At 40.4% G+C, this 72,089-nt stretch overlaps 2 protein-coding genes across 6 annotated transcripts in view; one reads left to right on the top strand and one right to left on the bottom strand.

The window, feature by feature from the left end:
- The first annotated feature begins 22,433 nt into the window (after positions 1-22,433).
- Positions 22,434-52,245, top strand: Dph5 (diphthamide biosynthesis 5). Of its 5 annotated transcripts, none has more exons than XM_028856302.2 (8): positions 22,434-22,527; positions 22,839-22,996; positions 27,010-27,134; positions 34,816-34,924; positions 44,303-44,423; positions 47,666-47,705; positions 49,305-49,408; positions 51,611-52,245. In XM_028856302.2, exons 2-8 carry the CDS (start codon positions 22,862-22,864, stop codon positions 51,820-51,822), a joined length of 846 nt encoding a protein of 281 aa, XP_028712135.1. In that variant the 5' UTR covers positions 22,434-22,527; positions 22,839-22,861; the 3' UTR covers positions 51,823-52,245. The 5 variants fall into 5 exon arrangements, with proteins under 5 accessions (XP_028712135.1, XP_037062928.1, XP_028712134.1 ...); XM_037207033.1 differs by lacking the exon at positions 22,434-22,527 and adding an exon at positions 22,533-22,595; XM_028856301.2 differs by lacking the exon at positions 22,434-22,527 and adding an exon at positions 22,534-22,643.
- A 15,339-nt stretch (positions 52,246-67,584) lies between these two features.
- Positions 67,585-72,089, bottom strand: part of Slc30a7 (solute carrier family 30 member 7) — a 92,423-nt gene continuing 87,918 nt past the window's right edge. The window contains exon 11 of the mRNA XM_037207036.1: positions 67,585-68,351. Coding sequence (XP_037062931.1) covers positions 68,304-68,351 — 48 coding nt within the window. The 3' untranslated portion in view covers positions 67,585-68,303. The remainder of the gene's footprint in view (positions 68,352-72,089) is intronic.

Consider the following 72,089-nt stretch of genomic DNA (forward strand, 5'->3'; position numbering starts at 1 on the left):
AGGACTTTACAGAACACCAGGAACTAGAAGAGGCAAGAAAGGGCTCTTTCCAGGCCTTCGGAGAGAGCAAGCTCTGCTGATGACTTGAGTTCAGGCTTCTGTCCTTGAGAATCATGGAAAGATCCTCTTGCTTAAAGGCCTACTGTCTGTGGTCATTTGTAACTATGAAATTAGCACACTCTCCTAACCATATGATCCAGTCCCTTCATAGGCTTCCTTTTGCTTTTTTAATGAAGGCTTAACCTTACCTTTTATCAGATTCCTGCATTGGATTTTAAGTGTGCATTAACTTCACAACCTCGATTAACTAATAAAGACACACAGGCTAGGAAAACACATTAACAAAGAAGATCCAACTAACTGCTGTCTCCAAGAAACACCCCTCTCTGGCCAAGACGCTCAAAGACTGAGAGTCAATTAGCAGAAAACAATCTATCTAGTAAACAGATAGTCAAAACAAGCTAGTGTAGCTACTCCAGTGTCCCCACGTACTTGAACAGCTCCTGTAATTTGTATTGCTATTGGTTTCTAGTTTTATTGCACTATGATCTGATGTTGATACAAGAGATTATTTCAGTCCATTCTATTTGGTAAGACTTGATTTGTGTCTAGAACACGGTCCATTTCAGAGAAGGCAAAGGTGGAAAGACACAGGAAAGAAGCAACTCCACAAAGTTGTCTTTTGATCTCATATACACACATCATGGCATGGGTGCACTCATACACACATCCCCTGCACACACACACACACACACACACACACACACACACACACACACACACACGCACAAAGTAAATAAACAAACAAACAAATAAATAAATACTTTAAAGAAGAAAGCTAATGACATCAAATGCTAGTGGGATGTGGGGGAAAAGGAACCTTCACACACTGCTGGTGGGAATGTAAACTAATGTGGTTACTATGGAAACCAGTGCAGAGGTTTCTTGAAAAGATAAAAATAGAACTACCATATGACTCAGCTACACCACTCAGGTATGCACCAGGACTCTAAGTCAATGTATCATAGACATATTTACTCATCTGTACTTACTGTTGCACTATTCACAATAGCCCAGGAAATGAAGCCAGCCTAAGTGTCCATCAGCAGATGTGTGGATAAAAAAAATGTTTCTTATGCTCAATGGAATTTTATGCATCCATAAAGAAGAATGAAAATCATTACAGTTATTAAGAAAGTGATGGAACTAAAACTCATTAGCCAAATTCAGAAAAACAAATTCTTCATTTTCTTTCATTTGTGGAACCTAGATTTAAAATTCTATTTGTGTGTGTGCCTATGAATCATAGAATTAGAAAGGAGATTGTGAGAGATCAGGAAGCCAGCTTAAGGCAGGGTGGAGAGAAATTAATGGAATACATATGATATGAATGAGGGGACATGGGTATAGGGGAGGGTAATGAGAGAAGAAAAGCTAGAACCAGGTGCCATTAATGCAACATACAGAAGGAAATGCGGTAAGGAAACCCATTATGTTGCATACTAAATGAACGCTAAAAGTAATTTAAAGAAATAATAAAAAAAAGAGAAGGATGAATACAACAGCGTGGAGAATTCTACTTCAGTACAGAAATGTCACTAGTGGAGGTAGGAAATGAAGAGAGGGAGGAGTTAGTGCAGAGAAGAAAACGTTCCATTAGGTTCCATTAAGGGTAAGATGGATTTGAGACATGGCAGTTTGCATCCAGTATGTCCTCCAGTCTCATATATCGAAGGCTTCTCCAAGTAAAGTAATGTTCAGGGGTGGCTGGCTCATGAGGGCAAAACAGACTGCTAGAAAGCAGGGCCCAGCTGGAGAAAGCAGTTAGCGGCAGTGTGCTTTTCAAGGCTGCATTTTGTACTAGGTTCCTTGAAGTTTTCTTTCCAGCTCCTGGAAGCAGCTTGCCTTTTCTGTGTTCTTCCACCACGATGTTCAGCTTTGTCTTAACTTCATGGCAGTCTGGGCAAGGGACGACTGTAGATGTAACCAACCGTCTTATTAAATAAGAAACACAGAACCAATGTAAAAGAGAAAGCCGAGAGGTCAGAGCTCAGAGCTAAAATCTTACCCTTCCTCCTGCGAGCTCCTAGCTTTTTGCTGTGTGTAAGTCGTTTCATAGTCTTTTGTTCTGCCTTCTCATTGGTTGTAAACCCAAACACGTGACTGCCTCATCACTGTCTGTATGTACAGCCCCCCAGGTCTTAAAGACATATGTCTCCAATGCTGGCTGTATCCCTGAACACACAGAGATCTATTGGGTTAAAGGCATGCGCCACCACCGCCACACTCTTGCTATGGCTCTAATAGCTCTGACCACCGGGCAACTTTATTTATTAACATACAATCAAAATCGCATTTCCCCTTTTCTATTTTAATAAAAAGAAAAAAAAAGCAAAAGGTTATAACTAACATAAGAAAAACTATATACAAAAGTACAATAACTATATACAATATATACAAGTAATAAATACCTAAACAGGTATTTGACAAATCAGAGAAAATAATTCCATTATCTATCCTATTTTGGTAAATCCAAGATGTATCTAATGCACTTTCTATCCTAATTAATTTTCAACTATAACTAACTAATCTTCAACCATAACTAACTAATCTTCAACTCCCTCAGAGACCCAAGAAGGAAATAATATTAGCTAACAAAAATAAAAACAGGAAGTGCATGCAAGCAACTTCCAAAAAATTTGTGAGTTGACAGAAACAGTCAGCTGCCTGGACAGTCACCTGAGGTTTCTGCAGTGCTGGGGCATCATCTTCAGCCTATAAGCTTAGCGTATCTGACAGACTCATTTGTGAAGTAGGATGTACACAAGGTCAACAGTTCAACCTCACATTGGGTGAGAGCAGTCCATGTACCAGAAACACCTGAATTCCACTAGTGTCATGTCATGATTCAGGATTTTAAATTCTGGATATTGTTGACAGTTTTTTAATTCAGCTGTCCATTCTTCTTGGCTGTGTATATATGGCTTCATCTCAGCATCCCCTTCTTCTCCACATCCTTATTAAGTGCAGTCTACTATCGAGAGGCATGAGCTTTCAGCTGCTGTTCCATTGCACAACAGAAGTCACCAGCCCTCTGCCTGTTAAGCTGCCTTCTAAGAAAAGGGCACTGTACCTTTTCCGGATTGCGAAGGCCACTTCAGAGATGGGGCCATATTGTCCTGGCCTCAGAAGATGCCTTTTGATAAAGCCATAGCCACACTTGTTTTGGCAAGAATCAGTAGTCCTTTGTTTCGTGTTCTGTCTGTCCATTTTGTCCTGTTGATTCGAGGATACTTTGTTGTCCAGTGGCTAACTTTTGCCACAATGAAAGTTGACTCCATATGCAGTTTCTTCAATGCCCATATTTTCTCTGAAGTAGATTGGTACTGCCAGGAGCCGACATGTCTCAAAAAAGAAAAATTTTCTAACTTATTAAAACATTTTAAATGCCATATTCTGTAGATCTCTGAAGGGTTTGAAGATGACCTGTCTAAAACATCTCTGCTCAATTTTTAAAACATATCTAATATGACTACAAGTTCTATTGTAATGTCTAACTACTAACTTTCATTTCTTTATATCCTAATAGTTGGTAATAATAACACTCAAGGATCAGAAAATTGCATTACATTGTTAAATGAATGGTATGAATACAATTAAAAATATACATATAGCATTTTCTAACAATATCAGTTTCAAATTTGTATACAATATAAAACAATCCAATCCAATGTAAAGTATTTAAAACTAGTAATTGTCTTTTTCTTTTCTTTCTTTCTTTCTTTCTTCTTTCTTTCTTTCTTTCTTTCTTTCTCTCTCTCTCTCTTTCTTTCCTTTTTTTTAAAACAAGAACATTAAATCTAATCTCCTTTGCTTAGCCTTTTTCCTAACCCTTGACAACAACTTGTAACCAACCCCCTAAACAATGAAAATTATCCCAGACCCAAAACCCATTAAAAAGACCAAAAAACCACCCGCCCCACACCACCTCTTTGGGAATGTGGGCATCGTATTCTTAAAATTGCTTCCTGCTGGGTATGGGTGAAGTTTTCTTTATCCTGAAAGAAAAATTTTAGGTTAATTGTCAAATTCTAGGAAAGGTAACTATATCCTTCATTATCCAGTCTGTGTATAATGCCAAAGTTCAGGGTTTATCTCAAGTCCTTATTCAAGTAGTCTTTGAGACTGGATCATCTCAGCTAGCCCTCTCAAAATTGCTCTGAGCACCTTGTAGTTCAAAGTTGATTTGTAGATGATGTTTGTCAGCTTAGTGATATTATTATTGTCCACGTGGAATTGATGTTGTTATGGGGCCCCATCTTCTTTCTGGAGACTTCAGTTGATGTTAGGCCTGGCCGTGATTTCCTGCAGAAAACTGATAAGAGACTCGAACACAAAGACATATATATGCAGCTAATTGAAGCCTTTTTTCTAGAATTAGTTAGTATTCTATATGACCATTCATATCTTAACAAAGTTCAAAATGTATATATCTATATATGTTAATCTTGTAAATTTTGATATAAAATTTATACTTTAAGAAAAGTTTAAAGAATCAGAATAGAATCAAAGAGTTGAGATTAGTAATAGAATAGTCCCTTAATTAATTTGGCTTTTGTCCTGTCCCCTAGCAGATGGCTCTTTTATTCTGGCATGATACAGGGAGTTTGCATTTTCCTTTTAACAACATTCTTGAGTTTAAAGAAGGAGAGAGCCATTCTCCAACTCCAAAATCAGCTTTAAATTTTAATTGAACTGGGACTATTAGAAGACCAATAGTGTTAAATCTTTAGAGAAAAGCAGAAACAAACATTTAGGAAGACATAAAATTTTTTAGATAATATATACCCATATGCCATTTCACTCTGTTTCTTGGGATAGATGATTTGTCCCTTTTCTTCAGTTGTCTCATTTGTCCAGTGTTCTTCAGATTCCTTAACCTTCATTCTCCTAAAAGACAAAAACAAAAACCTTTCCCCAAGACTAATTTTGGGGATGTTCCTTTTTGGCAAGTTATTATCTGATTAAATGAAAAGGCATGTGTTACTGATACAAGTTAGTTTAAATTGGATGCTCATGCTGTTTGATGAACTATCACTTCCTCTAAATAAGAGGTTTCTCTTGTTCAAATCGAACCTTTATCAATTTTGATGGTACCCACAGCTTATCTTCTCCTGTAGAAACAAAAGCAAAACCTCGTCCCCAATGTAATACATACCCTGGTTTCCATTCTGAGGTCAGCACATCCTTAAAATATATAGGCTGATTTAATTCTGTAGTTTTTTCTACTATCCAATGCCTCTCTGCAGCTGTTGTTCCTTTCTCATTGGCATTGAGAAAATTCAAAGTTAATAGAGCATTATGCAGTCTATTTCTGGGGGTTTTTTGTTACCCCTTTCTGTTTATTTAGCATATCCTTTAGAGTTCTGTTTGATCTTTCTATAACTGCTTGACCTGTAGGATTATGTGGTATACCTGTAATATGCTTTATATTATAATAAGCAAAAGACTGTTTCATTTTAACAGAGATATATGATGGAGCATTGTCAGTTTTGATTTGTGCAGGTATACCCATGATGGCCATAACTTCTAGCAAATGAGTGATTACAGAATCAGCTTTTTCAGAACTCAAAGCAGTTGCCCATTGAAATCCTGAATAAGTATCGATGGTGTGGTGTACATATTTCAATTTTCCAAATTCTTCAAAGTGAAACACGTCCATCTGCCAGATTTCATTCCTCTGAGTACCCTTTGGGTTACATCCTGCTAGTAATGGCATTTGATTGTAGAAGGAACAAGTAGGACATTTTTTTACTATTTCTTTGGCTTGTTGCCAGGTTATGGAAAAGTCCTTTTTTAAACCTTTACTATTGACATGATGTTTTTTATGAAATTCTGAGGCCTCCAGCACATTTCCTATCAATAATTTATCAATCTCATCATTGCCTTGTGCTAGAGGGCCTGGCAGACCAGTATGGGATCCAATGTGAGTTATGTATAAAGGATGACTCCTTTTCCTGATTGTATCTTGTAATTGAATAAATAGTGAAGTTAATTCTGAAGCATCAGGGATAAATTCTGCAGTCTCAATATGTAATACCACTCTTTCAGCATACTGAGAGTCAGTTACTATGTTGAGAGGTTCTGAAAAATCCATTAATACCAACAGAATAGCATACAATTCTGATTTTTTGCAAGCTCTTTGCCAAGGTTCACTTTCTGACCATAATTTTTCAATGTCCTCCTTAGTTAAAGGTACGACAATTTCTGCTGGGTCTATTCCTGCTAATTGACGAAGTCTCAATTTTCCTTTCCAAATCAAGTCAGAGATTTTTTTTCCCCATAAGTTTTTAATTTTTTATTTGGTTTATTTGGTAAAAATATCCATTCCAATATAATATCTTCCCTCTGCATTAATATTCCAGTAGGAGAATGCCTAGAAGGCAAAATAACCAAAATGCAATCCAGCTTTGGATCAATACGATCCACGTGCCCTTCATGTACTTTCTTTTCTACCAAGGCCAATTCTTTCTCAGCTTCAGGTGATAATTCTCTTGGACTATTTAAGTCCTTGTCACCTTCTAAGGTTTTGAACAAATTAGTCAGTTCATCATTTTTTACCCCAACAATAGTTCGTAGATGAGAAATATCTCCAAATAATCTTTGAAAGTCATTAAGAGTCTGTAGTCTATCTCTCCTAATTTGCACCTTTTGGGATCTAATTTTTTGTAGCTCTATTTTATATCCTAAATAATTAATAGAATCTCCTCTCTGTATCTTTTCAGGAGCAATTTGTAATCCCCAGCAAGGCAAAATTTTCTTTACTTCTTCAAACATTATTTCTAAAGTATCTGCATTTGAGTCAGCTAGTAAAATATCATCCATATAATGATAAATTATAGATTTAGGAATTTTTTACATATCACTTCCAATGGCTGTTGTACAAAATATTGGCACAGAGTTGGGCTATTCAACATTCCCTGTGGGAGGACCCTCCATTGAAATCTTTTAACTGGTTGAGAATTATTATAAGTAGGCACTGTAAAAGCAAATCTTTCTCTGTCTTTTTCTTGTAAGGGTATAGAAAAGAAACAGTCTTTTAAATCAATAACTATGAGAGCCCATCCTTTTGGTAACAGAGTAGGCAAAGGCATCCCAGATTGTAGAGAGCCCATTGGCTGAATTACTTTGTTAATTGCTCTAAGGTCTGTTACCATTCTCCATTTACCAGATTTCTTTTTAATAACAAATACAGGAGAATTCCAAGGGCTGGTTGATTCTTCAATATGCTGAGCATTTAACTGTTCTTCTACCAGCTCTTCTGAAGCCTGGAGTTTCTCTGTTGTTAAAGGCCATTGCTGGACCCATACAGGCTTGTCTGTTAACCATTTTAAAGGTAGAGCTGTTGGTGTCTTTGGAAGATCATCAGTTGTTTTGCCCTGTTCTTGTATAATATGGATGGCTGGTGACCACTCATTAGAACAATATCTTCTAATATTTCTCTCCGTAACATGTGCTAGTTTATGATTTGTTTCTGAGATTGGAGGGATGTTAATCTGAGTATTCCATTGTTGCAACAAGTCTCGACCCCATAGGTTCATAGTTATGTTAGCCACATATGGTTTTAATTTTCCTCTCTGTCCTTCTGGACCTATACATTTGAGCCATCTTGCACTCTTTTTCACCTGAGATAATGTCCCAATTCCTAACAGTTGAACGTTTACCTCCTGAAGAGGCCAAGTTGTATGCCAAAATTCTGGTGCAATTATGGTAACGTCCACACCTGTGTCTACCAGACCAGACAACAAAACACCATTTATTTTTATCGCTAATTTTGGTCTTTGTTCATTAATAGAAGTTTGCCAAAAATTTTTCTTTATGTTTTCTCCTGAATTTTCTATTCTCTCTGTTTCATCATCCTGACCAGCATGATTTATTCCAATAGGCATTTGGTTATTTAATCGCTCTGATCAGGGATTTCCTCTATGGCTACAGGAAAGGTTTGAACTGGATTTGCTATGGGGGCCTGCATGAGGCCCCTCCAGGATTACCCTGTCTGTCTTTTGTTGATCTACATTCGTTGGTCCAGTGTTTTCCCTTGCCACACCTTCTGCATACTCCAGAAGGAAGGGGCATTCTGTTGCCATTGTTCCTTGAAGAAACGTTGTTTCTAGGAATGACCTCTTTACAGTCCCTTTTCAAATGTCCTTGCTTTCCACATCCAAAACATCTAACATTCCTCAAACCTTTTGAAATTGCTTCTCCTACCCACATATCATCATGCTCATGAGCCTCAACATTAACTGTGTTTCTAATCCAATCTTCCAAAGGTGCAGATCTTGCCTTTAATGGCCTGATTATTCTTTTGCATGCTGCATTTGCATTCTCAAAGGCCAAAGATTCAATTATTGCCTTACTAGCTTCTGAATCCGAGACCATTCTCTTTACTGCTGAAGCCAGTCTTTGTAAAAAATCTGTAAAAGATTCTTTTGGGCCTTGCATAACCTTTGTAAATGACTCAGATTTTTTTCCTGGTTCCTCAACTCTGTCCCATGTATTCCAGGCTGCCATTCGACATAAAATTAGGGTTTAGACATCATATAAACATTGTGTTTGTACTGAAGCATATTGGCCTTCTCCAATAAGCTGATCCTGGCAAACTTGTATTCCTTTATCCCTCCATTGTTTTTCTATGTTTTTAGCCTCATCCTTGAACCACGTTAGAAATTGAAGTCTCTGGCTGGTTTCCAGAACAGCTTGTGCAAGGTCCTGCCAATCCTGTGGTACAATTCTATTATATGTTGACCAAGAGTTTAACATTTGCTTTACATATGGGGAATGCATGCCATAAGATACTATTGCCTCCTTAAACCTTTTTAAATCCAACATTTCAATTGTAGCCCAAATATTTTGTGTAGTCATTTGATCAGGCATCTGCTGTACGGTTACAGGATAAATTAAGGGTGACTGTGTGAAAACAGGCTTTCTTTCTGTAACCTTATGATCCAAACTTGAAACAACTTCACTGTTAATTTCTTCTGTCTGAATTTTTACAGGTTTAACAAGTTTTTCTAAAGCTGTTATCCTGGCACTTAAATTGACTATCTTTTTAAATATTAAAATGAGGATAAGCATAGTGATAAACTGCATAATTCCAACAATACTAATCTTCTCATATAGTTGTTCCATTGTCAGACTGCCTAAAATTTCAAACAAAACCCAATTTTCTTCCAATGTACACATAAAACCCATTTTTTTTAATGTGGAAAAAATTTCTCTTTTAAATAGTTTCCTTTAAAATATCTGATATGTTATCACTTACCAAATCTGCATAGAACAAGTAGAAATCTGAGGAAATTTCAAAACAGCCACCTAGTGTCCGAGGTGTAAATCCAGAGAGAGAGAGAGAGAGAGAGAGAGAGAGAGAGAGAGAGAGAGAGAGAGAACACACAAGAAAGTGTAGCTGGCTAAAGCTTAAATCCAGCCAAGTGTTCCCTCTTGAGCTGAGTCAAGGCTTGGCTCTGGCTTCCTTAAGCTCCTACCACGTGTATTGGCTTTACAGGCAGGGGCCCTGTTCGGCAGGGCAGGCCTGAGTTGTTTGTAGCCCTGGCTTTAAGCAAGCAGGCTTTAAGCAAGCAGCTCACAGTTAGTCTGGCCTGAGGCCAAGCAGACCTAGACCTGGGGCTAGGAAGCCGACCGCCCCGCCTGCTGCCCTTGCGGGAAAGCAGACCTGCCGCCAAGCCAAACGGTTTTTAATAGATTCTTGTCACATTGGGTGCCAGATGTAGATATAACCAACCGTCTTATTAAATAAGAAACACAGATCCAATGTAAAAGAGAAAGCCGAGAGGTCAGAGCTCAAAGCTAAAATCTTACCCTTCCTCCTGTGAGCTCCTAGCTTCCTGAAAGAGAGCTATTTCCTGTGTGTAAGTTGTTTCATAGTCTTTTGTTCTGCCTTCTCATTGGTTGTAAACCCAAACACGTGACTGCCTCATCACTGTCTGTATGTACAGCCCCCCAGGTCTTAAAGGCGTATGTCTCCAATGCTGGCTGTATCCCCGAACACACAGAGATCTACCTAGCTCTTCTACCAAGTATTGGGTTTAAGGGCGTGTGCCACCACCACCACATTCTTGCTATGGCTCTAATAGCTCTGACCCCCGGGCAACTTTATTTATTAACATACAATCAAAATCACATCTCAGTACAATTAGAATACCACCACAGACGACAGACTGAAGCTTCTGTCACTGTCAGCCTGCACGCATCAGTCTTTCTCCTTTATATTCATTTCCTCAAGTATTTTGTCACAGTGAGGAGGAAAAGCTAACAAAGGAGGCATCAGGTGGAGACATCTAAAATGCAATTTAGTTCAGGTAAAAAACTGAAATAAGCACCCTGGTTCAAATATATAGATGACTTCTAAAGGCAGCATGATAAATGAAAACAAAGGGATTTGTAATCAGAGCTCCCTAGAGAAAGAGATCCAACAGGATAAATGTGTGTATATGTATAGGGTATGTATATAAAGAATATGTTTTCAAAGAAAAAACATATCGTAAGGAACTGACTCTGGATTGTAGCAGCTGGTGTCCTGAAATACTGTATCCTGTAAGGTGGTGATGTACGGGGCTTGATGGGGGATTAGCCTGACCTGATGAGCAGCCTGGAAACCCAGAAACTGGCAGGAGTTTAACACAGTACTTTTGAGACACAATTTCTTCTTTAGAAAATCTCAGGGTTTTGTCGCACTACCTACCAAATACTCAAGTCAAGTGGGACAAGGAAGCGAGCAGGCATTGCTGTTCTAATGTGTGACAAAAGAGGCTTCAAACCAAAACCAGTCAGAGAGATAAAGAGGGACACTGCCTTCTAGTCAAGGTAACAGCCAAGAAGACATCAGTATCTCAAGCATGCACCAGACTTTGGTACACCCAGTTTCATTTAAAAAAGTTTACTACTGGATTTGAAGACACAGATTAACACCAATTCATTAATAGTAGGTGATTTTAATACTCCCTTTTCTCCAGTAGACAGGTCACTTGGACCAGAGAGAGGAGGGGGGAGGGAGGGAAGAAGGAGGGAGGAGGAGGGAGGGAGGGAGGGAGGGAAGGTAGATCAGAATTAATTTCCATCATACATCAAATTGACAGCACAAATGTCTATAGAATATTCCACCCAAACACAAAACCACACATTCCACTAAGTAACACATGTAAGTTTTTTTTTTTTTTTTAAATAGATCACATATTGGGACAGAAAACAATCTTTGCAAATTCAAACAGATTGAAATAATTCCTTGTATCCCATAAAGTCTCACCAACATGACTGCCTAAACATGAGCTGAACAAGGACACCACCAATAGACATGATGACGCGGATGGGGAGAAGCCCAGGAGGCTTCATCCCTACACCAAGAAGCACAGACAACTGAGGAACGCTGAGAGTGAGAGAGACCGTCTTCTCGAGGGAAGAGCACACTCATTGGCTATCTCAGCCCTGAAAGCGTACATTCAAGTAACAGTATACAGACTGGTCAGGTTACACTTAGAAATATATATATGTACATACCATACATATATGCACGTAACAACAATTAATGAAAAAAGGCCATGAGTTTGAAAGAGAGCTAGAAGTATAGGGAAGGGTTTGGAGAGAGGAAAAGGAAAGGTGAAATGATGTGAATGTATCATAATCTCGCACATTAAGAAAAAAGAACTAAACATTGTAGGAGTGACGACAGAACCTAACCCTCAATGGACAACTAAAGGATCCAAACGCTGGCAAGTAGTTGGGGAGGCAGATAATTAAAAGGGCTCACAGAGGCAAAGGATGCAGAGACCATTCAGCAGATCAATACTATCTAGCGCAATTACAAGGTAGCATAAAAGCCTAAATATATTCATGATTTTTAGCATTTTCTCATCAGTTGTAACCCAGCAAGATCTATTTCTGTGATGCTTAGGTAAAGGGAATTGATTTCTGGGGGTGACGAGTTGAGAGTAAATGTCTGCTTACAATACATTTGTAGGAACAGTAACTGATATGTTCCAAAAGCAGCTTTCTCTTCCTTCAGCTGGGGCTTCCCCTCCCATCACCAAATGATTTGGGTCTTCCCCAAGATTCAACCACTCCCTGAAGGGCTAGCCCAGCAACAGGTGCAGTCACGCCTGCTTAAATGCCAAGCATTATGGAAATTGGTTTCATGTCACAGGTAAAAAACTAGACATTGTGACAGAAATACTTGTAATACCTTTCAGAGAGAGACTCCACAGGCTTTTATTTATTTTTGTTGTTGTTGGGAGAAATGCTAATGTGTTCAATACTAAGGACATTGTCCTAAAAATATCTCTTGTAGTCTAAGCATTTTTCCAGTGCTGGGAAAGAGCCAAAGTATTTGTTACATACCTAGTTTTGTTAAGTGGTCATACTTAAAATTCAGTTGAATAAATTTAATAAAAAGTGATTTTAGGGCAAGTAGTTACCTACAATGACTTCATCATGATAATGAAATAGAAGTTGAATTGGCTTTTAATTAAGACATATTTGTTTGTCTATAATGAAGGTAAGAGAAAACACTACTGGGAGTTAAATTGCCATCAAAAATTATGCATTTTATAATCACTAGAACTTTGTTTGACATAGAAATTTTGTATCTTTTCATTGAAATTATAATTTCACATATATTTCTCTGGAATTTAAAATAGACATAAAAATTATATTGGCCTCTGTATGGTTAAAATTACCCCCAAAAGTATACTTCCAGGAGTCAGGAGAAAGGCCATAGGATCTTAAAAATAAAACTGAAATTTAACAAAATATTTCCTTTTGTTACCATTAGTACTAGAGGTAGATTATCTTCACTTAATTTATAAGCTAATTATTATAGATATAAATTCATAAATATATAATTATATTTGCATAAATATGACTATGCAATAACTACTTCTGAAAACCTCATGTGTGTAACTTCTTTGGTAAAGAGTAATCACTTAAAAAAAGAATTTACTTTTTATTTGTGTGTGTGTGTCAGCTAATAAGTATGTGCACCATTTGCCTGCAGGTGCCTATAGAGCCAGAAGACGGCACTAGATCCCCAGGAGTGGGAGTTACAGACACTTATGAGTCATCAGATGTGGGTGCTGGGAATGGAAGGTGGGTCCTCTGCAGGAGCAGCAAGTGCTCTTTATCACTGAGCCACCTCTCCAGCACCACATGAACAGGACTTTTATTATTGCTTTTTTTTTTTTAATTTAAAAACAAAGACTAGGACTGGCTCTGTATCTCAGTAGGTTAGAAAGCTTATTGGACATGCAGGAAATCCTCGCTTCCATCCTCAGGACTATATAAAATGGCAATGGTGGCACACAACTATAACCCTAGCACTAGAGAAGTGGAGGAAGCAGGGTCAGAAGTTCAAGGTCCAATTTAGCTACATGGCAAATTAGAAAACTAGCCTGAGATATGTGAAACCCCATTTTATAAAGCAAAACAAAACTACTTGGAAGTAAAATTTTTTTCAAGGTAAAACACTATTAAGAAGTACAATCACAGACAAGTGTCTCTAATAAGTAACAACTGAACATTCCAACAAGTAGAAAGCTGGAAGGTAATACAGGAAGAGCTCAAACTGCCTAGGCAAGTTTTTTTTTTTTTTCTGGTCTAGCCAAAGCACACAAGGTCACTGTAGATGGAGGTTGACAGCAGGATCTTGCCATGTTAGTAACATGGCATTAACTTTGAAGTCATGCAAAGTGTAAGGGTTATGAGTCATAGAGGCTTGTGCCGGTTTCTAGAAGCCACTGAAACCAGGCAATATGTAACAGGGCCAGATCCCCTGCAGGAGGGCACTGAGAGGCCACTGGGCAAAGCTGTAAAGATAGATTCTGAGTTGTAGTGGAGACTTCAGGATGCTAGTGATTGTAGATGTAACTAACTGTCTTATTAAATAAGAAACACAGAAACAATGTAAAAGAGAAAGCCGAGAGGTCAGAGCTCAGAGCTAAAATCTCACCCTTCTGCCTGCGGTGTCCCAGCTTCCCGAAAGAGAGCTACTTCCTGTCTGTACGCCTTTTTTATAGTATTATTGTTCTGCCTTCTCATTGGTTGTAAACCCAAACACGTGACTGCCTCATCACTGTCTGAATGTACAGCCCCCTAGGTCTTAAAGGCATATGTCTCCAATGCTGGCTGTATCCTGAACACACAGAGATCTATGGATTAAAGGCGTGTGCCACCACCACCACCACCACCACCACCACCACCACCACCACCACACTCTGTCTATGGCTCTAATAGCTCTGACCCCCGGGCAACTTTATTTATTAACATACAATCAAAATCACATTTCAGTACAATTAGATTACCACCAGAAGTGATGCCAGGACTATAGGGTATCTACTGAGAAAAGCTCAGAGCAGAGCTATTCTGAGAGAAGTTATATTTGCTGCAGGCAGCAGAGGTGGAGGGACAGGGCTAATAAAGCCCTTTAGAGCCCAAATGATGCCACCATGGGGCCCAGGTGCTGCACATGAAGCTTCAGAGATTGGCATTTGCCCTACTGGCTTTGGATTGTTCTTTAGCACAATCTTTCTTTATCATGTTTCTCTTTTTTTCTTTTTTCTTTTGGAATGGGAATGTTTGTTCTGTACAGTTGTGTACTGAAAGACAGAGGCTCACAGTTAAAAGAATGACTTGAGTCTCAGAAGAGATTTTTGACCTTTTGAAAAATGTTAGTACTGTCAAAGCTTCTGAGGGCTTTCAAAATTGGAGTGAATGCATTTTGTGTTATGAGACGGCCATAAGCCCATGGGAGTAGCAATGGTTGCATGTTAAAATAGGAAATAAACATTGAGTGAAGTTTTTTTTTAAAGGAGTCTGAGCCACACAGATATCTGTGAAGGTGTGGAGTAAGCAGAGAAGCATGAGTTGAAGTTAGAGAACAAGGAAGTGGTGTTGAGGGAGAAGATGTGTCTACTATAGAGCTGGGTAGGCCACCTGTAGGAAATGTAGATTGGTTAGGCCCAGGATGAGGCACGAGGTCAAGTTTGTAGAATGAAATCAGTGCATCTAGACATATATTTAAAGGCAATTTTATTTATGATTTTTATTTTGTGTGAATGGGAACTTGGTCTGCACGTACATGTGTACCATGTGTGTTCAGGGCCTCCAGAGGCCACAAGAGAACTCAGATCCTGCCTCAGTTTCTTTTCTATGCCGTGATAAAACATCATGACCAAGGCAACTTATAGAAGGAAGAGTTCATTGGGGGCTTGCTTTTCAGAGGTTTGGGCCACAGCAGCAGGCAGACAGGCATGAGACGTAGAGGGCTTACAGGGAACAGCATGAGGTTTTAGAACATCAAAACCTTTCCCCAGTAACACACCTCCTATAATAAGGCCACACCTCCCAATCCATCCCAAATAATTCCACCAACTGAAGATCAAGCATTAAAATATTTGAGTCTATGGGGGCTGTTGTAGTTTGAATGTAATTGGTTCCCAAAAACTCATCGAGAGTGGCACTATTAGGAGGTGTGGCTTTATTGGAATAGGTGTGGCCTTGTTGGAGGAAGTGTGTCACTTTGGGGATGGACTTAGAGGTCTCCTTTGCTCAAGCTTCACTCAGTGTGACACTCAGTTCACTTCCTGTTGCCTGGGGATCAAGATGTAAGGACTCTCAGCTCATTCTCCAGCACCATGTCTGCCTGCATTCTGCCATGTCCCACCCTGATAATAATGGACTAAACCTCTGAAACTTAAGCCACCCCATTAAATGTTGCCCTTTATAAGAGTTGCCATGATCATGGTGCCTCTTCACAGCAATAGAAACCCTAACTAAGACAGGGGTCATTCTCATTCAAATTATCACATTCCATTCCCTGGTCCCCATAGGCTTGTAGCCATATCATAATGCAAAACATATTTAGTTCAATTTTGAAAGTCCCCATAGTCTTTCATGGTCTCAACACAGTTTAAAAGTTCAAATTCCAAAGTCTCTTTTATGACTCAAGGCAAAATCTTAACTGTAAACCCCTGTAAAATCAAAAAGCAAACTACATATTTCCAACATACAATGACACAGAATATACATTCCATTCCAAAAGGGAGGAATAGGAATGTAGGAATAATGGACCAAAAAGAGACCAAATCCCAGCAGAGCAAACTCCAAATCCTGTAACTCTATGTCTGACGTCAAAGGGCTTAGATGCCTCTTCCCTTCCCTTTTTGCTGACTGCAGCACACTTCTTTATCTTGGGCTGATTCCACTCCCTGTCTGCAGCTCTTCTTGGCCGGTATCCATAGCCCACAGTTCTGGCATCTCCAACATCTTGGTGTCTCCAGTGAAATCCAGGCTTCACTTCCACAGCTTCAGGCAATGGCCTCTCCTACCAAGGATTCCCTTCCCAGGCACTCATGTGGCCTCAGTATCAAACCCCTTTACTCCTGTGTCCTTCTGACCCTAAAGCCAGAACCACATGGCTAATGCTGCCAGCTTGGGAAGGAAACTACCCCTCTCCTTGAATTACATTTGCCTAAATTTTAATTTGTGTTGTTGGTTTTTTTTAGGACCAGAAAACCCCTCAGGTTTTTTCCTTTCACAAATAGCTGGATCAGCTGGGTGGAATCTTGCCCTGGGGGCACCACTTCCATTATTCCTTTTTGAATATGGGCTTTCCTTACCTGTGTCAGCACAAGTCTTGGCTCCAACATTACATTCCCTGGTGTCCTTTTTCTCCTCAAACTGTATCTTTTGTATTTCTTCTTGCCCTGCTTTCTCTTCTTCATTATAGACCTACCTAAGAGTAATCACTAGTAACCAAGCCAAAGTCAATGCTGCCTTAAAATCTCCTCTGGCGATGAAATTAGCTCCAAACTCTCCAATATAGCATCAGATAGACTCTTAGGAGAGGGGCAAAGAGCAACCACAGCCTTTGCCAAAATATCACAAGACTGGTCTATAGTCCAGTTGCTAATATATCTCCCCTCTGAAACCTCTTAGGCTGAGCGTGTCCACAGTCCACATTGCTCCCATCACTATTGTCTTCCAATCTCCTAACAGGATGGTCTATTAAGTCCCACTTAAAGCATTCAACTACTTCCTTAGTCCAAAATCTTCCACACTCTTTCCCAAACCAGCATGGTCAGGACTGTTATGGCAACAGGCTACTCCCTAGTACCAACTTCTGTCTTAGTTACTTTTCTATTGCTGTGAGAAAACACCATGACCACATGGTGGCTTCCAGAGATGTTCCTCTTCCCCCATCCCCATCTACCTGTGTGTGTATTAGCTATTTATTTCTAAGTCATTTGGTAGTTGGTAGTTCCTTCAAACATCTATGCTAAAAAAATGTAATAAGCAGGGATAGATAATTTGGCTTTGTGCTTTAAAACTATGTAGTGTCTGCTTGCATTAAATGCATATAAATTAGCCATGATTTTGTAGGGAATATCCTCTCTTTCACTCAAAATCCATGACTGTGTTATTGTTATATTTTTCTTTTCTTTTAAACATTTGTTTTATGTGTATGAGTGTTTTGCCCATGTTGTACATGTGTGCACCATGTATATACATATACTTTACATAAAAACAAAGGACTTTAGGTGACTCCTTTCTCCTTGTTACTCTCAACCTATTGAGCCAAGATTACTGAAAATAACATTTTCCTTATATTTCACAGAAAATAACTCCAGATTTGCTCTTTTCTTTCTTCTACATGTGTACTTTATATTACCATATAAGGAATACATAAGGTCACTGGGCAAATAAAAAGTGTTCTTTCCCTAAGTAAATCAAAACACAATAAAGGAACAGCAAGTCTTTTTTTTTTTTTTTTTTTTTTTTTTGAGCTTAGTAAATATAGTCTCCTCTAGAGGAGTGTTATCTTTAATTACCACCTATTTGTAGGAAAATAGTGACGATAAATCAATTCAAGGTCTCCAGACTCTCCGAATATTAATGAAGATCTCCTCTAACAAAGGCAATCTGTGGGAGCATGTAGGTTAAAAGGCCAGCGTCAGAGTAAAATAATATTCTCTATTCACAATAAGGTCAGATGGAGTTTAGTCAGTCCCCTGACAGGTTCTTTTCAACAGGGAAACAAGCTCGAATAGGAAAACTGAAGGATGGCTTCTTTTAGATGTACGGTAATTACAATTTGTCCATGATGTAATGAAGCATCTCAGCTATGTTATTGCTTTAAAATAAAAGTAGCCTGTGATGCTGATGACAGAGGAGTGGGAAAGCCACACGGAATAGCTTGCTGTGACAGGGTGCATCTGCAGGCTGCATTCTGTGGCTACCACCAGAAGATGGGGAAGGGTTCCTCTCAGGGAAGACACTAAAGCTGAGTTACTGCCAACGGGTATGAAAATATCTTAATGATATCTCAAGAAGAAAAAAGAAAAACGTTCACCCTCAGGAAGGATTTGCTATTTTCCTGAAAGAAGGAACATGAAGTAGAAAAGTCCTCAGGCTCCATCCTTGTCATTAAGTTAAAAAAGGACCTTCTCCCATCTTTCTTCAGTCCTGGAGTTATCATTCCCTATAACCATTACACTCTTTCTGTTGCACAAGACTTGCAATTTGCTCTAATAATGAAATTTGTCTGCATTCTAACTGCTGTCATTATTGTTAAAATGAAACAGCAACATATGCTAAGACAAAGCAGCTGTCTTAATGGAAAATATTCAAAGCTCAGCTTGGATTAGGGGGAAGAAATGATAGGCCCTTGGAAATGTATCAAAAGGGAAGATCGGCTGATGTCCAGCTAGATGGGGAAATGTATTCTGAAGCAAAGGCAGTGTGACCTCCTAAGAGCTGCAAATCTAGGAAGCTGTGGAGGCTCACTGTAAAACTGTTTCAACTTTCCTAAGTTTATAGGGTTCCCTAATAAGTTGCTGGGTGGTGGGGGTGAGAAGCAATCCTATTTGAAAGCTGTAACAGTGAAGGAGAAACAGGCAACCTCCACAGAATGGCTCTGCAAAAACAGACTAGGCAAGGTTTGCTGCTTCTATCTGTTAAGTTGAAGAGGAGAAAGATTGCCACAGCTTTTCTTCTTTTTGACCCCCAGGAAACTACTCTTTTTGGCAATATCCACTTATTATGAATCAACAAGAAAGCATTCAATAAAATCTAAAAGTCATTAAAAATGACCAGGACATTAAAAAATGACCAGAACTTCGCTGACCTTTCCACCATGTGCATATGAGGTATGTATGATATGTATCATAAGCTTTTCAACACAAATAGCTTCCTGAAGAGGTATGAACAAGACATGCTCATGTCTGAAGTTCTACCAGTGACTTTCTGGCAGTCATTTTGAACGTATCACACACCTGCATTGCATAAAACAGGAAGTGTAACTTTGAAAGAAATTTCTTGACTACTAATAGATCCATAATGACCTATAAATACACATTCACTGTGAACCTACTATGGCGTGCATAATGTTAAGCCTACAGAAGAGGATATGAGCAGGACAAGTCACTGACTTCATGAAATTTATTTTAATGAAGAAGAAATACAGGATATTTATTTACATTTTTTTTCACTGAACATTCATTCAATATATTCTACGGTTTCCCCTCTCCCATCTCCTTCCAGATCCTTCCTGCCAACCCCTACTCCAACTCCATGCATTCTTTCTTTCCTTAGAAAACAAGCAGGCAAATAAAAAAGCATACAAAACAGAATTTTAAAAGTGAAAAAGCACAAGAAACCCACAGACACAAAAAACAAAACCCATAATAACACAAAACTAGAAACTATTATATACAAGTAAAAAAGATAGTAAGATTTTAAAAAAATGCTCAAGCAAAGCAATTTGAGACACATATCTGCAAACACACCATTGAGTTTGTTTTGGGTTGGCCATCTACTGCTTGGGCATGGGGCTTATACAGGCAGGAAATTTTTAAAAAATTTAACTCATTTATAGACAGTGTTGTAATGGAGAAGACCGCTTTACTTAGAGGCTTAGAGATCCCTCTGGGGAGAGTGCCTAAGTGTAGAGGATGACTAGTGGTGATCTAGGCTGGAGACAGAAGACAGGAGTCCATGCTGAGGTGACAGCAAAGTGCACATGGCTTGGACATGGAACTACAGGTGGGCCAGTGTCACTGAAGAAAGCTCATGGTACACAGCATGTAAGGCTACGGAGGCAGGCACTGAACATCCCATAGATAATCTTGGGGATATGTAAAGGAGTCTGGGATTTCTCTTGGCTTTCCAAAGATTTTTTTAGAATGGGGATGCCATTTTTAGATTGTATCTTTACTAGAACACCTTGGTTGGTTCCTGTGAGGATAAATTTGAAGGGGGCAAGATGGCTAGATAACAGAGTAATGGAATGAAGACCTGAACCATCACAGTGATAGTAATTATGGTTTCTGAGAAGGACCAGACATGGCACTGCATGTGGGGGTGACTAATATCTGGCTTGGGTGAAAGTCAACCTTATCCCAACCAAGGTACATAATACAGAGAAAAACACCAAGCAGGTAGAGAAGATGATGCATTCAGCTCTGGATGTACTGGACTAGATAGGTTTCTGGGTTATCTGGGGTTTGATTCCCAGCATTAACATGGTGGCTTTTAACCATCTGTAACGCCAGGTTCAGGGATTCTGACATCCTCTTCTGACCTTCACGGGCACCAGGAACATACATGGTACACAGACATATATGCAGGCAACTAACATGCATACATAAAAATAAGAATTTCTAAGAAATCTAAAAAGAATTTTCCAAAGTATGTCCCCAGTGTTTAATCATGTTTAGAAACATTTTAAAATGCTTATCTGATATTGGCATATCTTATTTGGTGTCATTCAGAATCTTTTGCCCATTTTTTCATGTTGAGCTTTTTTTTATTGCATTTAACAATTCATTGCATTTTAATTCATCTTTGGTTTAGGTTGTATGTGTATGTGGTGTGGGGGAGATGGGGGGTGGGGAGGTGGGCATGGTACAGGCCTTCAGAGGGCAGGAGATAACTGTAGAGCTGCTTTTCTTCCACCCTTAATTGGGTTCCAGGGACCAAACTCAGGCTGTCAGACATGTGGAACAAGTTCCTTTACTGGCCGAGCCATCTTGCTGGCCTTGCTTTTTGCATTTTGAGTGGTGTTTTGTTTTTTTGTTTGTTTGTTTGTTTGATTGTTTCATTTTGCATAAGTCCTTTCTTGGATTTCTGGTGTGCAAACACTTTTCTCTTGGTGTATGACTTTCGTCCTTTGCGGGGCGTTTTTATTTTATTAAAGCATAAGTTTTTTGTTTCCTCTCTCTTTACCATGTCTTTGATGTCATACCTAAGAAATCTTTGCCTAAACAGGTCACAGATTTTCCCCCCTGTGTTTTCTTCTAATTTTAGGTCATTCTATTTACACCCATGATATTTTAAGAGGCATGTGTGCACGCGTGCGTGCGTGCGTGTGTGTGTGTGTGTGTGTGTGTGTGTGTGTGTGTGTGTGTGTTTTAATATGGTGCACAGAATAAATCAATGTACTTGGAACAGAGAGAACCAGCTTAGAAGGGCTTACAGGTCAGAGGTGCAGAAGTGCAGAGGTCAGACAAACCTGGAAAAAGGCCAGGCTTAGGGAAGCAGGGATGGGCAAGAGGGCACACCCCACCGAAGCCATCCAGAGATAGCTGAATAGCCAGCACTGTGTACCAAGACAAGCAATCAAACTGTCTTTCCAACTTGGATGAAATGACCAGTGAACTTAAGAGCGTCTTCAGCCCACACTTTTCCCTTAGTGGAACTGCGCGCAACTAACCAGTCCCTTTATAAGAATCTCAGCAACAGTGGCTGAGAGGTCCAAAGCACTTTCTTTCTTTTTTCCTGTTATGCCCACCACCTCCCCTCCGCCACGGCGTTACTTTCTTTCTTTTTTTTAATTACCCTTTTGTTAGCATACTAAGCAACGGGCTTCGTGCTGACATTTTTCATCCGCATATGTCATCACACTTGTACTTAGTCATCCCTTGAGCACTCTTCAAAGGTCATTCTCGATTGCGATTGCGGATGACTAAAGCAGATCCCTGGGGGGCATTCCGGCATCAGATGCTGGGAACAAACCTCGAGAAGGAGTCACTGCCTTCCCCCGTGGGAACTCACAACCACACTCGGCAACCTGTCGGCTCACCAGGGGGACCGCTGGATGAGCCACAGCAGATCCACGGCAGAGCCGGGGTTCGCATCCGCGCCAGCGCGGGTCACTTAGGGAAGTCGCCCCCGCGAGCCTGCATCCCCGGGGCTTTTGGGGAACTACTGCCTCCGGCCAGAACGCCCACGGGGATGTTTGAGCCCCGGCTCGCCGGGAGCGGAGCGGAGCGGAGCGTGGGCACGCCGGTGCCTTTCCAGGCGCACAGCCGGGCGCCTTCCCGACCTCTGACCCCTGCCCCAGAGTGCACCGGTCCGTCCCAGCCTTTGGCGGGAAGCGGTGGCCAGCTCCGGGGGCGGCCTGCCTCCTCCCTTCCCGCCAGTCGTAAAGTGCTGGAAAGGGCCCCGCGCTTTACGGCGCCGTAGGTGAGACCCGGAAGGTCTGTCCCTGCTGGGCGCGTGTTTTGGGGAGCTGCGGTTGCAGAGTCGCTGCAGTAAGGCTTTGAGGGGCGTTAGCGAAGCACCTGCGGGTCCCTAAGCGGGTAATTGGATCCGGCTTCACGTGAAACAGTCATTCCAGTCGTTTCTAAGAGTGTGCATGCTAGCAGGGTCTCAGACGTCACGTGCGGTGCGGTCCCGTGCCCCAGTAGCAGTGTTGATTTTTATCCTCCTCCCTAGAACTTTAGGCCCCCGGTGTTAGCTGATGGTTTTTTTTTGTTGTTCCCTTCGCCCTGCAGTCTCCCTGTCCCTGGAGTTCGAAATGCTTTACCTGATCGGTTTGGGCCTGGGAGATGCCAAGGACATCACAGTCAAGGGCCTGGAAGTTGTGAGGCGCTGCAGTCGAGTGTATCTGGAAGCCTACACCTCAGTCCTGACTGTAGGGAAGGAAGCCCTGGTACGTGATTCAAGCCCCCAGGCCTCTGGGGAAGAACACTAGCTAGCATCTGATTCTCATACACTAGACTACACGGAGTCTAAGCGTCTGCTTTTTTAGACCCTTTAAAACACACACCCTGGGTTTGAGAGAACAAAAACGCACTCATACACTAACACAGTGACTTGGGAAATGAAACGGTGGTTTGTCCTGCTTTACAAGTCTAATTTTGTGTGGCTTTCTCCAGTAAATAAAAAAAAAAGGAAAGTTATTTTACACTCTTGGGGATAGTTATCAGAATCTGTTATTTCATGAGCTAGCCAAGAAATCCTTTCTGAGTTGAGTGCTAATGAGGTCCTGCCACAGCCTTAATGAGTTGGTTATACAGTCAGCGAGCAATCTGAAAGCTTCCTCCTTTGAAGTATTTCCACTGGGAACGGTGGTGATAGCCTTTCTGTCTGCAACACATCCAAAGAGATCTTACTTATAGTCTCCCAGGAAGGCTGGCATTCCCACATGTATAAGCCCCAGACTAAGTATCCAGAGGATTTATTAGTGCGTTATATACCTTGAGCAGGCTCTCATGAAGGCTCACTATGTAAATAATAAATATGAGCAGAAGGGTCAGTTTCTGGTTGATTGTCAAACTCAAAGTGGAACGTATATTGAGATAAAGGGCTGATGGGTGTGTTGTGGGAGGAAGGGAAGGATTTTTTAGATTGTCACGTCTTCTAAGTAAAAGTGTGAGCCACGGAATTTCTGGTCATTCCTCTCAGATTCACCAGAGAATTCCGAAGGTTGCAGAGTTACTTTAAAATTTTGAAGACTAAATTAAGGCTTGTTCTTGAATTGGCCATGCATTACAATAAAAAACAGTGTTTAATGCCCAGCTTTGACTTGCTGGCCACACTTGCTGGTTTTTACTCTTAACTTCAAGATAACAGAACTGTGTCTCCCTCAGTAATCAAAAGCCATAATGAGTTTAAAACCATCTGAGAGAATAAACAGGTTAATAGAATAAAGTATTGGACAATAGCTTTGGGGGAAGAATGGGATATAGCTTGTTTTTGCCTTGCGACATGTCCTTGGACAATTCCTTTACTTTTCATGTCTTGCTGTATGAATTGAGCTCAGAAGTGGCTGCCTTCTAGGCTTCTTAAAACAGTGCCCAACACAAGGTTCTCAAATATTTTAGTTGTTAGTGGATACATTTCCAAACTTCTCTCTTCATTTGTCAGAGAAATAACCAATTGGGAGGTATGTAGTGTTTTATTAAGGTGTATGTGAAAATGCTTTGTAAATAAATTATAAACGCTAGTAAAGTATTAATTTTCAAGGTTTTTTTTTGTTCCCCGAAACATATTTGTAATTATTTTAGTGATAATCAGGGCTTTGGTCTCACCTTACTTGTAAGTAATGTGTATTTTTTTTTCTTTTTTCTTTTTTTTTTTTTTTTTTTTGGTTTTTTGAGCAAGGGTTTCTCTGTGTAGCTTTGTACCTTTCTTGGAACTCACTCTGTAGCCCAGGCTTGGCCTGGAACTCACAGAGATCCGCCTGCTTCTGCCTCCCAGTGCTGGAACTAAAGGCATGCGCCACTATGCCCAGCTTAATATGTATTTTTTAAGGTCCTAGAATACCTGTTATTTCATAGTAATAAGTGTTAATAATTATAGGACATTTATTTTGCTTCATTTTGTTTATTTTCTTTACAGTGCCAAGAATTGAACCCAGTGTCTCTCACATGTTCCACAAGCTCTCTACCACAGAGCTGCAATACCCAGTGCTCTGTAGTTACTGTTCACGTTTGATAGGCATACAGACATTCCAAAAGCTGTCCAGTGTCACCCAGGTAGTGACACAGGCCGGGTACAAAGTATGAGCACCTCTGGCTTGAGAACTGCTGCTCCAGACTTTCATACTGTCTCTGCAGTTTTAGCAATGGGTAATAACTACGCAGGAATAACTTCAGGAGGCACTAACAGAGAAGTTCCATTGAGCAAAATGGCTTGGCCCAGATCCTACTCTCTTACAAAGTTCTTTCAGTATTCTCTTCTTGTCCTTCTCCAGGCTTAGTTCCTATTCTTCCCTGAGTGCTTGCCCCAGGATACCATCTACCTTAAGTCAGTCATTTGTAAGTTCAGGCCTTGTCTTTCCAGAAAAACTGTAGAGCCTCTTTCTCTTCGATCACATTCTTCTGTCCTTTTTTTTCCCACTTCAGTTTTATGTTTTCTTGTTAAAACAAACTGATTTTTAGAAATTGTTGACTATTACCTATATAATTATATAAAGTCTGGTTACAACTATAGATAATTTTATCACAGTTATCAAATAGGTAATTTCATTTTCTGTAATGAACATATGCTTCCTACTCACTAATAATCAACCAGTCAAGATTTTATAAAAGGCACATACAAGTGTTGCTGAAGAAATTCCAAAGTTTGCCTGTTGTTTTCAAACTGCCAAATGGTATTAGTAGTAATATAGTCTCCAAAGGAAATACAGAGACAGCCAATCTGGGAAAGAGTATTAGTTTGGCATATGCAACTTAAGCTTTCTCTAGGCAATTTCTCTTGATACATTAACTCTTACATACTTATTGGTTGAATGTATCTGTGTATTATATAAAGATGTATAAGCAATGTAGTCTTTGTTACAAGTGGTTCATGGTTCTGTCTGCATTATACTTAAGAAAACTTAATGAAAGGCTTCAGTAGTAATTTATAAAAGCAGTGGAAGGAAGAAACTATAATATGTCTAGAAATAGCTGAAGAGGTTTTATATAAATCAGCACTCTGGAAACCTATAATATAAATCTGACCCTGGAACCTACATGGTAAAAAGAGAGAGCCAGCTCCTCCAGTTGCCCTCTGACCTCCACACATAGAAGATAGGATAACCGTTAGCAGGACACTGGTGGCATGTGGCTTCTTGGTTGTTTTTGGGAAACGTTAGTTCAGTGAAGACCAGTTTTTGCCGTGGTGTCTAGTTACCATATGTGTTCTCTTAGATCTGTGGGTGTAATTGGCCTGTGACTGTAAGTTTTCTGGTTCCTAAATCAAAGTTAAACATGTAAAGATTAATGAATAAGAAAAAGGTACAAAGTAAAAGTGAAAATAAAGAATACATTTTTAAAATCTGTGTAAGCAGAATTATTGAGAGCTAAGTATTAGAGAATACTTACCACATTTGGAATTGTAGCATTTGCTTTTGGATGCTTAATTGTTTGTTCAAGTACTTCTTTGAAATACTGGGTACTACTACTTCTACTCTAGCAGTCCCTGTAACTTTTAATAACTCAGACTTCTCAATATGAAGGAATACATTTTCTTCATCCTCTTCCATTTTTGAATTGCACAGAAACTCAGCTATAAGATTCATGATCTTGTATACTATCATTAGCCAGTATCATGTGACCGCTAGTTCACTGGCTCACTCTTCTGGGTTTCTTCTCTAGAACTGACCTTCAGGAAATTAATTGACAACGTAGCTTGGATGGAAATGTCCTGTGTATTTAAATTCATTTCTTTTCCTGTAATTATGTAGGACTGTTCATTTTTTTTTATGAACAGCTAAATCATAATTTTCTGTCATTTTCTATTGACGTGGTCTTTTATTTTAGTCAGCATACCACAAATGCTCCTATAGAAATCGGGTGAAACATCTGCACTACCATGTATCATTATCGTTAATGTATTCCATATTTTCATGTTTCAGGAATAGAGCTCATGAATACATAGTCTCTGTTCACCCTTTGGTGTTCTGCCTGGTCTATTAGACACACATTTAGAGGCCTCAGATGTTAAGAGGTCTGCTTTCTCTAGGGATATGATGATAGCCCCAAAGACAGAGTTTAATTGCATCATGATATGGAGTTCTGGCTCACTGAGGAGGTATACTGAATGATCTGTGTTTGGATGGTTGCCAAGATTTGCACCTAGTTCTAGACAAAGGTGGTTGTTCTTCTGTGTCTGTGTGTGTTGAACTCACCTGCTCTCTCTCATTTTGATATTTCGATATCCTACTTAAATCTCCAGGAAGAGTTTTATGGAAGAAAATTGATTCTTGCTGACAGGGAAGAAGTGGAACAAGAAGCAGATAATATTTTGAAGGATGCTGATGTCAGCGATGTTGCATTCCTTGTGGTTGGTGATCCATTTGGGTAAGTCAAAATAGACATTGTGAGTTATGTATTTATCAGCAATGATTATTCTGTTTAAAACTTTCCTTGTTAGGTCATGATCAGTTTACCTGAGTTCTACCTGGTTTTGTATTTAATTTTTTGGTTGTTTGAAGATGAATGAAGAAAATGTACTTGATAAAGATGTCATCACTAAGTATTACTACCTTCACAAGTGTCAACACTAACATTTATTTCTTTGATGCTTTTGTGTTTGTGCAAGGTTATACAAGGCATCAGATGCCTTTAACTAGTGTGTCATGATTAAATAAGGCACTATGCTATCAAAAGTCATGTCTGCCATTTGCTGTGATAATTGCAAGCATCTTTGACTTCTTTTGTTCTAGACCTCTCCCCCCTCTTCTTTTTGAATAATCTAATATTTGGCAATAATGCTGTCACTTACTTGCCTTGAGTTTACCATTTGTCAAGCCTCTGATTTCACTGTCTCATCCCCATTGGGAGCACTGCTCCTCCTCATTACCAAGAAGATGGGTTTCTACTTGTCTAGTCAAGCCTCATCAATCTCTAGTGTCAAGCCAAACACAAGAGGTCTTTGTCTACAGCTGGTGACCCAAGATTTATGTCACAGATTTGAGGAACATAAGGACAATTAAATCACTCTGGGTCCACCATCAAGGATATTTCTCAAAACAATGGAGTTACATGTGGATGTGACTGTCATAAAGAAAATAATTTATGTTAGTATGCAGGGCCAGAGAGTCTCTATCATTATTATATTTGATTGCAAATTATATTGGGTAATCACATAGTATAAAATATTTAAATTGTTTTAACCCTTGCCTGACATTGTTTTGTATAAAATTAAGGCTTCTTCAAATTTCATGGTACCTTTTTTCTCTTTTTAGCAATAGGATAGTTAAATGAAATAAGGAAAATAAAAAAAAAAATCTTACCACCAAATGTCTTCTTTTATATAGAGTTTTCTCACTAATACACTGACTCTATCTAAAGCATGTGTCTTCTGTAGGGAACCCCCGACCCAGACCCCCTAACATGGTGGCACACAGTTGTTAGAGTCACCTGATGGGCAGTCTTAGTCACTGACAGTGTCTGCTCTGTACAATCAAATTGCTTCTCAAAGTGAGGCTTCTAGACTTGTACATGTCCGCAGACTTGCTAGTTCAGATGATAAGTAGAGAAATTGAGATCAAGCATTAGGAACTAGTATAGCTACTTAAAAAGGAAAATTGGTTATCTACTAAATGTAGTTTAAAAAATGGGCTTTATACTTTATGTTGTCTTATTTTATATTTTATTTTCAAATAGTTAATTTTTTATCATACTTTAAGAAACTTGTTCCATAAGATTGTAACCAAAAAAAAGTTTTCACCATATTTTGAGGAACACTACAATTGGCTACTTACTTATTTATTGGCCAATTTTTTCATATCCTTTCTTTTTTAAAATTTCACTTTTAATACCATTATTTTAACCAGGTTAATACATTCTATCCCCTTTGCCTGGTCTTCATACAGACTTACACAGACTTTTAACTCATTGCCCATGTTGTGGTCAAGTTGGTGTGTGTAAAACCCTAACAGTTTAGAGACCTCAGCTGAGAACTGTAGAGGCCCCACGGTTAGCCAGCTATTTAAGACTTGCCAACCTGCTCTTCAAGTCTGTGCCCTGCCGGTCTTGTATTGAGACCACACTCATGCCAGCCAACTCAATCCATCCTAGTTTTCCACTCTGACCCCTTAGTTCAAGCTTCCTCCTCCCTTGTGTCTGTCAGAGGCCTCTGCATCTGTCAGCTCACGCCTCTCCATGTCCTTTGTCACGCCAGCCTGAAGTGGTAGCTCCACTTGACAAGGGGAGATGTGATTCAAGTCCCTGAGAGAACAACTGACAACCCCTGACGAAAGAGTCACTATGGTTACTGGTTTCAGGGGGTTCACACTGGGGTGGCTTGGCCCATGCACTGCCATCATGGCAGAGGTAGCATGTGATAGAGGAGCTTGGTCATCCCATGCCAGATAGGAAGCTGAGAGAGAAAGAGGCAGATGCAAGAAGTGGCCAGAGACAAGATGCCCCCAAGGACCTGCCCCTGGCCATCTGCCTTCAGGTAGATCCTACTTCCTGAAGTGTTCAGAACCTCCCAGATAGCCCCAGCTGGGGAACAAGACACAGTAAATGAGCCTTTTCGGGGATACTTTATATTTAGACCCTCACTGTGCTAGCCTTCATATAGTTCCTCACAACTTTTAAAATAACTTGTGTGTCTTTAGTATTCCTGTGGATAAGTACAGTGTTCTTCATGTCTCTAGCTCTCTAATTTCATTCATAATAGTTGGCACACAGTTGCTGCTAATAAAATATTAATTGAAGAATTTTGTGCTAGCTTACCTCAAGTCAGCAAAGAAAGACAAGCATATTTTTTTAAATTTTTTTTTTAGATTTTTTTATTTATTATGTATACAGAAGAGGGCATCAGATCTCATTACAGATGGTTGTGAGCTACCATGTGGGTGCTGGGAATTGAACTCAGGACCTCTGGAAGAGCAGTCGGTGCTCTTAACCTCTGAGCCATCTCTCCAGCCCTCACGGCAAGCATATTTTGAACTGGCAGTTATCTGTTCACCTAAATACCTTTCCTACATCTCTTGGGATAGGCACTCCCACTTACTGAGTTGGCAAGATATGAATTTATGGTTGATGGGAGAGACCAACAGTAATCACAGAAAAAGAAAAAAAAAATGAAATTTTGGGAAGTCTGTAAAGTGGGGAAAGAAGCCGGGCGGTGGTGGCGCACGCCTTTAATCCCAGCACTCGGGAAGCAGAGCCAGGCGGATCGCTGTGAGTTCGAGAGCCTGTCTACAAGTGAGCCCAGAAAGCGCAAAACTACGAGAAAACCTGTCGAAAAAAAAAAAAAAAAAAAAAAAAAAAAAAAAAAATAGAGGGAGACTTATGCAGAGGTATATGGAAGAGCCTTTTTTGGGGAGGTTATACTTAAGCAGGTGACTGAAATGGGGTTAGGAGGCAGGTCATTCCAAGCAGAGCAGACAGAAAGACTGGTTAAGGCACTAAAGGCCATAGTGACTGGAACATGATGAGGAAGAGGGTATGAGAAGGTGTTATGGAGGTAGGCAGGAGCCATCCATCTTTAAGGCTTTGGAGAGACAGGGAATCCTATTTGAGATGCAGTGGCAAACCTTTGGAGGGTTTGTAAGCAAGAAAATCACAATTCTTTCCATTATTAAAAGCCACTTGACTTGCTTGGTGTGAGTGGACTTTAAGGAGACAGATGTTTCTGATGGAAGAAAGAAAAGACTGGTGAAGAACATGCTTAGGAGGAAGATGCCGAATGGATGTGGTAGACGTGGAAAAGAAGGAAGGAGCTGACTGGGTTGTTCTGGCCCTGAAGTCATTGGTATGCGGTGATATTTAAAGCCAGAGGAATGAATAGGATCATTCCAGAGGAGAGACAAAAGAGAAGACAGCCTCGTTACAAAGAAAGCCCTAGGAAGGGTGAACATTTCATGTAGCCAGAGAAGGGAAAACAGGCGGATGACATTACAGAAGCTGGAAAGACTTAAGTATTCGAGTAGAAGAATGTGTGTGTAGGTGCTCGGTGTTCATGAGTGTTGAATTGGATCTGGGTAGGATTCTGAAGAAGAGACTGTAGGGCGGGCAGTGGAGAGGAAGGGGTGAGTGCCAGGTAAAGAAAAGGAGCCGGGCGGTGGTGGTGGTGGTGGTGCACGCCTTTAATCCCAGCACTCGGGAGGCAGAGGCAGGCGGATCTCTGTGAGTTCGAGGCCAGGCTGGTCTCCAAAGCAAGTTCCAGGAAAGGCGCAAAGCTACACAGAGAAACCCTGTCTCTAAAAACCAAAAAAAAAAAAAAAAAAAAAGGAATGTGCAGAGAAAGTAGCTTCCTGTAGTTGGCTTCCCTGCTAAACCTGAGCAACTTTGTGTCTGTTCTTTAGTCTCTGCTTTTCCCTGGCTCCTGCTGTGACCGCTGTCCTAGCACTAAGTCGGACAGTGGCGCATTTCTCACGTGGTGTTGCAGTATTACCCTCTGTACTTGCTCAGCCCTCTGGGTTTTGTTGTTTGTGTTATTTTGGTTTGGATTGAGACAATCTCCTGTAATTTAGGCTAGCACTGAAATCTTAGTGTCCTAAACTAGTCTTGAACTCCTGGTCCTCTGGCCTCTACTTCCCAGGTGATACCCAGTTGCTAATTGTAAATTCTTTGGAACTATTTTACTATTTTTTTTCCCTTTGAAACTCTAATGATAATTAATTTGCACTGTCTTAGTGCCTGATCATCTCCAACCTTGTGTTAGATTCAAGTTCAAGTACTGTAACTGTCTTTGCTACTGCTGGATTCCTGCTGGGATGTAGATGGAAAAGGGATGGTGGGAAATATGTCATTAAATCTAATTAATTAAGTAAGTTTGTTTGTTTCCGAGTTTTTATTTTTGTTTTTAAGATGAGATCTCATTATGCTGCCCAGGCTAGCCTTGAATTCCTGGGCTCAAGTGATCCTCCTGCCTCAGCTTTCTCAGTCACTAACGGAGACTGCAGGCATGTAACTGCACTCAAATGTCTCACTAGTCAGTCCATAAAAAGGAAGAAGTTGAGTGACCTGAGGAATCCAGGGACAACAGGAAGTGCAACAAGATACTAAAATTCTTATTGCAATATGTATGACAAGAAAGTCTCCTGTTTAATTTTAAGCATCTTCCTACTTATTTGAATAAATGTGAAAAGATGACTAGCAAGATGGCTTAGATAAGATGTTTGTTGTGTAAGCCTGGTATCCAGAGTCTGAGTCCCAGGACCCACATAGAGTGGGAGAAGAGAACTGGCCCCACAGATCTGTCTGTCTTCTTACCTCTGTATTTATGCCATGACATGTGCGCGCGTGCACACAGACACAGACACACACACACAGACACACACACACTCTCACGCCCACAAAATATTATGCGCACAAAATTTAATAATAAAAATTTAAAACTATGAAAAGAAGTTAAGATGTGCAGTCTTAAATTCTTTTTTTCCAGTAATTTTTGAACTGTGATAAAATATATGTAACATAAAATTCACCTTAATATACACAGATCACTGAATTTAGGAACATTCACAGTATTGTACCCCCATCATAGCTATTTATCACTGTCCCCCATAGTCTTACATCCTTCAAGGAGATAATTAAAAGCTATAAACTCCCCAGTCCTCTTGTATCCAAGTTATTGAAATGGAAGTAGAAATTAGCAACAGGGAGATTTTACTGATTCTAAATGGTACAGCATCAGTACTTGGCCTAACCATATGGGAGACAAGAGTATCAGGCAATCTCTGGCCCTCCACAGAAGGAGTTATCATTAAAGACTCTTTCTAGTGAGGCTTCTGTTTCATTATTCATTCTGTATTTTAACATGCACTGTTACTATAAACATGTATACTGAATGTGTAATTTTGATTTTCATGCCATGTACCTTTTCCTTAGTGGAACACACATGCAGGTGTATCTGTATTTACCTGTCTTCTTTGTGTCTTAATGTAGACCATTTGATGATTCCCATTCCATGTAATGTTTTAGTCAGCACTTGGCACTGAATAACTGTCCATACATGCCATCAGTATCAATAGTCTATTCTGTTTTCCAATACAAATAAAACTTGTTTCTCCAACATACGCAAAGCTTGTTATACAAATAGGTCCTGACATGCAGTTCCCTTTTCTCTTCTACTTCTCTACATTTTTCACTATCTCTTTGTGATAAATTGTTTCAAGGTTTTAAGGTCAAAGGAAAGATCTGTAGGTGCAGACACTTTGTAGCAAATAAAGCAACTTGCAAATGAATTTTCAACTTACAATGCTTCTAATAGCTCTTGAGTTTGTAATTTTCACCATGTACCTTGAAACAGTAAATTTCCTGACTGCTAGCCAACCCCCATCCCCACCCCCATGTCACGGCAGCACTGTTACAGTTGTCTTTGTGTACTTGGGTAAATCCATCAAGTAAGCCTTTTTACATCTTTTCTTTGAAATTGCCTTTAAAAGAATTCCAAATAACAAGTATGCTGTTAAGGCAAATTTTCTTCACTGTTTCTGGTTAGGTAACTCAGTTCCTACATTTGAAAATAGTAATGTGCGTTATTTGGTCTGATTATTTCAAATGAGTTTGTGATGGTGATACAATCTTAAACGAGTTTTTCTCTTTGTCTATTTAAGTAACTCACTCATAAAGCTTTTTAAATTAAAAAAAAAATAACACCTTCATCAAATAACTAATTTACTTTTCCTTGAACTTAAATATTAAGTAGGAAGATTCTGTTCAAGGTAGTATTAAAAACATTCTTTACATCTAGCATTCTCGTTATTTTTTTAAACACTGTAAGTCAAATTGCTAATAATTTTTCATACTGGTTCTACTTTCTGTGTGTGATTAAAAACAGGCTTCCCTGGTGGGCATGTTTTAATCTGTAGCTGGCTGCCTCATGGGGTGTAAGCCCTTGATCTTCCTGCTTGGTATGCATTGACCAGTTGACAGATTCTGCTTATTTGTAAGTAGTTTCTCAAACATGCTAATTTTGCTTTCCCCAGTAGGGCTTAGCATTTTTATCAAGATGAAAAGAACCTTTAGTAATGCCATTCTAAATTGATGTGAGATTACATGTCATAGTATTCAGTTTATATTTACATATATTCTCTTCTCCCCCAGCCTACCTAGTTATAATCACACTTTTAAGAGTTAGAACATGCATAGGACACACACACACACATACACACACACACACACACACACACCCCACTAAGTATATACAGTAAGTAACCAGACAGAAAATAGCTATAAATAGAAAGACTGCACACAGATGTAAACTCCAAGTGGAATTCTGTCAGGCAGAATTTAATAGATTGAAGGACAGCAGGCTATGTCCTGTATTTCACCTTTAATTTTAAGATACAAAGACAAATCCAAATAGGGCAGAAGTAAGGAATTTGGTTTAGTTGTACCCCAGAACTATAAAGGAGAAACTTCATCATTTCAAGTGTCCCACTTAACATGTGGAAACTAAACAGTGATGTCTAAAAGGGATATTAGGATAATTGTTTCCAGAGCCCGGAGAGAGTGCTGGGGAAGGGGCTAGTGAAGATGGTTCCTGGGTACAGGAGAGGTTGAGACAGGAGTCTGTCTAATGATTTAGTAAAAACCATGATTGGTGACAGTTGAGTATTTTGAAATAAATAGGTAGTAGAGAAGACTCTTGAATATGGGAACACAAGGAAATGATGTCTGAGGTGATAAGTCATTTTGATTATTGTTCATATGTAGATGTGCATATTGAAATGCCAATTGTATTCATTAATAATGGCTAGCTAGATTTTCTTAAAACTCGTCTAAAGAAGCCCTGAGACAAGAATCAAATTGCTGAGTTTGTAATCTCCAAATGTCTTTAGCAGACATCAGGACACAGCAAGTTCCTTTCTTCAATCAGTGTTAGTGTTGTAGTTGGAATGACATCTTGTGAGGGATGCGGGAGATGTATACTGCATCCCTAAAAAGCCCGAATAAAAGACCTCTGCAGGTGTCTCGTAGAATTTGAGGAAGAACAGTTGACTCTTTGACTTGAATTCATGAGCTAGGATAGAAGATTAGTGTCATTCACTTAACTGAACCTGTTTTCTCACTACAGGGCCACAACACACAGTGATCTTATCCTGAGAGCAACAAAGTTGGGAATCCCTTATCAAGTTATTCACAATGCCTCCATAATGAATGCTGTAGGCTGCTGTGGTTTACAGGTAATGTACAAAGGAAGTGTTAGATGGGATGTAGGAAAATGTTCTATTTTTCTGTAAGCTACAAGTTGATTTTATTGTTATTTCATATAGGTGGGATAAAACTTAATTTTTAAGAATGTAGTCTTGAAACATATGCTAAGTTTTTTGTAATGTTTTCCTATAAATTAATTATTATTTTTCCTTTCTTGTAACCCTTCTTTCAAGAGGCCATGTAAATTTAGTTACAGATGATTTTAACTTTATATCGATCTCATATATACATAAAAAAGGAAGGAAGAAGCAAATTACATTAACTATTCCTAAACAGTCTTTATATAATCAGTGCTGTTGAGCCTGAGTTTCCCACACAGTATCCCTTTCTCTTTTACTGAGAGCATGTGATGCTGTGTTTCTTAAATGAATACAGAGCTGTAAGCAGTGTTGAAGGCGTTGAGGCCATGTTCCAAGTGCTGGTGGGTAAAGTTTGTTATTTTTAACTCCAACAGTTGTCGCTCAGAGAGCTGTTTCTAAGATTTTCTCTTAAGCTGTTGGTACCCACTGTCCGAGTGTGATGTATGTTCTGATATTGACACTTGCATACTTCATGGCAGCTGTGATCCCTGCATGGCAGTGGTGCTGGTTTTTTTTTTTTTTTTTCAAGACAGGGTTTCTCTGTGTAGGCTTGGTTGTCCTGGAACTTACTCTGTAGACCAGGCTGGCCTCAAACTCACAGTGCTCCTCCTGCCTCTGCCTCCCCAGTACTGGGATTAGAGGCTTGCACCACTACCGCTTCCTGGCACAGCAGTGCTTTTTAAGATACTGCTTGTGATACCCTGAGTCTCTATATTTTAATAGGAAAAATACATGCACCTTAGAATGCATGAAATAAGACCTTCCCTGATCTCTCTTGCTGAAATCCATCACTTATGGATAGATAATTTTTAAAAGATACATTTGGTGCCATGAGCTTGTTCAGTAAGTAAAAGGGCTTACCTCCAAGCTTCACAGCCTGAGTTTGAACTTTGGGACCCACATGGTGAAAGGAAAGCTGACTTCTGCAAGTTGTCTTCTGACTTCCACATGCATGCTATAGCATGCCTCCTCTCAAATAAATAAATAAACATCTAAAAAATAAGATGTGTTAAAACCAGCTCTTTGTTGTTTAGGAAGAATAGCTTTGTTTCGTTGACTAATGCTGGCCATCCAGTATGAATTTTAATTGTTTATGAAGAATAGACACAATTGTACACATCACTTTGCAGTGCTTGCCCCTCGCTCTGAGTTATTACATTTGTATTGGCTTAGGAGTTTGTATCACTTTTGTCTATGATGTATACTATAAAAGAACTCTTGCCGATTTGTCTTTATAGTTGAAAGCATTTTTGTATTGGAGCAGGGTAAAAGCTCTTCACAGGGCTCTAAACTTAATGCTTCAAAGAACCTGTCAGGTAGAGAAAATGACTCCTAAAAATGTTCCTGTAACAGAGATGGAATAAAAAACAAAACAAAAACCAAAAACTTTCATTTGGGCAGTGATACCTTGAAAGATTTAATGGTTACTAAAAAAAAGACAAAAGAAGAAAATAAAGTGACACGTGGTAAGAAAGATGTGTAAACATTAAACTAATGGAACATATTTTTTTATGTTGGTTTTAATTTTAGGTCTTGTGAAGAAAGTAGCCCTTTCTCTGTCATGTTTTCCCAGAAGTATTGTTCTTGTTTTATTTTCTTAAGCATTAAAAACAAATACCTTGCAAAGGTATCTGTTGTATAGACCAAGAACTCAATTTGCTACCTGTCATTCTGATCTTCTGAATTATTTCAAGAGCTAATTAATTGTGTTCTATCTGTAACAGAAGAGGTCTATTTGAGAAGGAATTTGCTGTGAGAATTGGCAGTTTCCATATATGCTCCTGAGATTGTATTTATGTTTATATTGTTTTAAAAACTATTTAGCTTTTGTGATTGTATATGGACTCTTCCGGGCAACTGTTCCCATTTCCCACCTTCATTTCATTATCTAATCTGTGTGTGAAGTGACAGTGTCTGTCACAACAGAATGTGCCTTGCTCTTCCTTCTCATCCACAATGGCTTCTGTGAAGTTAGACCTCTGTGCCACCCAAATTATTCACATTCCATGGAGAAGAGGGAATGATTTTTTTTTTTTTTACAGTTCTCTGACTTAAAACACATTTAAGAAATGACAGTTGTCTTTTTCATGAGCACTAATTCTAAGACCTCTGAAGATGCTAGATCTGCTGATGCTCAGGTTTCCTCTATAAAATGGTGTAGTACATGTATACAACCTGCACATAGACCCTCATATACTTTAATTCATCTCCAGAGTGCTTAGAATATCGAGTGCAGGGCAGGTGCTAGGAAATAGCTGTGTTGTATTGTTTAGGGATGGACAAGAAAAAGTAGTACATATTAATTACAGAAACAGTCTCCCAAACCCCCAAGTATTTTTGCTCCATGGTTAGTAAAATTCATTGACTGAGAAGCATAGATATGGAGGGTCAACTATGTATACATGGCATACTTTTAAATAAATGCATACATACCATGTGTAATGCAAGGTCTTCAGTTGAATTCCTTTCCTTTTTGAACTTTCTCTCTTTACTATTTGGACTACATTTGTGGAAGATACTGTAACCTGAACAAATGACCATCAGAGACAATGTTCATCAGACCTATGTAGAGGGCTTGTGACTTTCAAACCTTACCAGCAGATTTTCTGAGAATAGTAGATCTGGTATGGGGTCTAAGAATTTACATTTACATAATAATGTAAATAAATGTAAATTTATTTACCGTATTTATTTTAAGTTAAAATATAATTACATCATCTCCCCCTTTCCTCTCTCCAACCCCTCCTGTATACCCCTCTCATTTTTAGTGTGTATGGTGTGTGTGTGTTCATGTGGGTGCCACATGAGCAGGAAGAGAGTGCTGGGTCCCCTGGAACTATAGTTACAGGGCACTTGTGAACTGTCCAGCCTGGATGCTGGGAACTGAACTTAAGTCCTCTGGAAGAGCAGTACACACTCTGAACTATGGAGCCATCTTTCAAGCTCCAAGAGAATTTGCATTTTAATAAGCATTTAACTTTCATTTAACAAGCTGCTGCAGCTATAGGTGTGAGGTCATGCCTTCAGAACTATCAACACAAGCAAGTAAAAATCTAAGAAAATGAATATACTTCATTATCTCCCTTTAGCTTGTCGGAACTGAAAGAGCAGATGTTAGTTACCAGAAATTCACCTGCCAGATGGAGAAAGTTAGCAGGCTCCTCCTCATGTTCTCTTACTTAATTTTAAAGGGAAGTAGGCTTCACTTTTGGAAGGTGTCCTGTCCTCTCAAATGCTTTGTCACGACTTCAGAAACAGGCATCGAGTTGTTGAAAGGAGAAGTGCTGCTTTGAGTGCTGTGGAAGAAAGACCTGGGCAAAATACGCCTGCTGCCATCTCAGCCTTGAAGCACAGCTGCTACCGTTGCTAACCCAGAGGGGCACAGTGTTTTAACTCGGTTGTCACCCCTCTGGAGCTGTCTGGTTCTGGAGTTCTCTAAAGAGCTTGCAAGGACGGTTCAGAATTAGGCACCTAGTAGTGTCCTTGACTTGGTAGTTTACTGATAGACAGCAGATTCTTGGTGATCAGTGTTATTGATGGCAAATAGCTGCAGAACTTCCCAACACATCTACCTGTGTATACAAACACATATCCATAACCCACCGATGAACATTCTGTCTAGGTGGGTCATGTGGAACAGAAGTACCATAAGTCTCATCCTTAGTGAAAATTCCCAGTTGAAACAGAAAGTACATCAGAGGCTTGCAAGTTGGACGTATTTAAGACAAACATGCTGTATTCATTCCGTAAATACTGTGTATCTACTGCATGCTTGCTTGGGAAGTGGCTTTGGATGCCGTCATGACTTGTCTTCAAGGAGCTTGTGGATGGTTGTGTAATTTTCTCATCCTGATGAAATACTTCCACTTTCTCTGGCTGTTGCTCAAATGGCCCTGAGTATTGCCATGTATTCTTTTGTTTATATAGTACATATCTACTCTAGAAAAAAATGTATATTACTTTCAAAAAGTAACAACTGGTTTCCTTTTTTCATTTCACAACCCTCTAATAATAGTCAGCACTGTTGATGGTGTAGTATTCTTGTTGTTAGGCTTCAAAGCATTAAGTGATTTTATTGTGGTCTAGGACCTAATGTAGTAATTCATGAAAATACAGTACAGCAAAGGGACATGGGTAACGAGGACAGCAGAACTCTGCATGGCTGTCACCACAGAACCTAAGATCTGCCAACTCATTAGCATGTTTATTAAACATTTCCCTTTCCTTCCCATCAACTCTGTCTTTAATTCGTATGTACTTTGATTTTGTCTCTAGTTTTTATTTGTTTATTTTGAGTTTCTTTCAATGTCTTAGTTTTTTGTTGTTGTTGTTGTTGTTTTTTAATTTGTGTGTTGGGGGTACGCGTGCCACAGTAAATGCATATAGGTCATGAGACAGCTTGTACCAGAACTGCTTTCCTTCCACCACGTGCGTCTCAGGGGACAAGGTCAAGTTATTGAGCATGGAGGCAGGTGTCTTTTTCCTCTGAGCCATCTCGCTACCCTTGTTTTGATTTTCTGAGACATGGCCTGGTTACATAGCCCAGGCTGGCTTTGAACTCACCATCTTGAGTTTCCCAAGTCTTGAGTCTCCCAAGTGCTGGCATTACATGTGTACCACCACATCTCCTCTCCCCGTTGTTGTAGAGCACTGATTCATCGTCCTTCTCATTCAGTAGTTTCTTTTAAATGTGGTCTCACTGTACCACTTTTTCTACTCAGACAACTCAGTAAACACCTCTCCTATTCAGAATGTTTGTGGTCACATTTTTATTCTTAGTTCTTTAGTTTATTCATCTTCTTGTTTTTATTACAGCATCATAAAAATAATCTCTTCCCAACAGGTATTTCCTGAGGTAAATTGTTTATCTTCTGCCTTCTAAATCAGATACTGTCTTTGAAGTAATATACTCTAAAATATAATTCATTTATAGTTAGTTCATAAATGGATGAATTATATATGAGAATGTAGATTTGTTTTGTTTTGTTTTTTGAGACACGATTTTATTGTGTACCAGCTTGGACTGTCCTGGAACTCACTCTGTAGACCAGGCTGGCCTTGAACTCACAGAGATCTGCCTACCTCTGCCTCCGGAGTACGGGACTAAAGGTGTGTGCCACCACCGTCCAGCTGAGAACATAGATTTTTCTAGTTCTTTTGTAACATGTACTCAACATACATGCCTCATGTGTAGCCATGTTTCTAATCTTAGTTTCATCAAAAATCAGTGTAATACCAATATGATTCAGGGTAAAAGCAACACCAGAGCATCTCCAGGATCAGCACTCTGTACAGATATGAGAACTAGTCACCCTTGACTAGGAGGGGCTGTGGGGAGGATGTCGGCACTCCTGCTCTTGGTTTTCTCCCAGTGTTCCCACATTTAATCTTCATATGGGCCCTAGTAGGTTTCTTAGCAAGTGAAAATTTCTAGTTTGTATACACACACACACATATAACAGACTTCTTGATTTATCAGATTTAAAAAAAAACCAGAAAACATTTTTAATACAAGATAACAAGTGTTAAATCCTAGTTATAGAGTCAAGTTTTACAGAGTACTGTACTGGGCACAAGATGGCTCCAAGGGTAAAAAGTGCTCACTACCAAGCCTGATGACCCAAGTTCAATGCCCAGAATCTACATAGTAGAGAGAGACAACCAGCTTCCACAGGTTGTCTTTTGCATGCATGTCTATATGTGTATATATAAACACTAAGTAAAAGGATAAATGTAAAAATGCTGTGTGGACAGGAAGGAAATGGTGGTGGCAGTGAGGTGAGTTAGGAGACCATGAGTCACTCAGACAGGTGCTGTCAAGGGCTCAAAGCAGTAGAGAATAATGGATAGAAACTCATATTCTCCGAGTTCCGCAGCAGGAGTTGATAGGATAGGTGTTTGGTAAGATGTCGGGAATGTGAGGTACAGGTTAGACATACACTTGCTCTTCCTAGTAACTGTCTCATGCCATGCTGTTATGTAGCTCATCCCTCTTGTTCTTCCCATGCCCACTCCTGCACCTTCATCCTTTCTGTCTGTGAGTTCCAGCTCGCGAGTCTGTCTCTCAGAAGACACTTGCAGGTGCTTTTCTCTGAGTGTGGAAAGGGCTGAACTCTCCGACTAGGTGCGGTCCATATGTCATATTGAACAGGACTGTTTAATGCCTGCTATGTCTCTTTCCTGTTCGTCTTCGCCCTCTGCCTCAGTAGTTAGTACCTCACATGGTGACTGGATGGATGGTTTTCAGTTAAAGGTTTTGTTTTCCTTCTTTTTTCTTTAACAAAACACAATCCAGTACCAAGTTAGATGGGATGCTTTCTCTCTAAATTATCCCAGATAAAAGAACAGATCTGTGTTTCCCTTAGTATTTATGAGAAAACAGCCGATTTTGTAGTTTTCATACTTAGGTTTGAAACAGTAACATTGTCAGATTTGGATGAACAATATTGTCAGGAAGTAAGGTCGTAGCACACAGGCCAGAGTTGTAAGACAGCCCAGTGTTGAGGCCTCTGCACCTCAGTTCTTGTCCCTGAGATTTCCTCCAGTTTCTTTTTATAGTTTACTGGTAATGGTAAGTCCTTTGGTTGTTAAATGCAGTGCCGGTCTGTCCATTCCTTGAGTTGCTGACATCTCAGTGGTGAAACTGCAGAATGTTCCAGCATTCACTGAAGAAGTTTGCACCCTTGCTGCGGGAGTGGCTGCAGTTATAAATCAGGGTCCCCAGGAGGCAGTGCCCATGTGAGGGTTCCTTCAGTCTCCCAGTTGGGCAGTGCATAGTCTTCCACAGAGAGCACTTCTGTTAGGTTAGATGTGACTAGCATCTCAATTCTCTTTTCAAGGCTTGATCATTGTGTTTGAATGAAGAACTTCCTTGCTTCCATGATTTTGTTTCCCTATTTCTTAAAATATCAGCCTCTTAAATATTTATACATAAATGGAAATACACTTTTCCATGAAGGTTTTCATGAAACAACATGTTTCAAGTTTGATGGGAGGTGACAGACCCCATTTAAAATGTATACTTTAACTAGTCCATTGTAAATGTAGCTTACTGAAAGCAGTTTTGCATAGTTGCTACTTCTTGAACTTAGCCAATAAAGAGAGCAGTTGGATCCTGTCAGGACCCAGCAGTTCAGAACATTTCATATAATCCTCATGCACATCATTGCATCATATACTGAGCCCTGATAGTGTAGGAGGCACATCTAGGCACTCAGTATGCCCTTGGTTATTCAGTTCTTAAAACTGTGCTCACTACACTTCCCATGCATGGTGTACCTGTCCAGGTCGGAGGTTACCTGCCTTGTCAATGACCAGGCAGTTAACCAGAACCACTGTCCTGGGTCCAGAGCCTTTGTCAGCTTTTTCATGAGGGCCAGAGGTCCGTTTGCTTGTCACTTTACACCTGTGCCCAGAATAGTGCCTGGCACATAGTAGGCACAGATGTATTCATTATTCGTTGGGTAAATTTGATTGTCATAGGACAGCAACTGTAACAATCCCTTTGCAGAGTTAGGGTTCTCCCATGAAGTTGATCCTGGGGAATGTAGTCTAAGAATCCTATCTTAGAACTCAAAATGTATTTGTCACAGAAATTTTCCTCCCCAGGGCAGGAAGATACATGACTGAATACTTGGAGCAGCACAGCCTTGGTACACTGTCTTGGTGAACACGGCTGCTGCAGAGTAGCATGACTTCTCTCTGAAGATGTTTTGTTCGGATAACTTTCAGATGGGCTTTGAGAATAAAGCTCCTTGAGGTAAATTGGAGTCTGTAGCATATTAGGGACATGAACCGTCCTTTTAGGACTCAGAGATGCTGTGATGACTGTTAAAGGTTTTAAGACCTTGGTGTACAAAGCCTGAGAACTATTAGCTGCTCTAGAGGAGTAGGGATGGATGCCCGAGGGCCCCACCTTTTCTTGCTTCCTTCCTGTCTGTTTCCTGGCACCTCTTGCCACAGCTTCTGAAACTGAAGTGAGAAGGAAGCTTCACTGCAGGAAACAGCATCTCCGGTGCCCAGTTGAGACTTGTCTCTTCCTTTTTCACACAAGAGCACAGGCTTAGGAAAGTAAAATGACTTTCTAACCTGTGACAAGTTACTAGATGTGGCATTTCAGTGTCTATACATTCCTGGTTTCTTACAAGTTGTATCGAACTGTTTAAATTGAAGAATTAAATCATTCTATAACTTTAGTATTGTGCTTTACTGTACTGTTTTTAGAAACGGATCTCTTTTATACAGTGCCTCTGCAAAAGCTATTATAATGTTAGCATGTAACTTCAGCATGTGAACAGTTTTCATGTGTCACTTGATCCCCACAGCTGGGGCAGGATAGATGGTATTGGCACTTTTCATGCACAGCCAGCAGGTTAGAGCCAACCTGCAACACTTGACTGTTCTTTGCATAAGCTCTGGAGTTGGGCTGCAGTGGACTCGTGCAGCTTCTTATTTGTAGTGACAGGGACCCCTGGGTGAGACGGTGATTTGGGCAAGGTCCTTACTGTCGGACTTTGACATGAAGGACAGAGATAATCTTGTTAAATTGGGAGGGTATGGCTTGTGAGTAGTAAATAGCAAGAGTGAGTATGCAGTTTGTGGATTTTGTTGAACTAAGATGACAGATAAGAACATCCCCTCAGCCGGGCGTTGGTGGCGCACGCCTTTAATTCCAGCACTCGGGAGGCAGAGCCAGGCGGATCTCTGTGAGTTCGAGGCCAGCCTGGGCTACCAAGTGAGCTCCAGGAAAGGTGCAAAGCTACACAGAGAAACCCTGTCTCGAAAAACCAAAAAAAAAAAAAAAAAAAAAAGAACATCCCCTCAGACCTCAGTTTGTGTATTTATTTATTTTTCGCTGTGTGACCTTAGGTAAGTCAACTGATCTTTCTAATAAGGCTTGGTAGTCTTATCAGGGAAGCAGAATATTAATCTTTTGACACTTGTTGTGAGTGCTGAAAGCTATTTTTATTTCTGTGCTTTTTTTTTTTTTGAAGATTGTTTTTTTTTTTTTTTTAAGTTTCTAATTACGTATATGGGGGTGGTATGTTCATGTGAGTCAGGTGCCCATGGAGGCCAGAGGGGTCAAATCTTCCTGGAGCTAGAGGTCGGAGTGATTATGTGCTGCATAGACTTGGGTACCTGCAACTGTAGTACTAGCTCTTAACTACTGAGCTTTCTTTCCATCTGGGTCATCAGCTCTACTTCATAGCTCTTGACCTTTGAAATAATAGTGATGGTTGTATCATTAAGTAATGTTTTCTTTTCTAGTTGTACAAGTTTGGAGAAACAGTTTCTATTGTGTTTTGGACGGACACTTGGAGACCAGAAAGCTTCTTTGACAGAGTGAAGAAGAACAGACAAAATGGCATGCACACTTTGTGTTTGCTTGGTAAGCATCAGGAAGCTTCCTTAATCTCGTGCAGTGAATTGTCAGACTTCTCTTGTGTTCATTTTGTGATAGAATTCCAACTGTTCTGTGAATAACTCAGCAGAGAAAAGAAACAAAACAAAACAAGGACACAGGCTAGCCACTGTATACACACAGCTCTTTCCTGTACTCTCAGCTTGAAATACCACATAAATCCTGTGTTCATGCTCAGACTTACTGTTCCCTTTTAGAACCTATAGATCCTTTCCAAGAGTCTGTATTTACAGATTTGTCCATCGTTATTGCAGTTCAGCAGACATGTAGTGAGCATTTATTGTCTTCACCAACCATTCTGCATCTTCTAGGATATTCACTGTCAGAATCACAAAATAATACTTCTGAAAGATACTCCAAAGATCATTTTGTTAAAATCTATTTTGCAGATGATAATGAAATTTGAATAGTTTCCCAGTACCATTCATTTAACTGTTAACACAATAAAATACAAATGGCCCATTGTTTCCAGCTCCCCATTGTACTATCCTGTCCAAATTTTACTTCCTGCTTAACATACAAAGGGCTGGGACTGCTTTGTGCAACAAGATACTAAATAGTACTGAGTTTCAGATGGACTTGGCTTTGCCTTCCAGCAGAGACCGGATTTAACAAGTCCTGTGTCTAAGAGCCTCTTCTAGTCTTACGTGTTATAGAAAGGAACACTAGAATCAAATTGTCACTTTCCCCTTGAGGACCACAACATAGCTGACATCTTAAATTAACCTTAAAATGACACTGAGAGTTGGAACCAGAAGACAAAATCCCAGTGTCTATGCTTATGAGCTAGAAAATATTGAGAGTAACTCTTAGCCTTTGTCTTCATACTATTAAATAAGAATAAGCCATCTACCTCATGGGGTTGTTGAGAGTAGTGCTTCTCAAACTAGTTTTGGTGGTTTTTTAAAAATTATTTTGTATGTATTTGTGTGTGTATGCATGTGCATGGCACAGCACATGTTTGGAAGTCAGAGGAACACTTGGAAAACTTGTGCGAATTAGTTCTCTCTTTGCACCATGAGGTCCTATGGATCAAATTACAGTCATCCGTGTAAGGAATAAGTGGTGTAAGGAGTAAGTGTTTATTTGCTTAGCCTTTTCACCAGCCCCCAGTCAAAAGTTGATCGGTTTGGCTGTTTTTGTGGTGGTGGTGGTGGTTGAATAACAATGGCCTCCATAGACTGATGTATTTGAATGCTTATTCACCGGGGAGTGGAACTTTGGAAAGGATTAGAAGGACTAGGTGTGGCCTTGCTGGTGTGGATGTGTCCTTACTGGAGGAAGTATGTCACAGAGGGTGGGCTTTGAGGTTTCAAAAGACCATGCTAGACCCAGTGTCTCTTCTTCCTGCTGCCTGTGGATCAGGATGTAGAACTCTCAGCTACTTCTCCAGCACTGTGTCTGCTTGCATGCTGCCATACTCCCAACCATGATGATAACGGACTAAGCCTCCGAAACTGTAAGCAAGCCCCAATTAAGTGCTTTTTTTTTTTTAAATAAGAGTTGGTCATGGTGTTTCTTCAAAGCAATAGAATAGTGACTAAGACAGTTATTGTCTTATTTTATTATTTATTTATGTATGGAGTGTAGGGTGTTAGGCTTCCAAATTCTCAAATCATAGATTTCATCATTTAAATTAGTATGTAGTGTTGAATGTCTGCTATGGGCTAGGGATTAGGGAGCAAAAAGCATGGTAGGAAACTGCAAACAACTTATAATTTATTTAGAGGTAAGATTAATATATGTGATATAGTCAGAAGTTAGTAAAAGAACATTAGTTACATAGATAGTTCTAAGAACAAAGCATTAGAGTAGAAAGGAAAGTCTGTATGAAATAATTGGAACTTATGGCTTAAACAAAGTTTCAGGTGGGCTGGAGTAGGTTGTAGGAGACCCACGTCCACATATTCAGTAGACATCTATGCTTTGCATGTTTTACAGTAGACAGGTTGCATTTTACAAGTTCAAGGTGAATGAATTAATGCAGGAGTTACCTTAAGTATTCAAGACTTAAAGTAAATTTGACTTCCATTACTAACTGCATTGGAGGCCATAGTTTCAATAACATTCATTTTTATATGTACCAGACAAGTAGAACTATGAAATGATGATATTTCAAATTTCAGAAATACTTAAAAACTAAGTGCCATAGACATTGAAAAGCAGATATAAAGTTTACCATTGTTATGGTTTCTAGGTAAACTGCTTAGTATTCATCAATAAGAGAAGCTTTTCCTATCCCTCTAGTAAGTTGGAGAAGTCTGTCAGTGACTCTTGAGTTGTACCGTATTATTTCTACAAAAACAAACTCTGGCTGAACCACTCATGAGGCTGTACAACAGGAAGCAGCTGTTGCCCTTGTGTGAGGTTCCTGGAACACACAGAGCCAGTTGGCTTTCACCATTTCCCCAGCAGTTCAGCTCAGCAGCCGTGGAGTGAACTGCACAGGACCACGGCTTTGTCATGGTGCAGTCAGACTTCTCCAGCACAGAGACTGAATCCGCTCCCTGTGGTGCCCAGTGTCTGGCAGAGAGCTCTGAAGCCCCGTTACTACAGTAGTCATTCGTTATTATAGTATGTCTTACCACTGTAAGAAAGCTAACACTTCTCTTCAAAGTATGGTAAGAAGCTTTGATCCCAGCACTCATGAGGTAGAGGTAGGTGGATCTCTGTGAGTTCAAGGCCAGCCTGGTCTACAGAGCGAATTCCAGGACAGCCAGGGCTACACATAGAGAAACCCTGTCTCGAAAAACAAAAAGACAAGCAAGAAAACAAAAATCTTCTTTTAAACTTGGGTTTTATCCTTCAAGGCTTTTATAGTCTGATGCCTGAAAAATAAATGAGTGTACAAATAGGAGTACAAGCAGACATTTTGGATGAGTCTATGCAAATTTCCAGGCAGAATTTAAAAGATTCTGATTAGTTAAGTGCACATGGCAACATCATCTAATGCTTTCCCTCATCATCTTCTCCAACAGGAAACTAGATCCCAGTTTGTTTTCTACCATGGGGGGGGGGGGGGGTTTCGCAGCCACAGGCTCTCGAAGCTCTCTAACCTTCGTAGGAAAGTAGTCACACACAAGTGTGAGCAGAGACACCACAAACCTGGATCAGCATTTAGGGGCTCTGGAAAGATTTCCAAAAATGTGTGTGATCCCGAATGGAAGCTGAAGGATTGGGGTAAAAGAACTGTCCTTTCCTCCCTACAGATATCAAAGTGAAGGAGCAGTCCCTGGAAAATCTCATGAGGTGCGTCCTTTCCGTTCCATGACGGAAGTCCATAAGTGCTTCAGTGAGCCGAGGCTAATGATGGATGAAAATGAGCCTTCGGCCCAGTTACTCAGTGAAAAGATAGAGCCGGGTGGTCGGGTGAAGGTAGCGGTAGAGTTCATAGAGCCAACTCCGAGAGCAGTGATGGGCATTTAAAGCCGCCCTGTAAATGTGGGTGGAATGAATGAATGAATGAATGAATGTGTTGTGAGTTCAGAACCTTGGGCTTACATCTGACGCCTACCTCTGGCTGCTGCTGCTTTGGGGTCACTTCCCCCATGTATCTGTGTTGTGGGGGGGGTTCACTTCTCCCATGTGTGAGAGCAGGGGGTGGGGGGCACTTCTCTATGTGTGAGGACCGGGGCAGGGGTGAGTCACTTCTGTGTGTGAGGCCCCGGGCAGGGGTGGGTCACTTTTACCATGTGTGAGGACCCGGGCAGGGGTGGGTCACTTCTCCATGTGTGTGAGGCCGGGGTCCTCTCAGTGAGGCAGTGTGCAGTACAGCAGTCCTACCACACATGGTGATGAGCACTGGAAATGTGGCTGGTGAAGCTGAAGAACTCAGGCTTCTTTTAACCTTAGACTAATACTTACAAGACCTTTAGGTTGTCTGGGACAACTTTAATATGTAAATCTGTTTTTTAAATATATTTTATTCATTGAGACTTTCATACATATTTACAATATGTTTTAGTAATGTCCTCCCTCCAACTTACCCTTAAAAATCTATTTTTATGACCATATATTTTATATACATGTTAAGTATTTCTGATTAAAACTTAATGTGCTGAAAGTGCTTATCAGATTTCAAAGATTTGGTATAAAAGCAATGTTTAATACTTATTTGTGAATTAGGTATTCAAATATATAATATTATTGGGGGATATTGGGTTAAATATATTCACCTGCTATTAAAACTAATTTTGCCTCTTTAACTTGCTACTGTACTCTGGGGTTTTTGAGATTGCACTGCGCTGTGCTTCTGGACAGCATTGACTTGCAGAACTGTAGATCAGCAAATGATCAGTGCAGACTGCAAGTTTCAGGAGCTTACCTTTTTGTTATGATACTCAGTAAACTCGCCAGGCTTGCCGGCATTCGGAAATAAACATGTTGCTGTCAAAGATTTTCAGATCTTGACAGTTTTCTCAGAAGAAGAAGTAAAAAAGATACAGGAACATATTAATAAAAAAAAAAAAATGGCTAGCCTGCACTAGGCCCCAGCAACGTGAAAATAAAAACAACCGGTTCACCCAGGGTTAGACCGCATTGACACAGTGCGAATTACATCTGCCCGAGGCATCACTTTTAGTAAGCATAACTTTGATCTAGACATGTATCTTTGTCAGAATATTAATCTTGCCATCATTTTAGTGTCATTGAAGATGGCCAAAATAGGACAATAGAAAAATCTTAAGAAACTCAGTCGCTGGACCCATCCTTGGTTTAGACAGAAGTGGGTGTCACAGGAAAACTGGAGAGTGGGGTCTATGGCTCTCGGTGTACCTGGGGAGTGTAGCGTCGAATGCCATAGTGATTTCCGGGTAACAACAGTGATGTCCAGCTTTACACTTACAGGGGAAGGAAGATCTATGAACCTCCTCGATACATGAGTGTGAACCAGGCAGCCCAGCAGCTTCTAGAAATTGTTGAGAATCAGAGAGCACGCGGGGAAGAACCAGGTACTCAGCGGCCTCCTGGGCTGTTTCTCTACAGAAACATACATCACCACATACCTGACACTCGCATACCACACTGAAGCAGGGTCAGGGTTTTGGCCTTATTAGGTATGTCTTGTATTTGTTTTCTAATTTTAAGTCCCACAGAATTCAAGTTATACCAAATGAAAAATAATTGAGTTCTTTGCAGTAAAATTGTCATAATTTTAAGTTTTTAAAAATGAAGACTTTTAACCATATGGTGGTGCACACGCCTTTAGGCAGACATCTGTGAGTTCAAGGCCAGCCTGGTCTACAGAGCTAGTTCCAGGACAGCCAAGGCTCTACAGAGAAACACTGTCTTGAAAAAACAAACAAAAATCAAACCAAAACAAAAAAAGACTTTATAATATATTACATATATATATTACTTAACACATATTATGTTACTTATAATTAAGATTTTATGTTAACATGATAATGTATGAATATTTGATAAAATAGAGAGCTCCCATTTTAGTTCTAATCAATATGATCTATCCTACAAAAGTACATTTATTCTGCTTTTTCCTCTGAACACTGAAATATAGAATAGTTTTCTTTAGGATAAAGACAAGAGTTTATCTTACACTCCTAATAGGTAGACAGAGCATGCGGTATACAATAAAGTGGATCTGGACAGTAAATGTTTACTGACAACTTCTTAAATGTACCTGTCATATTCTGTTATGGGCACTGTCTTTATCTAACCTCTAGTAAAAACATGCGTTAAGGCACTTTTGAGTGATCATTTTATAGTTTCAAGTCTTTTTTATTTTCATTTATTTTTTAATGTGTGTGCACACTTGCCAAAATGTGCACATGGAGGTCAGAGGACAACCTTCAAGAGGCAGTTCCCCTTTCACCACGTGGGTCCCAAGACTCGGGCCATCAAGGCTGGGGCAAGTGGCTCCCCTCCTGAGCCATCCTGCTGGCCCAGTCATAGTTCATCTCTACTAGTGGCACTGAGTTCCTTGCGTGCCCTCTTTGCCTTGTGTAAATCCTTGTCCCATTTCTTTTCAAGTCACTTTTCAGTGAGAAAACTTTCTCAACTAAAGGATAAACCAGTGAGAAGTCAGCTCTTCAGCTGTAGCACCAAAGTGAGTGATTATGAAAAGATAAATGTGAATCTTTATTCTGAATTTAAAAGCCTAAGTATGTAGAAATGATTATTATTTGTTGTGGGCTTTATAGCTTACGAAGTACTCTTGTACTCATTGTATTAGCCCTCACAACTACCACTTAAGAGATAAAACAATTTTTTAAAAAATTGGTTTGTCCTATAACTAATTAGATGGCTGAGCAGAAATTCACATCTGTGAGTTTTTCTTAGTCTCCTAATTTTTACTGTATCTTGGTCAGTATAAATGTACCTCAGAATTTATTTAAAATAGAAGTGTGTTGGGGAAGGAGGATGGTTCACTCTTTAGTTCTTATGGAATGTGGTGGTTTGAAAGAAAATGGCTCCCAAAGGGAGTGGCACTATTAGGAGGTGTGGCTTTGTTGGAGAAAGTGTGTCACTCTGGAGGCCAGCTTTGAGGTCTCTTGTATGCTCAAGATACTGCCCAGTCTCAGACCACTTCCTGTTGCCTGCGTGATAAGAGTCTCAGATACTTCTCAGCACCTGCATGCTGATAATGAACTGAACTTTAAGGGAGCCACCCCAATTAAATGTTTTCCTTTATAAGAATTAGTGTGGTCATGGTGTCTCTTCACAGCAATAAAAACTCTAACTAAGACAAGGAAGATCCAAGTTAGGTTCCTAGCACCCACCTTGAACAGCTCACAACCACATGTAATTCTGGCTTCAGGGGATCCAACACCCTCTTCTGCCTCCATGGGTGCCTACATGCACATCTATACACATACATATGCATACACCAACACACACACAAATAATAAAGATAAATCTTTATACTATGTGTGAATCATAAAGATGTTCACTTAGAACCTGTTTTAAGACAAATGTTCTGTCATTATGTGTAACATATAAGCGTGTAAACCTTTGGAATTCTCAAAAGGTAAAGTCACTGGTCTGTAGTGAGTAACTAGGGGGGTTTCAGATGTTCAGGGCAGTCTTCAGTGTACTTGTACTGATAGTTCTGAATGTTGAACAGGCAGAAGCACTTGCCCAATTGACCTGCGGTATCTCTCTGTCTCTCCCTCCCCTGCCCCTTGTTTAAACAGCAATCACTGAGGAGACACTCTGTGTTGGCTTAGCCAGAGTTGGCGCTGAAGACCAGAAAATTGCAGCGGGCACTTTACAGCAGATGTGTACAGTGGACTTGGGAGGACCATTGCATTCTTTGGTCATCACAGGGGGTACCCTGCACCCACTGGAGATGGAAATGCTAAGTCTTTTCTCTATACCGGAATCCCAAAGTATTAATGGACTCTGAAAATGGACATTTTCTGTTGTCTCACATTAATTTCAGTTCTGTTGGGTGTGTGGTATTTATATGACAAATGGCATGGGTCTGTCATTTATCTAGAAAGTGTAACAGAAGTGACAAGAGGAGGCAACAAGAGTTGATCCAGCAGCGTTGGCTTTCCCGCAGCAGTTCTTCCCCCTTTCATCATCATGACTGTTGCGGCATTGGCTGGCTACTCACCAGGGTGTACACATGGAGCAGATGAAGCCGGAAAGTGTGGCTGGACATCACACACAGTTACAAGATTTTCATAGATGGAACCCATCAATGCAAGGAGGCTGGTTCAAGAATAACTGAGGAAACTGGAATGTGAATCACCTAAACCCGATTTTGAAGGGATAAAGAAGCAGGGAGTAATAAGTAAAGCAAATAAAAGCTTGCTAACTATTCCCTTACTGTCTTATGATCTCCTTATGGAAAGGTGGCTGTTGGGAACTGAGAACATGCCTTAGTTGGTAAAGTGCTCCTGTGCAAACATTAAGAGCTAGAATCCCCAGCACTCATGGGAAAAATCCAGTGTGGGGGGTAGGCTGAACCCTGGCACTAGGTGGAGAACAGAGACAGGCAGATCCCTGGAGCTTTCTGGCTAATCTGCATGCCTTACTCAGTGAGAGACACTGTTTCCAAAAAATAAGTTGATAGCTGAGTATGGGAGTGCGCTCCTTAAATCCCAGCACTTGGGAGGCAGGCAGGCAGATTTCTGAGTTCAAGGCTAACCTGATTTCCATAGCAAGTTCCAGGCCACCTTGTGCTGTATAATATCTCTAAATAAATAAATAAACAAACAAATAAATAAATAAATAAATAAATAGTAGAGCAAGATAGAATAGGAGAATACCCAGTGTTGGTGTTAGTCATCACACATACACACTTACTAATTATAAGAGGCTCATTTGTTTAATAACTTGTGTTGGTTTGGAGTAGAAGTAGCTTTGTTACACACTACTGTGTTAGTTCAAGTCATAAGTATTTCCATAGCCTAATCAACTTGACCTTTTTGCTTAGTATATTCATGAATATTAGTTGAAAATTTTTCTACTTTCTGGCATTATGTGTTAGCTAGAATTATTTTGATGTTTCATTTGGGATGAAATATTTTAATGTGTATAAAATATTCCATTTTCAATCTCTTGTGTACACAAGAAGAAAGAACTAAGTACCTTAAATCAGTTTTATATTGTTTTCTTTGGAGATGTTTAACTAAACATTTAAGAATTATAAAAATAAAGGACTTCTGGGTTTGTTAGTTGACTAGCTCACACCCTCCAGTTGTGACTGTTATAGTGCCTGATTGTTGAACGACACTGGGGTGTCATAGAGCAGGCTAAGAATTCTGCCTGTGTGGCTTTTCCTCTGAGGACATTCCCAGACTTCAGTTCAGCCAAGTTGGTGTTGTACTGGCGTGAGATGGTTAGTGGATGGAACTGTGGCTTCAGAGGGAGCTAGAAACTAAAGTAGCAGCCCTTAAAAATTCGTGATTGATGTGTCCTATATGCTCAGCTCATTCCTTATTGTGTGTATGTGTAGGAAGATCCAAGGATCCAGGTGAAAAGCCAAGCCAGGGACCCAAAGAGACAGACATTGCTCTCTGTTGAGAGAGAAGACAGCTTCAAGTTTGAATCCTGAGAAGTTAGAAGGGCGTGATAGATATGTGGGCTTTCTTATCAGAAGCCCAGAATGGCCATGTACTAGTAAAGACTAGGCTTAGGACTAAACTAAGGACAAAGTTTCATATAATGTGAAGTTAGGCCTTCATGGATAAGGTGACAAGCAAGTAGTTGAATGCTTATTAGAACAAAGTTTAAGATGGTTCAGAATATGGTGAAAATTTACTGTAATATCAACAATGGCTGCAGAACACAATATGAGGCATGACTTTATGATTAGAAAAGAATGTAGGGATGAGATGTTAGTAGAACCTAGACTTCCCAATCAGTAGATATAAAGGACTGGCACTTTAGAACTGTGCATGGATGAAAAACAAAGGTGCTTGTAATGGATGGATATAATGAGCACTGTCATCCAAGAGATGGAAGCAACAAAAACCAAATTGGGCAAAGTCCAGAGGAAGGAAGAGAAATTGTCCAACCTAAGGAAGAAGACTAAGGGGGAAAAATAATCAGTCATGATGTCATGGGGGCAGTATCAAGTAGTGTTTAAAATTTCTATACTTTGTGTGAAGAAGAGAGGACTATGTGTGTATGTGTGCACACACGTGCACACACACGAGTGTGCCAGTGCTTGTTTGGACATGAGAGGACAGTGTGTAGAGGTGGCTTGTAGCAAATCAACTCAGGTTGTTAGGGTGGCAGCAGCATTTTTACCTGCTGAGCTGTCTCACCAGTTCCAGGATAAAGCAGTGTTAAAAAGCATGTAAGTAAATTCTCAAAAAAGAACAGAATTAGGGCAGTTTAAAAAAAAATGGAAATGACAGCCCAAATTTCCTCAAATTTAGTAAAAGGTAATCAATACATTGATCCAATATGCTCAATGAACTAGAAGCAAAATGAGTAGGAAACCCATACCTGTCAGTTGAAACTGAAAAACCTAACAAGAAGCATAGGGGCTCAACAAATGTAATTTGAAATTAAAATTTGGTTTGTTTATTTATTGATTGTTGCTCAATCTGGCAGGCCTGTATGTGATTTAACCTGTTTAAATGAAATTGTAAAATGAAAACTTTTACCAATACAAAGAGATGATTAGTGTTGGGGTCTCCTGTCCTGAAATCCAAGGTTAAGATAGAGATAATAGGAAGGTGTACACATGTGGTGGTTATTTAGTAGTTTTTAGCTATTAGCGGGTTTGGATGTCTTGGGTTTTGGTTTTAATTAGCTTTTGATTTTGCAGTGCTGGGGGCAGGGATTCCTGATCCCATGGCCTTGTATATGCCTGGCAAGCATTTTACCATGTTGTTCCCCCTAACTAGTATTAAATGAATCAAAATTATGATACAGTGAAACACCTTATAGTCTTGATACATAACAGTTTCGTCATCTAGCAGAATTCCTTTCCTCTGTCCATTAACTCTTCTACCTCATCAATAATTCTATGAAGCCAGTGATCTGTTCTTTTTCAATGGTTTTGCCTTTTTGAGAAGTAGGGGGATTCCATAAGCATGGTGTTCTTGACATTCATGTAAACCATTCCAGGTACCGAGATTGTATTCGTTTTTGCAGGTTAGTAGAGTTCGCTTGTATGGAGAGACTGCAGTTCATTTAACTCCTGACCATCTAAGAGACCTTTGAGTTCTACATTGTACTTTTTAGTAATAATGAGAATTGTTAAAGCATTCACATACAGGCTTTTGTGTGGTTGTAACTCACCATTCTCATCAACGAAAAGTCCTTGTGTACTACTGGTCAAAGTGCAAAGACAAGTATGTGTGGAGTGCTCAGCTGTAAATGGGACATCTGTATTCTACCTCCTCTGTGCCACCACTCAGGGAACATAGCGAAAGAGGAAACAAAAATATTCTAAGAGCCAGAGACCAGAAAGCATCAGTCGGACATGACTATTGCACCCATGAATTGGTGGTAGCAGTGGCTGTTTGCACAAGATCAAGCCAGGCAACCTTCCAACATGGATGGGGGAGGGCACATGAGCCCCAACCCTAGCTTAAGAGCTATTGATAGTTATGGGCTACTAGGTGTGTAGTTCTTGGCAGGTTGCCCATGCTCCAGTAGGAGTGACATACTCATGTGTATATGAGCAGCACAAATGGGACTCTGTTGGGGTTGTTTTAAAAAAAAAGTTGGGAAGGGGATGTAGGGAATATCCACAAGGAGTTGAAGGTGGACAGTGGGAGTCAAATGGGATCAAATACATTGTATGCATATATGAAAATCTGAAAAAATAAATCAGTACATTTTAATTGCTTGTGATAGTTGATTTGATTATCAGCCTGACTGCATTAGGAAATGCCTAGGGTATCTTTGAGGCACACTCTTGGGTGTGTCTGAGAGGGTATTTCCAGAAGGTCCAGTGAGGAAGCTCTGCCTTGAATATGGGCAGTACCATCCCATAGACTTGAGTTCACAATTGAATAAAGGCAAAAAGGAGAAAGATAGATACTTAAACTGCTGGGGATGTCTTTCTGTATGCTGTGAATGTGTTGCTCTGATTGATTGATAAATAAAACACTGATTGGCCAGTAGCCAGGCAGGAAGTATAGTGTAGGTGGGATAAACAGGAGAATTCTGGGAGTGGAAGGCTGAGTCCGGAGACGCTGCCAGCCGCCGCCACCATGAGAAGCAAGATGTAAAGATACTGGTAAGCCACGAGCCATGTGGCAAGGTACAGTTTTATAGAAATGGGTTAATTTAAATATAAGAACTAGATAACAAGAAGCCTGTCGTGGCCATACAGTTTATAAGTAATATAAGTCTCTGTGTGTTTACTTGGGTCCAAATGGCTGCAGGACTGGTGGGTGAGAGAAATTTGTCCTGACCACGGGCCAGGTGGGACACAGAAAAACATCAGCTACACTAAACACCAGCCTTTTCCTTTCTCCCCGATCCACCAAGATGTGAACACGCAGCCTCATGCTGCTGCAGACAAGGAGCTGTTTATGCACAGTGCTGCCCACACCATGATGGACTGTATACCTGAGCCAAAATGAACCTCTTTCCCTTACACTGCATATGCCAGTGATGGCAAGAGTGACAACACTGTCCAAGTGACTTCCAAACGGGCACCTCTGGATTGCATGCTCACAGCACTGCAAGGGAGTACTTGATGCTTGTCTCTTGCAAGACAGTTGTGCAGTGACTGGTTCTGTCCCTTCCCCCAAACACTGCTAGCTGAGGACAAGATGGGTGGTTTATTTAAAGGTGGTTAATTTGCTACCTTCTCAGATCACAGATCTCTAGTGAAGTGCAACTTAAACTCAATTTCTGTGTGCCCACTGGCCTTTGTTGAGACAGGCAGCACATTGTCACACCCTCTGGATTTCTTGATTTTTGTGTCAAATTGTAAGAGGTAGTGTGCTTCCTTCAAGTTCTCTTCAAAGTCATTTGTTTTCTAGCTCTTTTGCTTTTTTGCATATGAGCTAGTATAACCTTCTTGGTACTTGCAATGACGCCTGTGAGATTTTTGATTGAAAATCCTTCCTACTGTGTGGATATTTTTGGTTTCACCCTTTGGGATGTAATCAGCTTCTTGAATCTATAGGTTTATGTCACCAAATGTGGGAGGCATACGGCCATGCTTCAAAGATTTTTTTCATACTGAATGCTTTCTCCTCTTTTTTTGATCTCTTGATGAATCTTATCATATGGATGGCAGACATTTCTGGTCCCACAAGTCTCTGAGTTCTGTCCTGTTCCTGCTGTTTCATTCTTGAATGTTTTATGTGTTCTGAGTAAGTAAATTTTCCTAATCTGTCTTCAAGACTATTGACTCTTGCTTCTTCTGTACTGCTATTGAGTTCATTTGGTACACTTTTAAAATTTGGTTACTGTCTTAAATGTTCATTTTAAAAAAGATTTATTGTTTTTATGTGTTTGTGTGTAACTATGTGAGTTTGTGTGCTCCATCTGTATGCAGGAGACCACGGAGAACAAAAAAGAATGTTGGATTCCCTGGAACTAGAGTTACAAAACATTGTGAAGCCATTACATGGGGACCAGTCCAGGGTCCTTTGCAAGAACAATAGCTCTTAGCCAATGAGCCATTTCTCCAGCCCTAATCCCCAATTTCTTACATTAGCCTTTGTTGGAAGATTATTTGTGATTGTGTGATTGTTCATTTTTAATATAATTTTTTATTAAAAATTTTTCTTTCCTTTTACATATCAACCTGTTACCCCTCCCTCCTCTTCTCCCACTTCCCCTACCTACCCCCATCCCATCCGTCCCCTCCTCATAGAGGGTAAGGCCTCCCTTGGGTAGTCAACACAGGCTGTTATACCATGTTGGGGCTACACCTAGCCCCTCCCTCCTGCGTCAAGGCTGAGTAAGGCATTGCACCATAGGGAATAGGGTCTAAAAAGCCAGTTTGTGCACCCAGGGTAAGTCCTGGTCCCATTGCCAGGGGACCCACAAACACATCAAGCCTCCCAACTTTTACCCACATCCAGAGGGCCTAGTTCGGTCCCATGCAGGCTCCCCAGATGATTGTGCATTTTTATAGTGGCTACTTTATTTCATCTTTATTAGGTTACTCCAATGCTGATGTGGTTACAGTGCTTGGTCAACTCACTTGGAATTTAACTTGGACATTCTGAATATCATATATGAGATCCCAAGTCTTCTAAAATTCTACAGTGAAGTCAGCCTTTCTGTTCTCCTAAGCAAGCAACGTGGTAAAGGGCAGGGTGTGACTGCTGGTCTGTCTTGTCCCTACCCTGGTCGAAGAGGGCAGCTTAAAGACACAGGTCAAACCCTGTGTACTTAGTCTATTCACTGTGGAGCTTGGGAAGTCAGAGGGCTTTTTAGTTTGCTAAGTAGGGTCAACATCAAAGCATTAATGATTTGAAAGTGATCCTGGGGTTCAAAAAGTTATTTATATGGTTCTCCTGGGCTTCTGAGCCCCTCGGTCTTCCCCTTACATCACAGTTCCCTGGGCTCCCAATTCATGCTCTGGCCAGGAACCTGGCATTCTGATGACTCTTTATTCTGTACTTTCCTGGGCAGGACTTCATCCTCACCCATGTGGAAGAGACGGAGAAATTTGTATTGCCTTTTAAAGCCATAGCTTTTCCAATCAGAAAATCTGCCCTCTCTTCAAGTTGAAGCTTCTGCTGGCTTCCGTAGCTTCTGGCTGTCCCCACAGTACCGCCTCCAAGTTTCCTCAAGCTAACAGGACTATGGATGTGTTATCTTTACCTTTTGGAGTCTGCCTAAGACAACATGACCTATACACTAATTACTACTGAAGGGGAAGTTGCATGACGTAGAGAATTCCTGTAGTTAAACATGATGATCTAACTCAGTGCCTAGGGTGAGGACAAGGTGAGGCTATCAGGTAGTCCCTATTTTACTTATAATTTTAGATGATCACATTTCCAAAAGTTAAAAGATGGCAAAATTATAATTATAATTAAGTGAAACTATACATGGAAATATGAATCTGTTTATAAAATGTTATACTTTCAAAGAGAATATTTCTTGCCAAATACTGTTTGGATTTTTTTAAGCTTTGTATTGTCTTATTTTTAATCTTTTGAGTTTAGCAACAGCTGGCCTCCAAAACAATAAAGATGAATTTATTCAATACTATTTTCAAAGATTTAAATTTCCCATTAGAAAACACATTTTTTGGGGTTATCTGTATGTATGTATGTATAAAAGTTATATGCACACATGTGGAAGACAGAGGAGGGCATTGTGTATCTCTGGCTTATTCTTTTGTGACAGTTTGACATTCAACTTGAAGCTAGGTTGGTGGTCAGTAAACTCCAGTGATGCTCCTCGGCTCGGGTTACAGACACCGGTGAGGCCGTGTCCAAGTATTTACATGGATGCTGGGATTTGAACTCATGACATCATGCTTGTTCGGCAAACTTCTTACCACTGAGCCATCTCCCCAGATTTTTTTTTTCTTTTTCTCTTTTTCCAACAAATTTTGATTGCCTACTGTGTGGGACAGTGTGCATTCTAATGATACCTCATCAGGCTCCTCTTGGTTTTAGGAATTTAGCAAATATAGTTGAATTGTCTATTTAAATGTTGGTAACACTGTTAAGCATGTGTTTTGTGGTAGACTTAAAAAAATGTTATTTTAATGTGTATAACCGGTTGTTTTCTTGCATGTGCTGATGGGGGCCAGAAGAGGGCACCAGATCCCCTGGGATTAATGTTAGAGATGGCTGTGAACTGCCCGTAGGTGTGGGGAATTGAATATGGATCCTTTGGAAGAGCAGCCAGTGCTCTTAGCCACTGAACCATCTCTCCAGCCCCAGTGGTAGATTTTTCAAAGCTTGGAGGTAGGGTTGGGGGAACTGACAATGTTCCAATGAAGTGCTGTTAAGTTGCTTTTTTCCCCTTGAAATAGAATGCAAACTAGTAAATTGCTGCCATTCTGTTTACATTGTTGATGTGTTTGCCTCTCCATCTCTGTGTGTCCTCAGTCTAGATGCAAAGCTTGCTTAATGCTACACTGTGAGAAACGGGACAAAATAAGGAAGAAAACAAGCATTTAAGAGTTCCCAGAGGGTTTAAGAGAGATGGCTTAGCAGTTAACAGTGCTGTCTGGCTGCTCAACTCTTCTAGAGGTCCCGAGTTCAAATCCCAGCAACCACATTGTGGCTTACAACCATCTATAGTGGGGTCCAATGCCCCCTTCTGGTGTGTAGAAAAAGCACTTGCGTACATAAAATTCATAATGGAACCTTTAGTTGGACCTAGTGTACTTGGGAGGCAGAGGTAGGTGGATCCATGTATGTTTGAGGCCAGCTTGGTCAACATAGTGAGTTCCAGAATAGCCACCTGTCAAAAACAAAACAAAACAAAACAAACAAACAAACCCACCTCCAAACAACCAAAAGTTCATAGGAAGTTGTGTTTCATAAGTGATAGGTACCTTGTCAGCACTATATACCAGGAATGTACACCTCCTCCAAAAATCAAACCACAAATGTAGATTCAGAGTTTGAAACAAACTAGTAATGGCCATTTCTAAGGAAGAAGCAAATCAAGTAGAGAGGGAGCGATGAGAAAGAGCCAGTCCTCTGAGCTAGAGGACTGCTCTGCACCGGAAGCTTGCCTTGGCGGCCGGGCAACACAGGCAGGCTTCTGGGGAGGCAGCGGGCTCTTTCAGAAGCAAGATCGGTACAGCATGGAACTGCATGCAGTAAAGAGCTTGGCTCCCCTGTGTGAGAGCTGCAAAGGCTGTGGCGACTGTCCACAGGCCATCGTGGACTTTGGCTCAGGGGCTAATTCTAGGGAACAGAGCAAAGGCAGAGATTCCTTGACCGGTGCTGCAGACCTAGCAAGTAAGAGTGCCGTGTGCAGCCGGGCCAGGGACGCTGAACAGGAAGTCGGTAGAGCAGCGGACATCAAAGCCCGGCCCAGTGGATCCAATGGATCCCTCTATTCCCCGCCTAGAGGCCAATTCTATGTTGCTGTGAGGGGAGGGGCTGATCCGGACACGGCAAAGCTGGGCATGGACTAGGTAGGAAGATGAGCAGTTCTCACACGTGATTCTGCTCAGTCAAGTCCTGGGATACAATAATGTCCTGGGATGGAAAAGGAGAATTCAAAAGATTATAAAGGAAGAAGGGAAGGACTTTGTGATGGGAGGGCGAGGAAGTAGAGGTGGCCAAAGCCATGTTTCAATTTCTTAGGAGTCTATAATTCTGAATAGAATTGTCACCAAGAAGCAATTTGGATGGAAGAGTTTTATTTCTGTTCCGGCTTGTATGTTGACAGTTGTGCCCTCAACATGACACATGTGCCACCAATGGCCTTTAAACAAGTCAGAGCAAACACAAGTGAAGGCAGAGTACTAGGAGCTTCGGAGACTCGGACATGGCAAGCAGCACAGGTCCAGGCTGTGAGGGTCTGAGAAGACGCAGCGGAGACCGTCCTTGGAGTACAGGCAAGACTCACAGTGAAGAAGCCGCTTGAGAGTGAGGGAGACACCTAGTGCAATGGAAACTCCAGTCTACGAGAGAAACCCTAGCAAAGGCTGCTGTAATGGGGGACACTGAGCCTGAACCGGCCATCTCCTGTAACCAAGCCAGCCCCCAAGTGGAGGGATTGGACTTCCGACCTGGTTTGTCCTTCCTACAGAGTATTCTGGGACCAGAGGCCATCAGAATCCTCATCAAAGACCAGAGAGACTTCATCCAGCAACTGATGGGAGCAGATGCAGAGTCCCACAGCCCAAACATTAGATGGAGCTTGGGGAGGAGGAGGAGGAGGATCAGAGGAACCAGAGGGGTTAGGGACACCACGAGAACACAGCCCACAGAATCCACTGACCGGGACTCACAGAGATCAGGGAGCCTGCAGGGGTACGACCCAGGTCCTCACATTATGACTGAATAGCTTCGTGTTCTTGTGGGTAACAGTGGGAGCGGGGATGGTCTGTCACTCTTGCCTGCTTGAGGGACCCTTTTGATACTACTGGGTTGCCTTGTCCAGCCTCGATGTGATGGTTTGTGCCTGGTCTTACTGTAGCTTCTTTGGGTTGATGTCCCTGGGAGGCCTGCTTTTTTCTGAGGGGAGGTGGGGGGGGCCGGATTTGGGGGACAGGAGAGGTAGGAGAGGAGAGGCTCAGGGGAGGGGAAACTACAGTCATGATGTAATATATGAGAGAAGAAGACAAAAGAATCCCTTTGACAAGATGGCATGGATTTTTCTGGAATTTTTTTTTTCATTTAAAAATTTTATTTATTTAGAGACAAGGACTTAATTTGCAGCCCTGACTACCCTGGAGCTCATTCTATAGATTGGACTGGCCTCAAATTCAGAGATCCACCTGTTTCTGCATCCTTCTGGGTACTGAAATTAAAGGTGTACACTACCATGCCTGGCAAAGATTATTTTAAAAGGGAATTACTGCTGACAAGAAAGCTTTGGAAGGGTCATGGAGACTAGGTCAGCTTCATGTCAATGAGGTCATCCATAGAGAGGAGGTAAGAACAACTCAATGCTGGTGGAAATCTCCAGAGTGCACTAGAAAGGGATTTGAGCTAAAGGAAGAGTATGCAGGACGAGGCTCTGGGTCAACACCTCAGCATCCGGTCTCCGTAGATTCTGGCCCATTCAACTCAGAGACATGACCCAAGAAGACTTTTAAACAGAAATTTAATTGAAAACAAATTTTCAATACAGCTGTTTATGATCATTTTAAAATACATTGCGGTTAAACAAAAATATATATGTGAATGTACGCAAGTAGAAAATGTGAAAGATACATACATTGTGGACCTGTTGTAGTGCACTTGGGCAAGTCCTAATAGTTCACTGCAGCTTTTTCAAACCATCCAGGTTGCTTACCTCTGACATTCCTACCTAGCCTTGCCTTGTATGTAAACATTTTAGAAATGTTTAGAAGCTATCATTTTCACCAAAGGAATCAACCCAAAGTTAGCCAAGTTTAAAACCATCAAGAGCAGGGAAGGGAAGTGTGGGCCTGTTCAGAATACGTAAAGAAGGGAGCTGGCAAATTGTCAGTCACATTATTTCCCAATTAGGGGAGAAAATATACAAAAAATATTTGAAGATAAACAAGACAAAAATGGTAAGTGTATTCTAGGGACATGAAATGGTGTTTTCATTAGAAACCCCTTCAAGAGGTATCTCTGAAAGAGTTTTGGATGACAAAATATCCGGGGGGACAGTCCTTAAAAGATAGGGCACGATGGCAATTCTCCACCAAACCATGGGAGGCGACACAATCCTCATCGTGCCTGTGCAGTCCAGAAGGCCCCAGCGCGGTCTCAGTTCTGCCAAACCCCCAACAACATGGAAAGTAGACAGGAGATTGAGCATCTCAGAGGCTAGCTGGGGAGAAATGGACAGAGTGAACAGAGATCCAGTCTGGACAAAGACCGCAGAGCTGCTTGCTGAGATGTTCCCTGCAGTGAGTGCCAGCGTCCCCCTGACCCTACCCTTCAGGCTGCATCGCTCCCGTCTACCAAGAGGGACTGGGAACTACATGTGTCATGAGCCTGTAAGCAGAAACCCACTGAGTCAAAGCGGAAAAGGAGATACAAGACTTCTTTTCGTTTTTTTTTTTTTTTTTTTTTGTGCTTTCCAACATCACAGTCAAAATCACAAATTTGTATTCAAAGTTGTGGCGGAAGCCCAGGCTTCTATTTATGAAACAGACTTTTCATATCGAAAAGCTTTGTGTAAAATGCAATGTGTAAATCAGATACTACTTCACCCTTCTGAAGATTGATCGGTGCTTTTTGGCCGATGATCCCCCAGTGATGTTCTTGAGGGCGGGCACTCTCTTCTTCATGCTGGCACAAAGAATGCTGTCAGTGAGCAGCTCCACTACGACTTCCAATGAAACTTTCTTCTGATTGCTTGTTAAATGGACTTAAGGAGTTCTAGTACCATTTCCCCAGCATGGTTTTGGTTCCATGGCCAAGTTATGAGGCAAACATATATAAGAAGAAACAGGCTGGAGGCAGTTTGTAAATGTTCCCATAGCAACGGTACCTTGAATGTTCACCGATTTTCCAGGAGTCTACACAGATGTGCTACAACTTGGTGGGTCTTTTAAAAACAGTCATCAGAAAAGACTGAGTTGCTGCCAGACCACAGACTCCCCCCAGATAAGGACTCCTTCCTCGTGCTGTGAGAATCATGGACTGGATTTTCAGATGCCGTCAATCATAAAATCATGCAAAATTCTCTTTATAAAGATGTGAGAACACAAAAAAAGCCACCAAGTATCCGGATACATAAATATTTAGCAGAGACGATCTACCTTGTTTTCTGTGTTATCTGTAGTTAGGAAATGGCCAAATATAAACCAAAGATGACCTCATCAAAAGGAGCCCCAGCCATTTGGCCTTTAAATAGTTACACCTCTCTGCTGTATCTCTGCAAACGCTACCCTTGATAGACGATTTTTCACTGTCTGTCTTGATTCTGTGGTAGAGATCTGAATCATTAAGGAGGCCTCTGTAAATCATATCCTGAGAGTCTTTCACAGAACAGAGAATTGGAAAACCATGTGTTTCAACAATGGTGACTCTTTGTAGAAAGACAAGCAAACAAAAGACCTTAACTTGGCCAAGGTAATATATTCACGGAGTGGCCTAATATTTGCAGTTCTGATGAAGATTTCAGAACTTGACCCGAGTGAAGTAAAAGATGTGTTCCATACACTTACTGTCCCCCATTTGCACAGCTCTGCTCTGAGAACTTTTAAAGTAAAAATGCTCTCCAATGGCTGAAACAGAACATGGCAGGCAGGGCTGAAATGGCATGACCTGTGACTCAGCATGCTATCTAAAAGGAACCCATTTACAGCACATAAGCAAAATTAGGAAAGTAAGCCAGCATTCAACTGGCCTGAGCCTTGGGCAATTAATAAAAATTCACTCACAAGTTAAAAGTATCTAAAGTACAATTTTGTTTCCTTTTTCCAAGTCAAGAGCTGGTTTTGGAAGAATAAAAAATAATTATTATAATTTATTCTGCAACAAATACTATGGAAATAATCTAAACTTCACAATTATGTATGAAAACTGAGACAACATTCCATTTATAAAGTGCCTTCATGGACCCAAACTAGAGGTCAGAGTTCTTTATTGACAAGCCATATTTAGTCACATTTACAGAAAGGCAAGGTCCCACAGGGAAGCAGCACAGCACAGTGGAGAGAACTCTCGACATGGCATCAGATAATCGCATTCGAACCTTGGCTTTGCCACCACTTAGCCCTGTCATCTTAAGGAAATGAGAGCTTTTCTGGACCTCAGGTTTCTCATGAAAATGAGAGGTAGTACAGACTGTTCCCAGCACAGTCTTTGCTTACGTGTGCAATTCTACGGTAAGTAATGTGTTCTCTTAAATCCCAGCATTTGCACCTTGTTGGTTCCCATGTACTGTCTGTAAAAACACGGACGTTCCGATCAGCTGCACTGGGGTTATTGATTTGGCTGCTTTACAGAGGTACATAGAAGTCACAGTATTTTGGCTGCCAGTACGTATGTGTAGGCTCTGAAGAATCTAGATAAAGGGAAATCACAATGACATCTGTCGCTATGATCTTATGCCTCCACTGCAAAGGGGAGTGGATGGCAGTAGAGGGACACTAACCTACACGTAACTAGATACTGTCCTTCACGAAGACGCACACTTCGGTCAAGTTCTTCATCAAGTAATACAAGGAATTTTGAAAATACATCTAGTTGGGGACATTTGTCTGGTAAGGTAACTTTCCCTGAACAAAGCAGGTTTGTTATTCAGAGAAAAGACTTTGGTTATTCATAGATTGGCAAATTTATACTCAGATTCGCTTTCTAAAAATGAATATTGGCCTAATGTTAGGAGTATTCTGATTTATTTTTACTACCATAACCAGGTAGTATTTCTTAGTGGGACCACTGGTTAGTATTATGACTGCATCAAGAACACTAGAAGACAAGCTTTCTTTCTGTGAAAGGTTGTTTCTGCTCACATTTTTTTCTTTCTTTCTTTCTTTCTTTCTTTCTTTCTTCTTTCTTTCTTTCTTTCTTTCTTTCTTTCTTTCTTTCTTTCTTTTCTTCTTTCTTTTTTTTTTTTTCTTTTTTTTTTTTTTTTTTTGGTACATACAGGTATGCCAACATTTAAGCAAAAGTGTAAATGCCAACCTGCAGAATGTTATGAGTTGGCAAGCTCTTGGAACAAAGTGCAAACTTAGTTCACATCAAACATATTCCATGCCTCACCAAAGGAAAAGCAACACTCATGGATTGGGCACTGAGGTCTAGTTAAACAGAAGCACACATTTCAACAACAACTTCACTTCCGTAAATCTTATAAGCAGCAAAGTGGACTCCATGTGTACAGTGTCGATACAGTGAGTCACCAAGTTTAGCTTGGGAGGCTCACATCTGAGTCTGTGCCTTCATCTAGACCTCTCATTTCCAGCAGTGTGCTCCAACCCACAGAATATCCTGGGATCCGTCCGACTCAACTACTCAGAACAGAAATGAAAAAGCAGTCCAGGACCAGGACATTTCCATTTGTATGTTCCCTCCTGAAAAGATTACGAATTTGTTCCAATCAAACACAATCTACTGCAGGGAGTCTTGGCTTTAGAACTACCTGGCAAAAAGCAAACAGGGTTTGAAATCACCACTTGATTTACAAAAAGGGCACCACAGGCATTGTGTGGTATTCTGCTGCAGTCGAGACTGCTGTAGCTCTCCTAATACAGACTAGTTCATAAATTGTAGGTCAGAAGTAGGACAAAAGGGACTCAAAAACTCAGGCAAAAATCAACAGTAAATTCGGCCACCTTACTGATAAAGTGTCTGTCACTGATCTACACTCTTCATTTTTGCCTTTCAAGGTTTTTAAAATTTTGCTAACTATTAACTTATTTAAACTAAGGGGAATTTTTGCTGGGATAAATGGGGCACAATGGAAAAATGTTCACCCAAACAGCATCTCTCCAGAAGAACACTTGAGTGTTAAGCACCTGTCATCTCTAATTACGGTTGATTTATTATTTAAGACAGGGTCTCTATGTATCCCTGGCTGTCCTGCAAGACCAAACTGGCCTTGAACTCCAAAGATCTGCTTGCCCATGCCTTCTGAGTGCTGGGATTAAAGTGTCCATCATCATGCCCATCAAAATTTTATTTTTCAAGTACTGGAGACCCTAGAAAACCAACTATTTGTAAGATACCCATTTTAGAAAGAATTCTATATCACCATATTTGCTCCACAGTGATAACAGTTCACACTCAATCAAATGCTGTCCTAGAATTCCTGGAAGTAATTTGTACTTGTGCAAACAAAATCAGAAAACAAAACAAAACAAAAACCCTGTACTACTTGGCACCTGAAAAGAGGATGAAGATGTAAAATGTCACTGTCACAGTTATTTCTGCCAACTCTGCGGTGCTTTTTCTCATCACTATCAGAATCTATAAAAATGATGAGGACAGCTACTGGAGGATTTCCCACAGACAGGTGAAGGGTTTAGAACCTGTAATGGAGGAGAGTTTTTGGTTTAAATGAGTTTTTCCAATGTATCTGCACTTTTGAAACTAGTCTACAAAGTATCTTAATGTGATCACTGATTTTTTTATAAAGCAAAATAATGTTCTTTTTCACAAGACAAGAAATTTAATATACTTAAACCTATGCTGGAAATACACAAAAGACAATTATACATGTTACTAGCAAGTCTTATTTTGTACAAATTACAGAATATCCATTAAAAAACCATACATATGACCTTTAATGGTACATTTCTATGCTGGCAAATATATTTTCGGATACAAAGGCACTTTGAAAACCCAATATGGTTTGGTTCATAAGTTTGCAAGGTACAAACAATTTTACAAACGTATGATTACACTGAAGAGCATCAACAACTGTGACATCACATAGAAAACAGACTTCTGTTTGTAAAAACAACACTGGTTTTGTGGGAATACAAGCAGTGGTTTCCAGCAGCTTTAGTGAAGATATTCAGAAGACTGGCGGCCCATGGTCTGAATTTCTCACTGGCTGGGTGTAATGATAGGATGGGCTGAAGGTGATCAGCAAGAACCCCCAGGAAAAAAAAAGAGAGAGATAACCCAAGACCCCAGGACAAACCCAGAAACCTTAGCAATCGGAATGGCTTGGAGGGAGAGCACACAAGGCCACAGTCTGGGCAGGATCCGGCTGTGATCCCCAGCTCACGCCGACTCTACCTGCACTACTGGGTGCTTCCGAGATGTAGTGTTGACGTCTCCGTTTTAGAGCACTGGGTAGTACAATGCTTTGGATTGTACAGTACTGGAAAATTTTGGTCCTCAAACAATTTCTTTTCATTGACTACATTGCTGCAAAGTCAATCTGTACATAAAGCTGCCTCACTCCAGCCTGAAAAGTTAGAGAGAACAATTAGAACCAACCTGTAATAAAACCTGTAACAGATGAACATTCTAAAAAAGTGGCAAGAAAGCAAACGCCACCTCATTTTTCTTTGAAAATGGAATCATTTTTGTCTTCTGCTTCTAAGAAACAATCTATTTTCATTTCAAGTTGTCAAACTACTACAGAAAAAAAAAATTCTATGCTATAAGTCACACGCCCTACTCATGTGCTATTAGATAGGGTTATCCATTTGCCCTCACTGTTTAGAGAACATGACAGTGCTTGATTAGCCACTATTAAAACCAGCTTACCACAGGCTAGCTCTTCCCATGACAACATAGGCACTTATTTTTAATAATCACAACCAGCAACTGGTTACTTATTTTACATGCCAGTTCCTTCAGTTTGGGATATGAACTTGCTATTCACGAACATTGCTCTCTAAATTACCCCCTATTTCATCTATATTATCAATTTAATTCAATCAATTGGGTCATTTCTCTTAGTGTCAAACACGCTATAGTTTCTTCTACCTTAAAAATCTTTTACTTTACCCAGCATCCCTTCCTGCCTGGATAGTCTCAATCTCTGCTCTTGTGGGTAGCCAAAATACCCAAACATGTCCACAGTCACTGTCTCTAATTCCCTGCTCTTGCAGGCATTTCAACCCTCATTTTACATCTCACCACTTTCTACAACTATCTGTCAAGCAACTTCCAAAACTGCTCAGACCATTCCACAGTCCTGATTATCAGGAATAATACATATCACCAGTCTCCTTGTGCCAAACACTTTCCCTATGACACTTTCCGAGAATATTCACTGGTTAGTCTCCTTCACTGTTTCTTCTATAATTGAGCAATAACCGCTGACAAAAAGCTTAGTCCTTGCAATCTATACTTGTTCTCTAATGGTCTCCTCTTACAGCCAGACTGTAAGTCAACCTTTGCATGTGTTCATACCTCCACGTTTGTATGTCCAGACTGAAGCTTGCACCTACCACTTGCATTGGAACGTGACATTGTTGGGGGTAGTCAAGAAGCAGCACAGGGCCACTGTACTCTTTCTTCCCATCACACCAGTTGACCTACCCTCAGTTCTGCTCCTTCTAAACCTCTTTCTGTTTCTCACATCCAATATCCAATCTACTTGCAAAACTTGGTGGCTTCCCGTCCAAAATAATATCCAAACCAGAATCTGACCACTTTACATCATCTCCCTCACTTTGAACCCACCCTCGCCACCATCAACTCTTGTCTAGATGTTATCAATGCCCCTTGCCTGGCTTTCACATTCCTGTTTATTCTCAGAATACTAACTACAAGGACAAGTGTCCCTCTCTGCCTCCAACCACTCAACAGCCCATCTCCCTTAGTCTGTACAATGGCCACCACGCTGCTGTGGAATGTGGCTCCTGACTTGCCATTGATCTCACTGATCACTCCTCCTCCTCCTCCTCTGTTTACTCCCCTTAGCTATACAGCCTTCCTGTGAACTTTGCTCCTTACAACAGCCACATGACTGTTGTGGAGTTATTCCTTTACACTGTGTGAAGACGTGTCACTGTGATTGGTTCAATAAAGAGGCTGAATGGCTAATAGCTAGGCAGGAAGAGGTTAAGCGGGACTTCTGGGGACAGAGAGGACTCAGAGAGGAAAACAGGTGGGGTTGTGAGTCAGACATGGAGAAAGCATTATGAACAGTATGGAGAGACGCCATGCAACAGAACGTAGATTAAAATGAGATAATTTAAGTTATAAAAGCCAGTGGGACAAGCCTAAGCTAAGGCCAAGCTTTCATAATTAATAAAAAGTCTACATGTTGTTATTTGGGAGCTGGTGGTACAGAGAAAGACTTGCTACAGAAGATGTTCTCATCACATCCCTATGAAGACATCAGTGAGGTCTGTCCTCACAACTCTGTAGTGATATATTATGTCCCCCAATATATTGTGTACCCTAATAAAACTTATCTAGGATCAGAGAACAAAACAGCCACTAGATTAGACATAGAGGCCAGACAGTGCTGGCATACACTCTTAATCCTAGCATTCCAGAGGCAAAGATCCATCTGGATCTCTGTGAGTTCAAGACCACATTGGAAACAGAGCCAGGCATGGTTCCTTTAATCCCAGGAAGTGGTGGCAGGAAAGGTATATAAGGTGTGAGGACCAGGAACTAGAGGCTTTTAAGCTTTTAGGCTTTTAACAGCAGTTCAGCTGAGATCAATTCAGATGAAGACTCAGAAGCTTCCAGTTTGAGGAAACAGGATCAGCTGAGAAGTTGGCGAGATAAGGTTAGCTGTGGCTTGTTCTGCTTCTCTGATCTTTCATTTTTTACCCCATTATATGGCTCTGGATTTTTTTTTTATTTAATAAGACCTTTTAAGATTCGTCTTACACAACCCTTACAAAATGCATTTACTTTTCTTTTTTTCTGTGTAGCTTTGGTGCCTGTCCTAGAACTCACTCTGTAGCCCAGGCTGGCCTCGAACTCACAGAGATCCGCCTGCCTCTGCCTCCCAAGTGCTGGGATTAAAGGCGTGCCCACCACTGCCCGGCTGCATTTTTACTTTTTAATCCAATAAGTATTTACTCTTGCATTTATTGCTTTCCAAGCAATAGCCTCTCACCTAGGAATACAAAAGGGGGAAAAACCTGACAAAATAGCCTTGTCTTCACAGTTTATATTCTATCAGGGCCTGGACAGGAAGAAGAGGGAAGGACAAGAGAAGAAAACACCAGTTGTCAGATGTAATGCCAGAGGGGAAAAACAAAGACCGCTTACGGGATACTTCAGACAGCCCAGTCTCCTTCTACCCTCACCCAAATCCCTGCCACTTTGTCAGGTCAGCCCAGGACCAGACACTCCAGACACACCTACACTGCCACTTAAGATCGTAAAGATTACTTATTCAGTCAGTTTATCATTTCTGTTCTTCCACTATAATGTAATCTCTCCAAGAGAAACATATTTGTCTTCTTTTGCATTCCAGACTCCCAGAACCTCCGTAATATCTGACACACAGCAAGAGGTTAATAAATATTACTGAATGAATTAAAATCCTATTAATTTCTTTCTTTCAAGCAAAAACTACTTTTAAATAGAAGCAGGAAAAAAAGGAAAGAAACAAGAATGCTCTTGCCATTACTTTATAAGGAGAGGTTCTCAACAGGGGATAAAGAGGTATTAATGTGAACCTTAGAACAGTAACACTGGGCTCCTCAAAACACCCCTCATTTCTATTACAGCTCATTTTTTTCTGGAACTCAGGTGGAAAGGTTCTGTGCAATACTGATGAATGCCTAAGCTAGCTTTAGGACCTATTCCAGAATAATAAAAAATTAGACAGACCCTAGGTTGTCAGCACAGAAAATACGCTTTTGCCTTCCTGCAAAAGCCTTCCCATGACAAGCTACAACTTTTGCTATTTAACTTACAGAAAAGTGACCTTGTTTCTACTTCCCTTTGGCTGACAGGCTTGTAGGGAGGAACTTAGCATTTGTATGATCTTTACCCACAAAGGAAAACCTAAGCCCAGTTCTCCTCACCGAAATAGTGTTGATGAAATCAGTGCTACTGATTTGCGGGAGTGTTATATGCTCATCTAATATTTAACAAGTAGTTAATAAACCTGCTTCCCTAGAGTGGGCACTGTTGTCAGGAGCATGTGTGAATAATATGAGAAAAAAATTTCACTTGCTACAAAGGCTGTTATTATAAATTATTCTGATTTACTGCAAGG

The sequence above is a fragment of the Peromyscus leucopus genome, chromosome 6 (genome assembly GCF_004664715.2).
Source record: "Peromyscus leucopus breed LL Stock chromosome 6, UCI_PerLeu_2.1, whole genome shotgun sequence".
NCBI lineage: Eukaryota > Metazoa > Chordata > Mammalia > Rodentia > Cricetidae > Peromyscus > Peromyscus leucopus.

What these genes read in the sequence shown, in the direction of transcription:
- Dph5 (XM_028856302.2), top strand. Translation starts at nt 22,862, where the DNA reads ATGCTTTACCTGATCGGTTTGGGCCTGGGAGATGCCAAGGACATCACA. An exon ending in GTGGTTGGTGATCCATTTGG is followed by an intron (nt 27,135 to 34,815) that starts GTAAGTCAAAAT and finishes TTCTCACTACAG; the next exon opens with GGCCACAACACACAGTGATC. An exon ending in TCCCTGGAAAATCTCATGAG is followed by an intron (nt 47,706 to 49,304) that starts GTGCGTCCTTTC and finishes TTACACTTACAG; the next exon opens with GGGAAGGAAGATCTATGAAC.